The sequence below is a fragment of the Xiphophorus hellerii genome, chromosome 11, assembly GCF_003331165.1.
Source record: "Xiphophorus hellerii strain 12219 chromosome 11, Xiphophorus_hellerii-4.1, whole genome shotgun sequence".
NCBI lineage: Eukaryota > Metazoa > Chordata > Actinopteri > Cyprinodontiformes > Poeciliidae > Xiphophorus > Xiphophorus hellerii.
The window spans coordinates 13,055,872-13,123,314 of record NC_045682.1 but is presented as its reverse complement, the minus strand read 5'-3'; the positions used below and the strand labels follow the sequence as shown (position 1 = coordinate 13,123,314).

Genomic DNA, 67,443 nt, shown 5'->3' with positions numbered 1-67,443 from the left:
GATGATTAAACAAGTCAGACTAAAATTCATTATTTGTATACATATATCAGTCCACCACTACTATCTCATTGCAGGGTGGTAAGACTAAATTAAACTGCTGCTAACAGTTTAGCAGGTGAAAGGCTAATGTTATTTAAGTAAAAAAACTGGTTTTCTATAGTTGGAAGAAAAATCACTGGCACAATTAACTGGCATAATTAAAAATTATTTTAATTAAGATAATTTTAACATCTTATTTAAGATTCATGGAAGACGTTCCGTAATGAGACTCCTTTTAGTTTCTCCTATGATCCAAGAGGGTCACGGTCTTTAACCCTTTATTTTTTTAAAAAACTACAACATCTGCCCCAATAATATAAATCCAACAGTTGGATGAAATGAATATCAACGGTTTATTAAGGGCACATTCTGCAGTCTTTTCTCCAAACTAATCGGCGTGAACCAAAGTGAGTTCAGCAGAGGTTACCAGGTTAGTCTCTTGAGTTCATGACAGATTAGTGTTGGAGTTGGAACGCTGACGTCCAAAACCTCATTTAATTACATCTATTTAATCAGTTGACAGACATGTAAACGCTATAGCAACAACAAAGTCAATATTTGTAATAGGAGTTTTTTTTTTCTTCTTTTAACTTTAGGGCATTATGAAACACTGATAAGGCCTTTCAGTCGGTGGCCCCAAGGCTGTAGAGCAGTTTGCCCTTGCAGCTCCATTTTACTGACTCTGTGGAGGATTTTAAAAAGCAACTAAAAACATATTTTTACTTTCCCAGGCTTTTATCTCCTGATTTTATTGTGTTTCTTCTAAACCCAATATGTTGGTTTTATGTTTTGTATGGTCTGAAGGCTGATTTCTATTGTACAGCGCTTTGTACAATTTATGTCTGTGAAAAGTGCTTTATAAATAAACTTTACTTACCTATTTTACTCACATTAGAATTATAAAATGAATGCTGGATTGTTACATTTATACATGGCCACTTTACTTACTAGCCCCGCCTGGTTAAGTAGGTTTGACGTGTCACTGAGCTGGATTAGACCGGAAAATAAAGTGTGTTTTATGTTGATTTGAAGAGCAGTGTATTAGAGCCTTTAATCTTATAATGTGCAATATTGTATAAAGCAATATACTTACTGTGTTTTTTACTGAGTTAAATTAATTGAATATAATTTATTTTCCCTTCAGATTTTGTGATCAATTAACAACGACTTAGAGATGTAACTTGACATCATTTTAGTGTGTAAATTGAATTCTCCTTACTTTATAGTAATTAATTACCTATTATGAGATACTGTGGGCCTCTCTGTGTTCTGTGCTATCACTGTGTCTGTCCTCTTTAGCTACGTGATCTAAATCCCTCTTCTCCGTTTCCTTAACCACCCACTAAATCCTCTCACCTAAAACGTACCCTCTTAATTCCCACGTCCTCCTTTTTAAAACACACAAACGATTTAAGAAGAGCAGACGCATTTTCATTAAATTCAAAGTCTTCACTTGATTACTGAGAGGCCTACTGGCAGAGAGACGTTCAAAAGTTATGTTGAATTCTTGTGCGGATGTGAATTTGTCTGAACCTTCAAGGATAATCCTGGTCAGATCCGCAGTCCTCCCTTTGAGCTGGACTGTGGCTCAATCACCGCATCAAACTGAAATCACATTATTGTTAATTTTATTACCTTGCTAGGATATTAAAAAAATACAATGAAATAGCATATTATTTGACAACTGTATCAAATAGTCCTGTATAAGGTTGACTGGATGACTATAAAACCCATGACACTACAATCTTTAGAAAAACTGTCCCGTGAGCTGGATTTCCTATGACCGTGGCTCTGTCTGAGTGATCCAAGTCGCTTCCGCCTTTTTATTATCCGGCTGTAATCCTCAGCAGCCAGTGAGCTGCCAAACGGGATCTTAGGAGCAGAGTAAACCTCAACCTGAAGTCTTCACCTTCCCATCACATCCCACTGCAGGAAGAGGAGATGAGAGGAGCTCTCTGACAGGACAGAGATCATTCTGCTTGTGCTGATTGATTTAAAAAGAAGAAGCAGCCAACAGGGATAAAAATATTTATGTTTTTGGATCTAAAATCCAAAATTTTAATCAGCTTTTCCAGAAGCGGCAGAAAAACAACACGGTAAGTACTACTCACTTTATCTCAGGAATGTTACAATTAAGAGAAGGATCTTTGCAAAATCAAAAATCACAACATTTCTTGGTTTTGCTGATGATTTTGTTCATAAATATGCTGAAATAAAATTGAGGCAAAGGGATTGAACATCAATCAAAACAGATTGCTTTCTGTTTATCTTTTACATACAACTGAAACACAGCACAGTCAGGCTTGGTCTCAGAGAACCACGTAATTTGGGCTAAATTACAGTCATCGGTTCATGAAGGGTAATTAAAGTGAAGATCAGTCATTCATACGGAAAGCCGTGGTGTTAACGGTCAGGATTAAATGGATTAAAAGCACCTGCAGAGGCCAGCGTGTTACTATCTGCTCCAACAGCACTGGGTCAGGAATAAAAGAAACAACCTGGGTGACCTGCTGATCCACAACACATCTTATGCTCAGCTGTCTCAAAGAAATGTTTTTTTTAATAATAATAAAATGTTTTTTTTTATATAACCATAAAAAGAAATAGTTTGATTTAAAAAAGATATTTGATCAACTGCTCCTATCAATTCAAAAAATAGTTGCAGTCTTAAACTATTTGGCATTTATGAACTGATTATGTCAGGAAGTGGTGCGGGTGAGGTGGTGAGGCAGACGCTGTAGACCCAGATGAGATGAATAAGGGATGTTTAATGATAAATAAGTCCGGGAACAAGCAGCAGGCACAAGGAAACACAGAACGACGAAGAAGCTAACATTGACGTAACAATGACGAAAAAATGACGAGGACCCGACGAAGAACAAAGAACACAGGTGGAGTTAAATACACGGGAGGGTAATCACAGAGACGAGACACACCTGGGAACAATCAAGGGGAGGACAGGACAACGAAGAGACTAAGGACACAGAAAACTCTAAATAAACACAGAAAAACACAGATCCTGACAGTACCCCCCCCCTCAAGGGCGGCTACCAGACGCCCAAAAAACAAAAACACAACAAGGGTGGGCGGAGGGGCGCTGGACGGGGGGCCAGAGTTCAGAAAAAAACAAAAAACAACCCACCGTTGTGGGCGGAAACACAGGGAGGGCCAAGAGTCCATAAACAAACAAAAAACTACCCACAGGGTGGGCGGAGGCAAAGGAGGCGGGAACCACGGAAGTGGTCTGGCGGTCGTCCGCGGCGGCGGGAACCACGGAGGCGGTCCGGCGGTCGTCCGCGGCGCCGGAGGCGGGAACCACAGAGGCGGTCCGGTGGCCGTCCGCGGCGCCGGAGGCGGGAACCACGGAGGCGGTCCGGCGGCCGTCCGCGGCGCCGAAGGCGGGAACCACGGAGGCGGTCTGGCGGCCGTCCGCGGCGCTGGAGGCGGGAACCATGGAGGCGGTCCGGCGGCCGTCCGCGGCGCTGGAGGCGGGAACCACGGAGGCGGTCCGGCGGCCGTCCGCGGCGCTGGAGGCGGGAACCATGGAGGCGGGAACCACGGAGGCGGTCCGGCGGCCGTCCGCGGCGCTGGAGGCGGGAACCACGGAGGCGGTCCGGCGGCCGTCCGCGGCGCTGGAGGTGGCGATGAGTCCCGGGGGCCGCCCACAGACGGCGACGACGAGCCCCCCGAGGCAGGGTCTCTGGTGGAGCACAGGGGGTCTCGGTCGGAACGCTGGGGGTCTCGGTCTCGGGTGGAACGCAGGGAGTCTCGGTCTCAGGTGGAACGCAGGGAGTCTCGGTCTCGGGTGGAACGCAGGGAGTCTCGGTCTCGGGTGGAACGCAGGGAGTCTCGGTCTCGGGTGGAACGCAGGGAGTCTCGGTCTCGGGTGGAACGCAGGGAGTCTCGGTCTCGGGTGGAACGCAGGAGGTCAGGGTCTCAGGAGGAACGCAGGAGGTCAGGGTCTCAGGAGGAACGCAGGAGGTCAGGGTCTCAGGAGGAACGCAGGAGGTCAGGGTCTCAGGAGGAACGCAGGAGGTCAGGGTCTCAGGAGGAACGCTGGAGGTCAGGGTCTCAGGAGGAACGCTGGAGGTCAGGGTCTCAGGAGGAACACTGGGGGTCTGAGTCGGAAAGCAGGGAGTCTCGGAAGGAACGCTGGGGGTCTGGGTCTCGGAAGGAACACTGGGAGTCTCGGAAGGAACACTGGGAGTCTCGGAAGGAACACTGGGAGTCGGGGTCTCGGTAGGAACACAGGGAGTCTCGGTAGGAACACAGGGAGTCTCGGTAGGAACACAGGGAGTCTCGGTAGGAACACAGGGAGTCTCAGTCTCTGGTGCGCCGGCTGGAACGCCGGCTGATTCGGCCTCGGGTGCGCCGGCTGGAACGCCGGCTGATTCGGCCTCGGGTGCGCCGGCTGGAACGCCGGCTGATTCGGCCTCGGGTGCGCCGGCTGGAACGCCGGCTGATTCGGCCTCGGGTGCGCCGGCTGGAACGCCGGCTGATTCGGCCTCGGGTGCGCCGGCTGGAACGCCGGCAGAAACGGCCTCGGGTGCGCCGGCTGGAACGCCGGCTGATTCGGCCTCGGGTGCGCCGGCTGGAGGTGAGCCGGAGCGGAGCCTCGGGGCCGGCTGCGGGGGCGAGCCGCAGCGAAGCCTGGGAACCGGCTGCGGGGGCGAGCCGCAGCGAAGCCTGGGAACCGGCTGCGGGGGCGAGCCGCAGCGAAGCCTGGGAACCGGCAGCGGAGGTGACAGCTCCGGAAGGCGACGAGGGGCCGGGTCCACCGGCGGCTCACGTCGCTGTCTCCGGGCGGCCTGGGGTGCGCCGGCTGGAACACCGGCTGATTCGGCCTGCGGTGCGCCGGCTGGAACGGCCTCGGGTGCGCCGGCTGGAACGCCGGCTGAAACGGCCTCGGGTGCGCCGGCTGGAACGCCGGCTGAAACGGCCTCGGGTGCGCCGGCTGGAACGCCGGCAGAAACGGCCTCGGGTGCGCCGGCTGGAACGCCGGCAGAAACGGCCTCGGGTGCGCCGGCTGGAACGCCGGCTGGAACGGCCTCCGGTGCGCCGGCTGGAACGCCGGCTGGAACGGCCTCGGGTGGAGCTGGAGGTGCTGGTCCCGGAACTGGAGCAGGATCTGGGCTGGCGGAGAAACTTTGCGGCTTGGGAGGCAGAGGTTCGCCAGCCATGACGGCTAGAGCCGCCATACGCTCCCACTCTGCCTCCCTCTGCAACTCCACCAACCCCGGGTGCGGAAAGCGAGGAACCCAGTAGTCCAGCAGGTGTCCCAAGCGGATGGCGAAACCGAGGCGTCGGATGGCAGCGTACGGCTTGGCCATTGCCTCCTCGTACTCCCTGATGGTTTCCGTCAGCTCCTTAAACTCATCTGGGTCCATGATGAAAAATAAAACCAGCGTGCCTCACCGTACTGTCGGGTCGGGTCCTTCTGTCAGGAAGCGGTGCGGGTGAGGTGGTGAGGCAGACGCTGTAGACCCAGATGAGATGAATAAGGGATGTTTAATGATAAATAAGTCCGGGAACAAGCAGCAGGCACAAGGAAACACAGAACGACGAAGAAGCTAACATTGACGTAACAATGACGAAAAAATGACGAGGACCCGACGAAGAACAAAGAACACAGGTGGAGTTAAATACACGGGAGGGTAATCACAGAGACGAGACACACCTGGGAACAATCAAGGGGAGGACAGGACAACGAAGAGACTAAGGACACAGAAAACTCTAAATAAACACAGAAAAACACAGATCCTGACAGATTAATTAATTTATGAACTTAATTAAACCCAATTAAACAAATGTTTGCAAAATTAAACAATAACAAACAAAAAGCTGTGAGGCATTAAGGAAACCAATTTAGATAAAGAAATAAGACTTACATTTATGTAGAGACGTTATTAGAGAGCATAAGAAAATTTAAAAAAATCAGCTGAGAAAGAAATGCTTGCTTACATTGACTTGTAATTAACCAAATTCCTAGTTTCTTATATATTCAGACATATGGATATTTCATACAAATTTTGAGAAAACTAAAAGAATCAAGTAATATAAAAATGGTAAAAAGACCTTTTGAAAATTTCAGTTTAAAAAAGAGTATTTGAGACGCAGGTTATGAGTCTGGTGATAAGAGAATCTGAAACTGAACAGAGACATGCTTGGTGTAAACCAAATAACTACTCCAAATAGAAAAAGTACACGTACAACTGAAAAGCATGGAGGGGGATGTGTCATGGTTTGTGGATGTTTTCCAGCAGTAGGGTCGGGTCAGGTCATTACTGTTTCCTCCGTAATACATTTTTTGCTATGTATCGTAAGTTGCATCCAGAAAATGTAAGGGCAACGATCCAAAACATGCAAGTAAATCCACCGAGGACTGGCTGAGAATTAAAAAATAGAAAGTCCTGAACAGAGTAAAAGATCAGCTCTTTGATATTCTGAGATGCAGAGGAGCGACTTGAGCAAACAAGAATCCCAAACAAACATCGTAGAGCTGAATGTGAACACAATTGATGTGAGAGACTGGAGTGTTGCTACAGGACGAGTCTCACCAAAGATAGTTTGACCAAAGGGAGCAATACCAGCTATAAGGCAATACCATGTCCTAACTTTTCCACAGTTAAAATACAATTTTTTCTTCTTTAAGTTATTGGCTAAAACTATGGGTTTTTTTCTCTCTCTCTCCCTCTTTTTATCCTGTAATAAAAAACTTTGTGTTCTTTTGAAAGCACTGATTGTTTACAGGGTGTCTTAATTTTTCCACATGACTCTATATAAAAAAGGATGTTTCTACTTTGACAGAAGCGATCGTTCATATTTGACTTGTGAACAGCAGAGTGCAGCAGATCCCAACATGATTTAACACCAGTTCCAATACCTTAATCTGTAGTTTAAAGCAGGTGTCCAGGAGTAGATTAAGCAGCCAACCTTTGGATTAATATATTAGAGATAAGTATTTAAATACTCTTTAAATACTTAAAGAAAGAGTATTTAAGGAATCATAAATGAATATTGGAAGCACAGTTAAAATAAGCATCTTAAATTATGTTTCCCATTTGTGTGCTCAGATTGCAAAGGACCCGCCTGAACAAGAAGCAGAAACATTTATAACCTCAGCAGAATTACCTGGTTTTCTAAATGTTGTCACAATATGAAATCTGGTCTTTAATGGAAACAGTGCTACCCCAAAATGTCAACCATTCGTCGTTTATATCCGCTTGGTGTCTGACTCCAGTTGTCATTGAAAAGACTGGCGAATAATTTGTCTTAATACATTAATAAATGGTGCCAGAGGACTTACTTCTCACTAAAATCATTTTGATTTATGAATCTACAGTTACCTATGCTCTACTTCCAATATTTGAATCATATGACATGTTGAAATACTGTGACTTTTCATAACTGCAACATAAATATCTAAGGAGGAATACAATGAAATGAGGTCAGTCACCATGATCTGACAAACAGCTGCTGGAGAAGGGAAAGATAACGGCAGAGGAATCTGAGAAAAACCTCCCGAAAATGAAGGTGGGAATGTTAGAAAAAACACATCCCTCACATAGAGAAATGCAGTAGGTGTGAAAATTGTATCTCTCAAATAAAATTGCATCTCCCTTCTTATGTCATCTTTGCTTTCAACTAAATATAATAATTGTTTGTGGCTGAATTAATCACAAATGTGGTCCTAATCACCAGCATAGTTTGAAATGTCATCGATGGCGCTCTTCCACAAGATGCTGCCCTGGGCGGTTGCCCATATCACCCATATCAGAAACTGCCACTGATTGGATGTCAGGGACTGGAGGAAACATCGGCTTAACTCTTTACACCGTTAAGCCGTGGGTGGGGAAATCCAGTTCCGAAGGACAAATTTCCTGGAATCTTTGAGACGTGTCCTGGATTCGTTTAACATACAGTATGTGTTCAAAGAGGAAGTCTTCTTAAATATGCAGGACAATGACCCTCCATGACTGGAAAAGCAAAATCTTAGCTTTATAAGAACAAATGCAAAGTATAATTTCCTTTAAAGAGAGAGAGAGAAAAAAAGAAACCCTTTGTAAAGATATTTTAATCTTTAATGTATAATTTTCTTTCAGAATTTATGTTCTGAGAAACAGATTAAAGCAGCCACAGGTGCCCAGGATTACCAATCATCCATTGGTTTTCAGTTTGAACGAAGCTGATAGGCACTCAATACAATACGCGAATCCAGGATTGATCATTTATCAATACATCCTTAAAATATAGAAAAACAGTGTTACTATTTAAGCAATCAGCAAAGAGTGCCCATGTGACAGCTGATGGTAGTTATTTAAGCTCAAAGCACTTTAAAGACACTACTTCTGCTTTTCTTGATATGCTTATCCTCCTTCTCTTGACAAAGGTAAAGCGATGGACATCGGTGGTTTGGAAACTGTCGTAGCAAACTCAGCTTACGTGTCAGCCCGAGGCGGCGCGGATGGATGTGCAGCAGCCGCCATGCGCGACAAAAAAATGCGTGCCAGGCTGAAACTTCCTCACATCAGAGACTGCCAACACATGAAGACCACTGTAGACACAACCTTTGAAAGCATGTGTACCAAACAGCCCATCGGCAAGCGCTTGTTTCAGCAGTTCCTCCAGAGTAGTGCCACCTACAAAGATGCTGGAGAGCTATGGAAAGACATAGAAGACTACAATATAAGTCAGGAGACCGACAGGTTGCAGAAGGCCCGGAGAATGGTCAACACGTATTATGAGACGGCTTCAAAGCATTTCTGCAGTTTCCTCGAGGAGAAAGCCATCATTCGCGTTAAAGAAGACCTGAAGAACGCCCGTGCTGACCTGTTCAAGGAAAGTGAGCAGCAGCTGCTCCAACACCTGGAGAAGAAGGCCTTAGATGAGTTCAAGAACAGCATGTTCTTCCTACGTTTCGTTCAGTTCAAATGGCTGGAGAGCCAGCCCTTTGATGAAGAGTGGTTCATGGACTTCAGGGTTCTAGGTAAAGGAGGGTTTGGGGAAGTGTTTGCCTGTCAGGCGAAAGCAACGGGTAAAATGTACGCCAACAAGAAGTTGGAGAAGAAGAGACTTAAAAAACGCAAAGGCTACGAGGTAAAGCAGTCATCTTTTGTGTATAAAATGTTAAAAATCCTTTGATAAAAATGTTTTCTCTTGGAAACTTCAAGAGAAATTCAGGCGCTTTCCTTATATCCCTTTATATTTGTCGTATTTTGTCATTTAAACACACAAAAGTTATATATGTTTTATAGGGGATTTTAGAGACAGACCAGTACAAAGTAATGTATATTTGTGGAATGAAAGAAATACTACTTTTTCTATACACACAACTTTGAAAATAGTGGTATGGCTTTGTTTTCAGACTCTTAAACCCTTAAATACAATCCCCTCCAATTAAAGGCCTTTTGAATTCTGTAAAACAGTAAATAAAATACACCGGAGTGAATAAATCCAACTGTTTTGTCAAACAACTATTAGTTTTGGATTGCATAAATCTGGGAGAAGGTTGTTGAACTTATTCAAAAAACAGAAGTTGTTGGGGACACATAAAACCTGAGAGAAGGTGGACAGATACGACAATATGCATTATTTGTATCCAGAATACTCCATCAATATGTTGAGGGGAAATGATCCTAAAGATTCAGTCAAGGTTACAAAAAATGGTTTAGATCAAGTATGTTTATGTGTTGGAACGGTCCAGTTAAAGTTCAGATCCAAACCTAACTCATGTAGAACTTTTTAGTTGGTACGTGACCAGGTTCAAAGGTTCTGGTCTCTTAGCATGGAGTCTATACTGCAACAGCTGAATGATAAGACCGTTGAACCCCTGCACAAAGCAACTCAAACACAGAGACACATTTCACTTTACCATCGTCAGGAATCACTTAACCTGTTTTGGGAACAGAAATAAAACTTTACATTTGACAAATTTACCTAAAAATAAGTCAAACTTTAGTTTGAAAAATATGAAATGGTGGTAGTCATTGTGACAAGTTTAATCCATCTAATCCTAAAAGTGTAGATTTTCCTCTGCTAAAAAGCTCTTTCTTCATATTTGCTTAACTTTAGGTTGCACTGAAATAACTTGTGAATATTTTCCCCACTTATCAAATAGTGATGTTTTGTTTGCAATTTGCAAGTATATAGATAACTCTATTTTCAACCCAAATTCTTTTCATTTCTTTCCAAACCACAACAGTGAATTTATGTGATCTAATTTACTTACTGGACTTGACAAAAACAACTGAACTCAGCACAAACACTCCTTCAGCACAAGGATCTTATGACTTGAATACCATTTGTTTGACTATATAATGCGGTTTTGTGAGGAGAAATATCTTAATATGAATCATATCTCAAAAACAAAAAGATATGTTGTACATTTATCACAGACAAGCTGACAATAAAATGTATTTGTTCTGTTAAAATTGTAGCTTCTTCTTTAAGTAATTCCATTGCAAAGTATCTAAAAGAAGAGGGGTTAATAAATCTCACTGACCTGTAAATCACATGCCTCAAGGAGAAATCTTCAAAGGCGGCTCAACAAGGGGGAAAAAGGTCTGATATGCTGAACAGTAGATTGTGTAGTTCTGTAAAAAGGACAACACTGACTATTCCTGGAAGTGCTGATTGATTATGTTTTTTTGTTTTTTTTTATGTTTAGGGAGCGATTGTGGAGAAGCGTATCCTTGCAAAAGTTCACAGCCGTTTTATAGTGACACTGGCTTATGCATTCCAGACCAAGACTGACCTTTGTCTGGTCATGACCATTATGAATGGGGGAGATCTCAGGTACTCTTTCTAAACACTCAGCAGGACTAGAAAGAAACATGTCATGGAATAATTCCTGCAGGCAAAAAGTTTCTTTGAGATCAGAGTAAAATCCTTTCATTAAGCCTAAGGTACTATGCTAACTAAACAGATGTTATTGGCTGTGCTTTTAAAGATGCTAAATTACCTAAAAATGATTTCCTGTATTTTTTACTATAATCAATATTACATCTGCTCTTCAATCCTCAGATTTCACATGTATAACGTAGACGAGAAGAATCCAGGTTTTGATGAGAAGAGAGCACAGTTTTACACAGCTCAGATTATCTGTGGGTTGGAGCATCTTCATCAGCACAGGATCATCTACCGGGACCTGAAGCCAGAGAACGTTCTGCTGGACGACGCAGGTCGGCCAGTTAATCCATTTTACCAAGTGATTCATGTCTTTTCAATATTAAATTATGCTGTCTGGCTCTCACCTCAAACATTGAAACCATAACCTTTTTGCTCAGGTCATGTCCGGCTGTCAGATTTGGGTCTTGCTGTCGAGCTTCCACCTGGAAAGGATAAAACTACAGGCTATGCTGGGACTCCAGGTAAATGCGAAGTAATAAAAGTGCCGTCAAAATCTGTCCAGATAAAATGAATATTGTGTTATAAATTCAGGATCACCTTGTTTTTATTCCTGAAGGTTTCATGGCTCCAGAGTTGCTACAGAAGATAGAATATGACTACACGGTGGACTACTTTACTTTGGGTGTCACCCTGTACGAGATGATTGCTGCTAAAGGTCCATTTAGAGTACGAGGAGAACAGGTAGTTTGTTAATTTGACAAGTTTAGCTATAAAGCTTGCCATAAAATCAATCAATCAATCAATCAATCAAGTTTATTTGTACAGCATATTTCAGCAGAAAGGCAGTTCAAAGTGCTTTACATCATAAAAACACAAGATTACAAACTTATAAACCCTTGAACTTATGGAGTTTTCAGACTTTAATTAGCTAAAACGGTGTGATTGCTTCTATTTGTCATGTTAAGTTAGTGGTCTGTGAAGGACTCATGCCAGCATGATGACAGAGGGACGTGTACAGCTGAGATTTAATGGAAAAACACACAAGAACCAGGGGGAATAATGAGAGAGATAATAATGATTACTAGAGCCAACAGAAATGATAGTTCACTAGTAGCAAAGTGAATGTCAGCCATGAAGGGAACTGAGGTTTAACGGAAATACAAGAAACGACTGACCCAAAGCTGACAACAAAATTCAAAAACAGGAAACATGAACTTAGTTTAACACAGATCTCAAGAAAAGAGGTTACAATAAAACAGGACAAAGATCAAAAGAAAATAATGATTTAAACTTTAAAGGGGCAGAATTATGTGAAATTGACTTTTTTGAGCTTTACATCATGTTTTCATGTTATTCCCTCATCAAAAACACACCTGGAGTGTTTGAGAAATCCTTTGATCTCTTGGGGAAACCATTGAGACATAATGCAAAATGCCATGATGGATCTGGCGCCGCCTTAGACACGCTGCTTCTGCCTCACAGACCACTTTACCTCCACGACTCTCCCACTCAGCTCCTTCAGACTAGCCAGCTGCAATTAGCAAACACCTGGTAGAACTGTGCATAGTAATATAGGAGCTACTTCTCAGTGAAATGCTGTTGTGATGACTTCCTGAAGGCAGAGTTTTAGAAAGAGCAGGAGTTTTTAAAGTGACATTAAATTACAAAGTAAAACTTTTTTTAAATTATTTTTTTAGTCATATTCAAGATCTAGAGCGTTCTTTATCTTTTTTTTTTTTTTTTACAATTGCAGTTAACATAGTTACTTGATTGCTCTACACAATGGCACTATGTGCCTGAAAAACACAATACAACTTTAAAATTGACAGAATAAGGAAAGCACAGATTGACAAAAACCCACAAAGCCAAAGATGATAAAATCATATTTGCCTGTCACATAAAATCCTAAAAATACATTTATAGTTGTAATGTGACAAGGCAGCATATAAAAAGCGTTTGCTCTTTGTTCAGGTGGAAAACGACGAGGTTGCTAGAAGAACCTTGAATGATCCTGTTTTCTACCCGCCGAGCTTCAGCAAGGAGTGCAAAGACCTTTGTGAAGGTCTGATGGAGAAGGACCCGCAAAAACGACTGGGCTTCAAAGACAATGAATGCACAGAGCTCAAAAATCAGCCATTCTTCAAAGAAATTAACTGGGGACGCCTGGAAGCAGGTCAAATCAACTGCACTCAACTAAAATAACGCAAATGAACGTAGATTTTAAAAAAATATAGATATGCTAAAGTAAAACTGATTCATCTCCCTTGTTTTTCATTTAAAGGCGTGCTACCTCCACCATTTGTCCCTGATCCCAAAATGGTCTACGCCAAAGATATCGATGAAGTGGGTGTGTTCAGCACAATCAAAGGAGTGGTCCTGGACGACAAGGACGCAGAGTTTTACAATGACTTTGCTTCTGGAAACATCCCAATTCCCTGGCAGGAAGAGATGATAGAGACGGGCGTGTTTGGAGAAATGAACGTCTGGGACGAGGGCGGCAAGCTGCCCAATGATCTTGACCCAAACTACATAGAGGCCAAAGGTGGAGCCTGTGTGCTGCTGTGAGCGAGAGACGGCTCACATGGAACTGATAACAGAGTTTTCAGTGAAGATGTTTTGTCTTCTCTTACCAACCGAAACTCCTTTGAACCAGGTTTGATTTAGGGTCATAGGGTCAATTAAGGGAGAAACGTAGAGAAACTCCCTACAGGAGAGAGGTGGGTGGAAGGCACCGTGTACGTGACTGATAAGATATAAACGGAAAATTTTATGTGTTCACTTCCTTCCTTCTTCTCTCATACTTTTCTCAGGCGCTGATATTTACTCTGATTTTCTAAATAAAATATCTAAAGACAAATGCGCATTTCTCTGATTGATTAAGTGTATCGCTCTCTCCCAAAACGAAAAAGATTTTTCTTAAACACCTTTCGGTAAATCTTAAGCACAAAAACACAACTGCATTTATTTTTTAGTCTATAAAATATCACAGTGTTAAAGTATTACCTAACAAACATGGCTAATGTCAAATGAATATAATGTAAACTTATATGATTATCTGTCACTGTTGTATGAATAAAAATGTGTCTATGTACAGATGTTGTAGAAAATAATAGTTAAAAGCATTTAATAAAAATGTGACAAGCAAAAATATATTCTATCTTCCTCCTCTTAAAGGGTTTGAAATTAAAATATATATTTCCTTTCACAAAATGGGTTTGAATTTAATAAGGCCAAAAACAGTTTGTGTTCTTAGGACACACTGGTTTTTTAAAAAAAATAATTATTATATTTATTTTTTCTGGTTGTTTTTCATTGGAAATGCACACTGAACATAGATGTATTTCTTTTCAATCTTAGGCAAAACGTTTATAGTCCATGTCTTAACTTGAACGAACTGACTTATATACTTTTTTCCAGTAGGGTTTATAGTTATGGCCCCATTCCTGACCTGACTCTTCACTTTTGATGCTCCCACCAACATTGAATCCTTATGGGACTGATTTGTTGAATTTTGAACCAGTGAACCGAAATGCAGCACTTGAGTCTGTTGATGATCTCTTGATCAAATTCTTTTTATTATGTTGCATTTATTTTAGCTATATTGTATTAATCATTTTTATTCCTTTTGCATTTTTGTTTTTTATTTACTCTGTTTCAAGTTTTTGCGTACATTATAAGATTTTCATTTCCAGTCCTCAGATGTGTCCTGAGGACTGGAGTTTGACGCCCTGCTTTAAGCAGTCACTTTGTTACTTTTAAATTTTATGTAGCAAGTATTTCTCACTTATGTTCACAGTGAGGTATTTGTTTTTTCTAGGACAAAGTTTTTTAAGGTGATTTTCAATTGATCAAAAGGGAGGAGTTGTCTTGGAAAATAAAACTGTCGCTTATTTACTGGGAAGAATGAACTGGTAATGAAGGTTTCTGAGCAAGTGTTATACTTATGGAACTGATAACAGAGTTTTCAGTGAAGATGTTTTGTCTTCTCTTACCAACCGAAACTCCTGTGAACCAGGTTTGATTTAGGGTCACAGGGTCAATTAACCAGAGACGGGAGAAACGTAGAGAAACTCCCTGCAGGAGAGAGGTGGGTGGAAGGCACCGTGTACGTGACTGATAAGATATAAAAGGAGAATTTTATGTGTTAAGCTTCACTTCTTCTTCCTTCTTCTCTCTTACTTTTCTTTTCTCAGGCGCTGATATTTACTCTGATTTTCTAAATAAAATATCTAAAGACAAATGTGCATTTCTCTGATTGATTCAGTGTATCGCTCTCTCCCAAAACGAAGAAGATTTTTCCTAAACACCTTTCAGTACATCTTAAGCACAAAAACACAACTGCATTTATTTTTTAGTCTATAAAATATCACAGTGTTAAAGTATTACCTAACAAACATAAATGTGACTAATGTCAAATGAATATAATGTAAACTTATAAGATTATCTGTCACTGTTGTATGAATAAAAATGCGTCTATGTACAGATGTTGTAGAAAATAATAGTTAAAAGCATTTAATAAAAATGTGACAAGCAAAAATATATTCTGTCTTAAAGAAATCGTCACAGAATCATCATCAGAGAAGAAAAAAAAATCAAAGAAATACCACGAGCGATGGGAGACTGCAGACTTGGTTAAAATATTTGACTGAAGGACACTAAATACATAACAATCACATGGACAATGAAAAAAATAGAGAAAAAATGGTTATCATGCCAATCAGGACCCAGAAAAAAAATCTGAAGACAAGCCAAAGGCTGCCTGCAGACTGTTCAGCACATACCAGCTGAGAGTCAGATACTGACAGGCAGGGCATATGCTGAATGCTACAACCAACTGGATGGAATAATGTGCAAAATATGTGCAAAAGCGGTGAAGACTGACAGACAGACATCTAAACAACCAGACATCTCGGTTGTTGCAAAAGTAGACAAGAAAGCATTGGCTGTTATAGTGGGGTGAAAAATCACATAAAAAGTTAGCTGCATAAAGTCTAAAAAACAGAAAAGTTTTTCACAGTCACCTGAAAACTCATTATGATTTTCACGACTGTGTTTCCAGGAACAACCTGTGACATTCCTATCCAGATCAGCGCTTTTCTTCTAACTCCACAAAGCCTTGAAGTAACCTTCAGTCTTTAATGCCTTGCACTCATTCAAACGCAGACAAGCAAACACTGTATTACAACATGAACGTGTCGTTCACAAGCTATTAGCCAGACACGTGCAAGACGTGGACTGGCATCATTAAGCGAGTAAAATGCAGAATCAGCATATATGAGTAAGTAGCAACGATAACGGTCGTTTTAAATCACATTAGATAAGTAGTAATAAGTAAAACAAATATATAAAAGTAATATTACTCTCACTGATTTACAGTTTCTGAGTCGTTTCGATGTGCTAAAGTAGATGTTACTCAGAAGTATCTTTATTATTCCCTTTTATTTAAGGAGAAACTTAAAAATACAGTCTTAGCAACACCAGAACAAAATCCAACTCAGAAAAAACAGAAAACTTGATCCACCGGCATTTTTTTTTTCAAGGATATTTGGCCAGGGGCTAATATTTCCTAACTATTTAGAAAATAGTTAGAGACTAAAGTACCACAGTAAAAATCATTATACTTCCATTCATAATTTATTGCATTATTCCAAACAGTAATTCAAGCTAAATGCTAAACCTGGACAGCTGAAAAGGTTTAACGCTCTTTAAATCGATCTCAGTCTTAAATTTTACACAAGATGTTAAAAGGCTGAATATGTAAACAATTTAATCCAGACCCGTACTGAATAACTGACCTCAAAAAAACTCAGTCTGCAAACACCGATCTATTAGTTTTACACAAAAGTGACAGTGATCAATCAGCTTTAGCTGAGCACACTGTACTGAGCACATAAATGACTCATAAATCTAAGTATAGCTGGGAGGAAATTGAACAAACGTTTTCCTTCTTCAAAACGCAAACTTCTAAAACTCTGAAAAGTCCCAAAATCCTAAATCGCAAAACACAAGGAAAGCAAAACCTTTTCATTGAGACTATTAATGAAGACGTTGTTGATATGGAAATACAGCAATGAAGAAGTCAGCACTGCTCACTTCAGGTGATAATGCACCTAATTCAGATGTGCAGTAAATGGTTCCTGTAGATGGAGAACATGTGAAGTCTTAGTAGACCCAATAATAAATGGATCTTCAGCATCTTTGTGTTCTTCATGTCTTGTGTTTTCCTTAAGGTGGATGAAATCATGATATAAATAGTTCCAGTGAGTTTCAGCCCCAAACTTTCAGGTGTGTGGTGGAAAAAGACCAGGAGGGAATTTATTTTTCACCCTCCTACCGAGTCCAAGCAGAAAAATAAGAAAGTTTTGGTTTTGTAAGAGCCAAACCTGAGTCCGCAGCTAAATCTGTTAGAAAATCGGAAGGCAGGAAATGATTGAGTTGGAAAAATCTTCCAAACCAAAGTGAACAAATATTACCAAGTCAACATGTGGGCTGTGATAATAAACTACTGCCAAAGAAAAGAAGGTGAATCTGAATCTAAATGTGTTTCAACAGAGTAATAGCAGTTTAAGAGTTTTCACACACATTCAATGCGTTACATTTTTCCACCACATTTGCTTGCTTGACATTTACACACTGAAAGGATTTATTGTTTGTTGTCAGTTTATCTTACCCTTTAATTTCACAACATGAATAAGTAATGCAAAATCTTTAATTACCATAATAAAAAAAATAATCTGCTTCAGTGTAAAGAACACTGCTGGTTTTAGTGGGAGAATTGTTTCAGTCCATCTTTTGTTTAGTTAGGTAATATTTCCTGTCAAAGGCAGGTGGCTGGTTGAAAGGGAGACTCTTTTAAACTTCTCACTATGACATTTCATACTAGTCAGTAAATAATAAAAAAAATCTATGAATCAGCCGAACGCCTTTATCAGTTTAGATTGTTAGAGACTGAGTCATCACATAGCTGGCACAGTAATTACAAATAAAGATGGTGTCACATGGATTTGACTCATCAGCTATTTGTAATCAAAGCTTGACACCGGCAGCAACTTGTACTTATCTGACACACGCCATCTTTTCTTCAGCACATACAACTTGCACTTGTTGTTACGTATTGTAGAAACCCAGCAGCTCACACACACATAGACACCTCGTTGCCTGACACATTTTATGCTATGTGCAAGAACTGATTTCACTGACATCAGCAAAGAAGAAAAAACCTAGACGAGATTAAGAGCTCCCACTTAAGCTCAACATTGTTCATGCCTTGAAGTTGGTGGAAACCCCCCAAGGTTGCCAGGTTTGAAATTGAGGAGGTCAGTGCGGACACGAGTTCATAAATAATTCAGATGACAGAAGGGAGGGATAAAAAAATAAAACATTAACAAGCTAATGATTAGGAACCAAATTAATTACCTGCTTGACACTGTGAGCACTGTACGACAAAGCACTTTGAACCGTTTTTTATTTTATTAAAGACAACAACTCATCGGCGATAAGATGCAGACTGTAAATAAAGAGTTTAAAGTTTATCCTAAACAAAGATTTGTCTAAGTGGATCCAGTAGGGAAACATATTCGCTTCCTATAAGCAGTCACGTTGGTAGACAGCTGAAGAGTTTTGTTGCATTTGTCCGTGTGTTTGATAGTCATGAAAGATGAATAATGAGAGGGTTTCAGAAGAGGCGAGTCACGGTCAAGTTTTAACCGGAAAAATGCAAAGTAAAAAAACAACAAAAAAAACTAAAGATTTAGTCAATGCATCTATTGGCTTGCAGCAAAACCTATCAATGGTTAACCGGTGTTAAAAAAAAAGAAAAACTCTTTCTGCCTTCAATATATCACTTACACACTTTAATCAGCTCTCTTTGTTTGCTCTGTCCTCAGTTTAGTATCTCCACGTATGCAAGTATTTGCTTTTGGATGTTGAAATAACCTTCCTTAAAGTTAATTGGGCTAAAAGTCCAATTATAACCTTGCTTAAGGTTATTTCAACATCCAATTAGCTACCAAATTAGTCATCTAAAGGGTAAAGGGCAGAAGAAGAAGATGATTTGATCTCAATTAAACAATTGAGAATCTTTAGATTAAACTTGCGTTACAATGCAACACAAGTTATAGTTAAAGCAAAAAAAAAAAAAAAAAAAATCAAAAAATCAAAATAGCATTTGATAATCAAGCTTTACTCTGTCTGTAGCTAATTTTCTACAATAAACTCGGTATTCCTTATCAAACATTTAATTATTAATAATTAGTTACCAAATGTAGTGTAAGAGAGTCTATTTTTAAAAATGCAATACTTGTAAACTTTTGGTGCTTCAATTTAAATCCCTGTTGAAATGGAGTTTATCATAGACAAAAAAAAAATCCTTCCTACATGTGAAGCTCTTAGGTTGGTGCCTGTGGGTGAAAAGCCATCAATTTTGGGCGGGAATAGCATCTACAGCAACAAATCAATGTCCAAATTTCCAGGTTTGGCTGCACGTGGAAGAAAAAAAAAAATCTTGAGTCAGTTCTCACACTCCCCAATATCAGGCACAGATGTGGCGAATAGAGCTCCCGGCAGACGCAAGAACTATAACCTTTAATAATTAATAGAAAACTACTTCCAAGATGCAGGATTTTATGGAGGTTACAGCACTTTTCCTGGGTTTTGGCAGTTGGATACTAGTTTACGTTTCACTGGTGGATCAATATTGGAAAGAATCGACCCAAGATGGGAGCGTAATTTTAACTTCTGCCGTCTATGAGAACCTGTGGATGTCTTGTGCAAGCGATTCTACGGGGGTCTATGACTGTCGGGAGTTTCCTTCCCTCTTAGCTCTCCCAGGTAACTCAAAGACGACACTGACTGAAATGTTCATCTGTTGCCAAAATGTTACATGGCAGAAAAGTAAAATCCATGTAGAATGCCAGGCATACATGTGTATTTACAAACTGTAAAATATGCAGTGTGAGATAGTTGTGCAAAGAAAGCAAATCCGAGCTTTCATCACTTTTGCACACTATTTTATTTGTTAACATTTTTCTGATGATTCATAAAAGTAAAACTGCTGACTGCACACTTTCAAGACATACAGATATTGAGAAAAGTCAGATTCTACTATGATTTTTTTTTACATAAATTAATCATACTTTTTTATTAACCCTAAAACTGTACAGTCAGACTTAACTGTATGCATGATATGCTGTACAATGCAAAAACACAAAATCTTAAGTATTTTTTTGTCTGGTTTTCATTGCAAATATTGTAGTTAATCTGAAACAAGACAAAAATAATTTAAAAGTAATTTTTCAAGAGCTTCTTTTAAGTCAGTAATTGATTAATATTGATTTGAAAATGTACTAGTTCCACTGGCAGATTATTTAATTTATAACAAGCCATTGAAACTCCATTATCTCACTGAAAAGTTACTTGCAAGTAGGTTTTACCATATTTCATGTATACTGAGATATTTGCAATAGAAACCAGACAAGAAAAGCTTGTTAAATCTGTGTATTTCTGCTGCTGTGTGCAGTTCCACCAGTTACCTCCTTAAACTTTGTGTGGCTTGTTTGAAAGCAATATAGAGCTCAAATTCATAAGAAGAATATTTTTGGACGCATCGACTTTGGTAAATTAATTTCTTAGGTGTGCACAGAAATTAAAGTGCCTAATTTGGGCTAAAAGTCCAATTATTTAGGTGAAACAATTGTTTCAGTATCATTATGCAAAAAACTATTGTGAACGTAATTTATTGTATGTTACTGATGAACAATGCTGCTTCAGAAAACTTTAAATATTAGTTTAAGCTGTCTGTGGATACGGTTCTTGATCTTATCGAGATCCAAATGATTTAAGGTAGTTACTAATGGTCAGCTATACCTTGTAAATTTAGAGTTGTTCATTAAGCAACACGACATTGAGGTCAAAAAGATTTTGATATTAAAGTTGACATTTTTGGAACAGAGAAAAATGTTCAATTTTATGGTCATTGGCAGGTTGTCTGGTCTCGACTAGCTGAACAAGACTAGACAATTTGTCTTGAAGGGAAGTTAGTCTATCTTTCAAACTTTGATTATGCCTTTTGAGACGTTAAACAGTAAACGTCCTTATGTCCCAACTTGGTCATCTTGGGGTCAATATTTATTGACCAACCCCAACCTCTAGGGGCTGAACGTTTTCCCATCGTCCCTTTCCTCTCAGGGAGTATCAAGAAGTCGGAGCTTGATAAATCCCATCAAGAACTCACTTGATTTTTGTTGACATAGAGTCCAGAGCAAATGACCAGGGGAGATACATGCCGTTAGGTCTATTGACGTTTGTGAGGAAGACTGAACGGCTCTGGCACTTTGTTGTCCTGGAAGTTGTGTAAACATTTACCCTTTCTGAAGGTTCAACAGAAACCTGAATAATAGAAAAATTATAAGTGGGGTATTTGGAATTAATCATTAATTTATAGGGTTTTGCCGCACTTTAGAGCAAGGTTTACAGGGAACTGGTCTGTGGACGGGTGGCCAATAGATCCTTGGGCAACAAGACAGCTTGGACTGTTAAAATTGGTAATTCGTCTTCCTCTGACCGGATCGTTTCGGACAAGCCGGGAAAAAGAAAGAGGACGAAATGAATCCAGTTGTGGAAGCTGTTGCGTGCTTCTTGGGCTTTTTGGGATGGATTATGGTTGGTGTCGCCCTTCCAAATCGATACTGGAGAGAGTCTACAGTGGACGGTAACGTTATTACCACCTCAGCCGTCTATGAAAATCTGTGGATGTCCTGCTCAACGGACGCCACAGGGGTTCACAACTGCCGAGATTTCCCATCCTTGCTGGAGCTAAATGGTATGTGGTCTGAACAAAACTGTGTTTGAATTTCTCTCTTAACTTGGAAATGGTAATAAGATAATGGAGACATTTAGACAAATGTAAAAGTAGCATAGTCTAAGGAGGAAATAGTTTCATTTTTAGAACGTATGTATGAATGTAATTGTGGTCAATGTTTGACTTAATCTGCATAACAGTGTGGAGCATTTTATAGCCAGAAGCTTTCTACTGTGGAGGATGCAGTATGTCATAAACACATGGAATATAAGATATGATAAGGTGAAAGAACAAAGTAAGTAGTGCAATAACTTCAGCAGCAAAAAAAAAACAAACAAAAAAACACTCAATAAGGTCACAAAGTTTTAAAATGCTTTCAAAGACAATCATTTAGTCATGAGTCAATCTGGCATATTGGCTTCATCTCTTCATTTATCACTTCACAAAACTATATATTAAGATGTCAGAAGTTACCAAAGGAACATGAAATCGTTTACTGTAGTGTCTGTTCACGTGGCGTCAGATATATTAGCAGATATGAAAATAATATTTTATAGCTTCAAAATTTGATCTGATAAACATTTGTAAGGGGGCAACACAAATACAGACAGGACAGACAACCATGCACACACACACTCACACCTAGGGAGAATTTAGAGAGACCAATTATCCTGACAGTCATGTTTTTGGACTGTGGGAGGAAGCCGGAGTACCCGGAGAGAACCCACCATGCACAGGGAGAACGTGCAAACTCCAAGCAGAAAGACCCCGGGCCGGGAATCGAACCCAGGACCTTCTTGCTGCAAGGCAACAGCTCTACCAACTGCGCCACTGTGCAGCCCTACAGTGACACAATATTAAGAATTTTTTTAAAATTATTATTAAAACCTGTTGTATTGTTACACAACTCTGACTGTGATCAGGAAACAAATGCAATGTTCACAACAACATTGGCAGAGCTTGTGCAACAGTGAATGATGTGGCTGAAGCCACACCTCTCCTTCCTCATCAACATTACTGTCACCAATGGAAATTAACGTCCAAAACAAGAGGAGTTCTGACAGCATTTCGATCAAAATGTGGCAGAAAAATCAACAAAACATGAAAAAATATTTCTGTTTAATAGCTTACACGAAAATAACACACTTTCATGAGCTGAACAAGCCAAATATTTAAACACATTTCAACAAAAAACACTTGTAAAATGGTGTGACAAACATTTTTGACACACGATTTTACATGGAGAAAGTAGGTTTCTAAGCAAATCACTAATGCTTCACTTAATGTTTTCACACAGGGTACATCCAGGCCTCCCGAGCGCTGATGATTGCCTCCATTGTGTTTGGGGCGTTTGGCCTTGTGGGGACCCTCGTGGGGATGCAGTGCACCAAAGTATGCGGAGAAAACTATGTTCTGAAAGGCCGGGTCGCGGCGATCGGAGGGGTGTTCTTTTTACTTCAAGGTACAACTTTAACGCCACAATAAAAGTGGAGTTACTGAACTGAAATTACTCAAATATAATAAAATAAAAAAAAGGTGTGGCCAGCAGAGCTGAATAACCAAAGAACTGTGTTAAAAGAACTCACCCTAACCTCATTTCCACATTGAACACCTTGTTAGGTAAATGTGTCAAATGCTCCAACCTTTGTGTACAGAAGATAAGCTATCAGTAAATGGATGATTTGTTGAAGAGGTTATCCTGCAGATAACTGTCTGTTCACAGGCGACTATATATTAACAAAAGTCTGAAAATTGTGGAAGTCACAACATGAACAATTCAAGGTCAGAGACCTAAGCATAAGAGGACACATTAAGAAAGGTATCCTACCAGTTTGTTATTTTTGGTTGTACTAGTTGTATCAACTAGTGGGGGCTTATGATTTATGACTGATTTGGCGGGCAGCAAGTGTTGCTACTAGTAGCCGTACACTGCGACTTGCTAATGATGCTGAAGCTAGCCTCTGATTTCTTTTAATGTATCGTTATGTTTGATGATTTAAAAAAGAGGGTGTTGGATAGTTTAATGAGAAATCTGGGCTGCCTTTGGCCACTTCGGTTTCAAAATCTAAAATAAACAGATTGGTCAAATTCGAAATTCGGTATTCTACACCAAACAACGATTCATTAAAGCGCAGAATAAACACACAATAAAGCATTTTGGTTGTATTTTTGGCATTAGGACCCTTTTAAATTGAGTCAAGATTAAAAACCACATTTGTAGATCAGTCAAACTTGAAATTAAAATGGAGGCATACGAAGAACCCATTCCTGCAGTAAGCTGCATTGTTCCCACCGTGAAGACAGAAAATGATTTAAAAAAACATTTCTATTATCTACTATGTCACTTCATACTAATATTGTTCATTAAAATTACACACACACAAATGCTACCAAAGGAATGAAACAAATATGGAATGATGATTAAATAAATTGCTAAAAATTGGTTTGTTTATGAATATAAAGGTTGGTAAGAATTATCAAAGCTACAGTTCGACTGGGACCGGAGTCAACTCTACACAACCATACAAATAACAAAACTCAGACAAGCACACAGCCGTTGTAAAATACTATTTTTATCACAAACCTGTACGATTCCTTTATTGGCCTCTATGCCAAGCCATCTGTTTTTATTATGTATCAAGACTACATTTTTTAAATCCCCTAAAACTATGTATAATTGACGTGTTTGTATTTTTCTCCGTATTTCACATACTTAAGGTGAACAAGTCTTTGTCTTTTTGTAGGGCTTTGCACCATGATTGCTGTGTCTTGGTATGCAGCTAACATCACCCAGCAGTTCTTCGACCAGCTTTATGCTGGGACAAAGTAAGTTCATCTCAACATTACACAACAGAACAATAGCTACAGTATATGCAGTTTACCATGGCACAAGCGCTTGTAAAGCAGTGCATAAATGTTACACACTAGATAAGAAAATATGAGATAAACATTATCATGTTTCAGGTATGAGCTTGGACAGGCCCTCTACATCGGCTGGTCATCCGCTGTACTCGCCCTCTGTGGAGGCTCCTGCCTGTTGTGCGCTTGCAAACTACATTCTTCCAGTGAAAAGATGTGAGTATCTGTCGTTACATCAGTTAGCTCAAGATTTTACATTTTGTCCTGAAATACGTTTTCTCTTTTAGGTCCTACCCATACCAGCCAGCCTCCAGAAGACGCGTGCTGTCTACTGTGGCAACGTCTCAGTCGGCACAGATCAACTATGGCAGGAACGCTTATGTCTGAGAGGCAACATCAGCAGATCCTTTCTTTTCCTTAACAAATGATGAAGGTTTAAATTTACTTAGTATACTAAGAAATGACAGCGTGAACATTTTGACGGCATTTGATTTTGTGGATTTGCCGTAAACTTGATCAGATATTAACTCCATCGATGCAAAGTAAGATTTGTGCTGTATAAACTGTTACTGCAGGTTACCTTTCCTTTTTTGTACTCAAAGGATTTCCAATGACTCACAATCGGATTGCGTAAAGATTCATAAATCCATTAAAAAAATGTATACAACCACAGGGGATGAGATTATTTGAACTAAGAATATGTGATCATTTTAATTATGATGTAGCTTGTTTGCACTGAAGATTTGAATGTGCTTTATTGTATAAAACACATTTATTGTACCTGTTTTGTCAAACCTGCCACATATTTAGTTGTACACGCAAAAAACTTGATTATTTCAGTAAGTCTGGTAGTTATGGTCATTTCAGCCATATATTTACTAATGATAGACTCCAGGTGACAACTATAGTTGTAACCTAATAACAGGAAATACCCTGAACTCCAGATTCATGATATGGAAATGTTTTAAACTTTTTTACATTTTTCATGTTACAACAAAATCACAATTTTGTCTGGTGAACCGCCACAAAGTAGGGCATAGTTAAGTGGCGAGAAAAGGATACATGGCTTTCAAAATTATTTACAAATAAAAATCTGACAAGTGTGGAATGTCATTGTCCATGTATTGCAAACAACTGCCTTAAAAAGTCACAAATTAGTAAAACGATGCCACTCGGATGAAAAAAACCCATGGAAAACCTACAGCAGAGATGTTAGACTCTGTTAACATGATGCCTTGTTAATTATACGAAGTTCAGAAGGATCTTGTCGATACATTTAAACTGGTATGTTTAATAGAAAACCAATACTCCATATCCTGCTAAAACCACTCGTGGCTGCAACATGTTGTGGGTTGCTGAAAACAAATCCAAAAATATTGAAAACTTTTGTTTAACTTTAGAAAAAAGGTAAAATCAGTGTATTTCCCCAGAAAACATTAAAAACATCCCCGAAGCTATTTTCTTACTCTGATGGTAGAACATTTCCAGAAATACATGGAAAGCTACTTTTCCTTGTGTTCCAAATTAAAATGTATATATATATACAGTACAGACCAAAAGTTTGGACACAACTGTGTGTCCAAACTTTTGGTCTGTACTGTATATATATTTTTTTTTCAGATGCAACCAGGAAGAACTTTTAACAAACCTGCTTACATCTTCTTATGCTTGTCTTGATTTTTGTTTCTGTTAATGCTTTAATTTAATTGAGAAAAATCTTGACTGTCCAAGGTTCCCACATGCCTACATATTTACAGACATGTCTTGTACACACACACACAGAAATCTACAGATTTCTGTGCAGTCATTAAAGAGCTCCAAACGTTTCTCCATGGGACAGTTTAGTAACAAATGAAAATGCTTTATTATTTAAAGAAAAGGGACTCAAATAGTTTTTGCTGAGACTGGTGTGAATATCGGCCGGTCAGTCCTACTGTTCCCCAATAAGCTCTCATTCAGAAGATTGAGTATTGATTTAGTTAATTTAAAAATAAAAAATCAACATCAACAACATATGCTTCAATTTCGTGATGATGACGCCTTCCAAAAAATAGCAGCTTTTTCTGTTGTTGCTCACTACCCCTTATGCGTATCTGTCGAATAAAGTTACTCGAAGTTTTCAAAAGTTATCTTTGGTGACACCTGGTGGCCAACCGTTGGTAGAGCAGCTATGTTATGTTTTAATTCAGTTCACTTCATTTTAAAAAATCAGCACATATCAACCCCAAACAGAAATTAAATAAAGAGGATGATGAATGCTGTAATTTTGTAGGAGCAAAAAGTTAATAATTAAATAGAATATATCTGTATAACATTGTAACTTATATTGATGTGATTCTCCTGTTTGTGAAGGTGGCAGGAGGTATTTATGAATTAGGTTATGGCCTTTGAAAGTTGCACAATAAATTACTTATGTAGATACATTAAACATTATACAGTCATATTTCATAAATTAGAAAATGTGTCCAATGGGGCTCATTTGTCAGACTAAGAGCGCCTTCTGGAAACAGCAACCTTTAAGCACTTAGTTAAAAATATAACATGCTTTTAACTAAGATCACATTTTTATATTGAAATGTTTTTATTGGTCTGTTAAACTGAAATCTTAAATGCTATACAGTTTTAATTGGCACTCATCATAATTAACAGAAATAAACTTGAAAACATCAGTCTATATGTAATTATATAATGTGCCACACTTTGTAGATTGAGTTCCTGAAATGCACTTTCCAATTGTATTTAAATTGACTGAATATGAGCGAATATAAATTATCGATTTATATTTTTGCTGGTTCCATATTTGCCATTATGTTTCTTACCGGATTGATCTCTTTCACACACACTAATAATTTACCTTCTTTTAAATGGTTAAACGAGAGGTCCAAACAACTGATGCAATTATTTTCAAAAAGAAGCTTTGGACACCATTGTTCACATGTGAAGCCAAATTAAGGTCCAGACACTGTGATTCTGTGTGTAATGTCTCTTGACAGACGTGCAGGAGCTAATTACAATATGTGAAGACACACATGAAAGGTGGTATACCTTAATTTATTCATAGATAAAAATATTACAGCAGGGCACAGTTTATGGCTGTTTTCATACATTTAATCCTTAGGAGCTTCATTAGCTAAATTGTCCAGGTTCTGTCCATCAAAGCGTATGAAGTGCCAGCCTTCACTGACTGTGAGATCCTGAGCTCCTTTGGCAGCGTAGAAGTCTCTTGATGGTGTGTTCCAGTCGAGCACCGACAGCTGCAGCCGCACACACTCCTTCTTTCTCCCCACCTGGGTAAACACAACACTCCTCTGATTAACCATGCACTGGATCACAGTATAACATTATTAATATGCTCACATACTGGCAGTCAGGTTAAAAATACATTTTCTCCTGAGCTGCAGCAGCATGTCCACAGTCACCTGTATGCATCAGAGTTGAGACTAAATTAAGTAAAACATACCTCAGCAACTTTGCACAATAAACCCTTGCCAATGCCATTTCCTGTAGCAAAAGAATTTCAAAAACATATGGGGACATTACAAAGACGGTAACTAAACCAATACTTTTAAGATAATACAAAAGTTTTATTTTTAGGAGAACACATTTTGTACCTCTGAACTCTGGCATCACATACAGGTCTTCCAGATATACTGATCGTCCTCTCCACGTACTATAGGTGTAAAAGTACAGAGCATATCCCACGACGGAAAATCCTAACAAAAGAACACAAAACACACACAAACAAAAAATCAACAAGAACACCCACAAACATAAAAAAATGACTCTAAGAACAATTAGAAAGGTGTACTCTGCATGCATTATTTTTATCTCTAAGACAAGGAAACCGATGTTGGGACCTTAGTGTTTATTTACCTTCTTTAGATTTGTGCTCCTCAGGAACTTCTGCAACAAGACATTCAAAAAAGGGATTCTGGCAGAAACCGTCGCGCTCCAGTTCTGAATTTACACAAGGACAGATTAGCAAAAAAACACTTTTCATTCCTAATCTTTTCACAGGCCAAACAAACTGCATGCCATATATAAAGATATGTATAAATAATGTGCTTTTTTGACTAGATTACATTTTACAATTTCATTTGAATATTTTGGATGGTAATTTGAGTTTTTATTATTCTCGACTTTTACAGAAGAAGTGGTGCTTGCATAATGTTACTCGATCACCCAACCCAGCTAAACATTCACCAACAATGCAGTGCTGCTGTACCGCTCTCTGTATAATTACCTATGTTTGGTTGCAGTTTCTCTAATGTATAACCTCACAGGGTACATATTTTCCACCTGCTTGACTTTTGCCATTGCAGATATTGGACCACAACTTTAAAACAAAAACTTGTGGTCACTTCACTGCCATTACATTTTAAGGAATTTACATATAATTACACAAATATTCATACTTTCCACATGGATAATGATGTGTTTAATGAGATTACAATTTAATTACTGTTTTCCTCAAAAATAATGCAAATAAAACCTTATCGTAAGTTCTTTGTCTCAATTAAACAACTGTGAATTGGCGACATCTGCTGGCAAATACTTTAAACTGCACCATTCGTTTTATTAGGTAAGTCTGAACTTTGACTGTATGTGAAACTAGCAAATACGCAAGTCTTATCTGGACTACACAAGTAGATATTTAAATTTGTATAACTTATTTTCACCTTTATGAGAGATCTCCACCTGGTCGGGCATTTTTTCATACACCGCTAGCTCCTGCGAATTTCATAAATATAATTATTGCATACAACATTTTCCAACCACAACAAATGAATGAAAAAGAGTAATAACCCCGCAACTACTGCTACACAAACTATAAGGAAATAACGTCCAGGTTAGCAAGTGTTTCAAAAGCAGAGGAGTTTCAGCCAGCTGCCTGTAACTCACCATTATCATCCTCGATATGTCTTTGCAGTCTTCTTTTGTTGAAGGTCGTACTCTGAAATTCATTATTACAACAGCAGATAGATATATTTCTACAACTGCTAACTGTTCCCTCTAGTTCCAAAGAGGAAATAGTCACGATCCGTAGGAGTGTCCTTTCAAAATAAAATGGCTGTTAAGCCTATGGCTGAATCCGTTCACCCCAAACAATGTGAAAAGGAAAATTGACATTTTATGTTATGTCTCTGGCAAAAATCAGACACAAATGCCAAAAATAGAAGTGATTTCTTTTAAACAAATTCAGAAATTTGGACACAATTCCTTAATATTTAGTAGAACTGCCTTAAAACTGTATGACATTTTACAAATTTCTCTATAGGTTTAAGGGAAACCGACCCGTTTTTCACACAGAACTGCTGTAACTGACTTATGGCAAAATAAGGAACCTATTATAGTAACATATGTAGGTAGTGAAGTAGAAGTAGTTTTAAGAAGTTTAGCTAAGTTTAAATAATAACATCTTAAAGGACAAAAGAATTGAAAACATTGACTCAAGACAAAATGCTCAAGATCATTATTGATTTGGAAGAACAATTTGTGCCTAAACGCCACTTCAACTTTCACTCTTTGTTACTTGAGATAAAAACTGATAAGACTTGAGTTTCAGGCCAGGATTCCAAGTCAAGTCTCTAGTCTTTAGATACAAGTCCAAGTGCAACCAGAAGTTATTTTTTACAACTTAAGGGTCTAAAACTCGAGTCCCCATTTCTGCCTTACAAAACAATGTATTAACAATTAAATGATGTTAAAGTGATTTGAAAACACACTTCTTTGTATGTTATCAATGTTGCCTATTTTAATCTTTTTGCACTCCCTCTTCCAACAATGTATTTTTCTTGCTTTAACACCTCTTGCTTCATTTGATAGCCACCAAGCTGTTTTTTCTTCTTTTTTTTTCTCTATTATGTTTCATACAACAAACGGATGTCTTACCGTAATTCCACAAACACAACACACAAGATTTAATACAAAATCAAATTTATTTTAGGGTAAAAAAAAGACATGAAATCAGTTAGAATATAAGCTGAATCGCTGATGATTTCACGGACTGATCAGCTTTCACTGAGCATTAAGATATTTACAAAGTCTGGCCATGTTTGCTCTCATCAGTCAAGAGTTCACATAATTCTCTTCACATCGCTCCGAAGTCGACCCCCTTAGGTTCGGTCGAGAAAAACCCGAAGATGAGAAGACTCTTCTGTACCAAAACACGTCAGTGTGGAGACTGGGTGCTTGCTGCAGGGGAATCGGAGCGCTCCAGCTTGATGCCTCCGTCGACTTGAGTCGAGGAAATGGAGGATGGAAGCACAGAGCTTTTGGTCTCCAGGGAGGAGGCAGATGAGGGAAGAGATACGACTATGTACTTCTGCATTGGCCGGGGAGCCGTGAGTCCAGAACCGCTGCCGGGCTCCAGTTTTACCAAGGGCTGCAGTGTGGAAGTTGCACTGGGAACAGTGCTGGTTACTGGTGAGGCTGACTGGGAGGAGCTAAGGGTGATGACCTAAACGAAAGGCCAAAAGAAAAGTTTACTGCCGTATAGTGGTAATTGATTTTAAAATAGAGAAGTGCAAGTTAAGTTAGTTAGTAAAAGTTTTGTTGGAGCATTTATGTCAGGCTTCCAGCACATTTTTTATTTCAAAGTTCCATAGTTTCCCAAAGTGTCATCTCAAAGGTTCTGTCAATTTTTGGTCCAAATTTATACAAAAAATAGACTTTTCACAGACATGGAAAAACCACAAACTGTAAAGAAAAGAAATGGATAGACAGACAGATGAAAGGACAAATGACTAGAAGGACTGATGAATGGACAAATGGACGGACGTCTGAAAAGATCAGTGGCCAGATCGAAAACCAGAAAGATGGAGGGTGGACGGACAGATGGAGGAATAATGGATCAGCTGAGGCAACGATTACTGATTAGAGAAATCTTATTTACACAATGACACCAGGAAAAAAGGAAAAACTAGAAAAACTTTAAATCAGATTCTACGTTTAGGAAAAATTCCTTTGGACAGAGTTCCTGATTATTGGTACTCTCCCTAAACTAAAACTGAAAAAGATTACCTGCTGGGTTGAGGCAGCTCCCGCACTGGTTCCCATCACGATGTACTTTGTCGCCGGTGGCGACGGCTGAGACGGAGTACCGGGTCTTGGAGACATGAGGGTGAGGGAGCTCGGGACCTTAATGATGCTGGGAGTGCGAGGCCCACCTGATCCACTCAACCCACTTTGTGAGACTGAAAGCGTGGAACGAGGCTGCAAGAACATTTCATCACATATGAATAAACGGCCTGCTACTCTTAGGACGTCTCATCTTAATGGATTCTGAGTGTAAATCTAAATTAGATTATTGCCACTAGCTTTATTTACTCATGTCCAATCGGTCCGGACATCGATTCACCTCCATTTGTGTTTTTCTGACCTGTGTGATTGTTAAGGTGGTCCGGTTGACTTGCTGAGCTTGCAGCGCTGCTTGAGTTCTGGCCTTCATTACATGAGAACACAGCATGGGCCCGAGGTAGCCGAAGTCCGTCCGGTATTGCTCCACGTTGTCCGGCTGAGGCCGTATTTTGGCGATGACGCTGGCGCAATGTTTCTTTGAAAGATAACAAAAACAAATGAGCACAACTTTCAAATCAAATGTGCAGACGTTGTGTTATGTTTTCAGCGTACGGAAATACGTCACGGAAAAAACGGAAAAGAAAGACTTTCTTTACCAGAAGGAGGCTCTGAACGTGTTCAGCTCCTATCCTGTCGATGTTGGACACTACCGGCCCGTCCATCACTGCTTTGATGCGAGCGCCCTCTACAGCGAGCCGCGGAAGGATCAGAGTCTTTATCACCTAGAAAAAGCAACAAAAGTCAGAGTCATGACAGGAGGCAGGGAAAAAATGAGCTCAAGTTTTATTTAGACAGACAAGAAGCTAACTTTAAGCATGTTTTATGTTTATTTATAACATTCCTTACATCATCTTCTTCATCATCTAAATAAAAATCTACAATCTGTACAACTTGAGGACTGAACAAACTACAATAAGATGAAGAAAAGATAGTAAAATATTTAAACAAAATTCCTGAAAAAAGGATTTTAAAAAGTTTTTTTTTTTTTTTTATATTTCAATTCTATTTTTATATAGTTTGATAAATAAGGAAATTAGATCCTACTTACATCAGCTCCCAGTTCAGCGAGCCCTGCGATGGAGCCGTATCGCGTCGTCCACTGGGTTTTGTCATCCAACAGACTCTGGAGGACAAAAACAAACAAACAAAAAATAATACATCAGAAAATTGGTTTAATGTGAGAAAAGTTTAGAGCCAAAAAAAGATATCAATCATGGTACAACTGGAAAATATGAAGACATCTGAAGACTCCAGCATAGGAGTGTTTGGTTCATCTGTCAAAAACCTACTCTTCTTAAAGAGTAGGTTTATGCAAAAAACATCAATTCTGTCAGAGAAAAGAAAAAGAAATGAAGCTGAAGGAGAAAAGTCACCTTGGTGAGAGTTTTGGTAATACGGGACTGGATGTTATTGGTGGTTGTGCTGAACGTTTTACAGCTCTGGGCCATCAGACGAGCCGCAAAGTCTCGTAGAGCCCAGTGGTTGTCGACATCTGGCCGTAAACAGAGCTGCTTACTCACAATGCAGGTGACCACCGCCGGGATCAGCTCATGCAGCTAAAAACAACAACACATCGCTCTGCATCAAAAACATAACAATTTCTCTTAAGTTATACATGTTGTATTTCGTTTGTTTTCTATACTCACGTATTTTTCCAGATACAAAGTGGGGTTGTCCATTAGGGCTTTGACCATCCGCATGAGATAAATCAGTAGAGCCAAGTTGTTTTGGACCACATTTACACGAACCTTTGGAGAGAGAATAAAGTCAGCAAAGATATGTGTGGGCGTTATGTCTGATGTAAAATGTTATGGAACTAGAGAGACAATATTCACACTGGCAAAATAATAAACAAAAACATGTCAGTTTTTCATTGATCAGCAGTGATTATTGGCTGACGGTGTCAAATTTGGAAAAACTATAGACATTAAAAACTAAAATGCTCTGTTATTTCCTCTACAAACGCATCAGCCACATTTGCTTTGTTAACCTCCAAAAAGTGCATAAGAAAAATGAGATACAAGTTACACACATTTGATTTGATGCTTAAATCTGGAGAATCTTGTAATTCCTTATTTTCTGCTGGATTAAAGATTTCCACTTTTATCAAATATCCTAAAGCTTCTTTTCCCTCTATTGTGTTTTATATTACAAAAAGAAGCAGAACTGATCAAACTCAGAACTCAGAAATGACTTACTGGCTCATCTCTATTCAGAAAATTAGAAATAGTTGGGAGACATGCTTACTCCTTCAGAAATGAATGTGCTGAATCTTGGGAGCATCTGATAGAGTCCAGGATCGGTAGCAATACTCTGTAACGCTTCCTGTGAGAAGAAAAAAAAAGAGGCTTACCCAAAACAACAGAGGTGTGAAAGATATGAGTTGGCATTTACAGTAATTAACAGTCAATGTATTATAAGCCTGGCGGGCCACCAGGCCTTACTTGTGCCCCCACCAGGCTAAGTATTGCTTATTTACTTAAGTCTTTTAAAAATGTTTGTATGTTTTAAGACTTTATAGTTGGTGTTGAGGTATTCATCTTCGATCTTTAAATAACACATAATCATCAAGTGATATTTTCAAATTTCCTGTCAACTTTAAACATTTTTTAACTCAAAAACAAAACTGGCCGCTGGATGAATGACTGCCCTAGGACCCAACCTGCGTGCTTAGCAAGTTTTCTGCGGGAAACCTTGAATTAAAATAATAATTTATTGCCCCTGCATACTGAAAAACCAGTAAAACCTACGGCTCGTTTTGCTTCGCAGGAGCCGACACACGCCTCTGTGATTTCCTTGTAGTAGAGTTGCTGCTCTACAGAAAGCTCGTGGGTGCTGCGTGGTTTCAGCCTGATTAGACCCTTCTCCTTTCCTGTGAAAAGGACAAAATCTTCAGATTCAATGGAGATCACGCATTCTTCCTCAGAGCAATCATAAAAAAACAGAACAATTCGGTGTAGAAATGGTGATGAATGTGTGGAATAATAATATAAAATGGGGAAGCGCACAAAAATATTATTCAAGAAGTTCCTCCAAAACAAAAGGAGTAATACTGACCTTTGTTATCAGGAGCTGGTGTGTTCTGACCTTTGCCTTGAATTGCACCTTTCTCCTCCTGACCAGGCTTGACCACTTTGAGCGGTTCTGTTGATTCAGTTTTCTGTTGCTCTTTTGATGCTGAAAAGGACAGGAACAAAAGTCATACCCAAGTTCTCTTTTAAGACAAAATAAAATCATAATTTCCAGTTTTAAGATACTGAAAATAAATGTTAAACCTGACTAACCTGGCGGTGGGTTTTCTGGAATTGACGGCTGAACTCCTTCGATACTTAACCAGTGTGCTGTTAGGAAACGAAGCTCGATCGTAAACTTATTCATAAGCCACTCAAAACGCCTAAAGCAGAGAAAACCAGCTAGTAATCTTGATAATCTGTGTACCTTTGAGAGAAACATCTAAAGGAACCCTTGGAAGAGGTGTGTTTATAATGTCGCTGAGGTCGACCTCCTTTTCCTCGTAGAAATGAAGTTCTCTTCCACCGCCACTCGCGAAGCGGAAAGGGATAAACTCCTGTGACTGAAACCCGTACAGGGGCTAATAACACAGAGAGTGAGAAGAAAAATATCAGTAAAACGCACAAACATGAAACAGCAAAACTGTCCTGCTTCACTTCTAAAATACCCCTTACCTCCACGTTTTTTAGTTTCAGGGCATTGTCTATGTCACTGGTGGTTAGTTTGCGTCTCTTCCCGTGATGCATGAACTTTAGAGCGTCCTGTGGGGAAGAAGAAGAAAACGTATCATCTAAAAGATATTGGAGATTTTAATTTCAGACTCAGAACAGACTAAAAAACAAAAATAGCTTTAATAAATTACCTGTGCAATTTCTTTGATTCTGTAGCTGACCTCTTCGCTAAGGGCCGCACAGCTTTCCTCCTGTAGCTGCCCCACTCCCATTGACTCGGCCATGGCCTTCATGGACTCTGTGGGCAGGCTGACCGAACATTGCTTCTGCCTACGTTCCTCCGCCATGACTGGGAAACAAAGCAGGACATCAGCGCATTAATATTAGTGTTTTTTTCCCATAACATTATGGGCTAATGAATATTTTCCAGTTTATTTTTAAGACGTTATGTAAACAGCGTATTGCCTTTCACTTTGGTTCTGATCCCTGTTAAGAGTCAACTGACACTAATGCAGTTTGACCGATTTTGACACCTAATCAAACCAAAATGACTAATCAACCTCTTTCTACTGGACATTTTCAGGAGTCATAGTGATATTTACCAACAGCCCACAGAGTTCAAACCAGAATTTTTTTTTAAAACATCAAAGCAGGTACAAAATGTTCCCTGACAGGTAAAAATTGATTCATGCTTGGTACAAAACGTTCCTTGGCAGAAGACTCTTTTTTTTTTTTTTTTGGACCCTACAAAGTTGGTCACAAAATGACAAAAGCTACAAAAGTACAGAGCTACAGAATGACCAAGGGGGAAAATAATAACCATAAAATATTATATCTTCTTAATGTTTGTCAAAAAATGACAGAGCCACATAATTAGCCCTAAGGCTACTTTGTACAATTATATACAAAAATACGGTAATAACTGACAGGAAAAAAAATACGAGACAGGAAAAAGTCTCAAGTACAAGTGACAGAGTTGGACAAAACAACAAAAACAAACTGAAACTACACTAACAGTTTGTCTTGTGCTTTCCAAAGGTAAGAAACCAGAATAAAAACAAGAATAAAGTGTGATAGGTGCAGAATTACCCTTTAAGAAGCATTACTAGAAACTGTTTCCTTTTCATCAACACACCATTAAAAAGCGCAATGAAACTTTGAGTCAACCACGATGCTGTAAAGCAGTCTAACAGGTGCAGGTAATCCTGTCCCTTCGCCATTTTGTATATTTTATTTGTTTTTTTGTTATTTTTATCCAAAATGGAGTGTTGTACAGTGATCAAGTGTCAGTTCTTACCCACCAGGAGCAAGTTTTACACCTGCTTCGACAATTTCACTATCTTTACCCATTGTCTATTGAAAGGAAATGTGGATATGCAACTCAATATCTACTATATATTTAGTAAATAGCAGCAAATACTTGCTGCAAATACTAGTAGAGCTATTATAGTTTGATTAAGGGTACTCATTTCACTAGACTACCAGCCCAAAATGGATGGAAGAAAGTAAAGTGCATTTTCAGAAAATGTTATACAGTACATTTTAATATAGTATATATGTAAGGTTTTAGCATCTATATGAATACATTTTCTCCATAATTTATGAACATACTTAACTACAAAGAACATTAAAATGAAATTCAGCCGCTTAGGTACATGAGAATGAAAGAGAAATGAAACTGAAGTAAGAAAACACAAAATGGCAATGAATTAGATATGAAAGGCAGTACCGTACAAATGTGTAGAGAGACAAACTGATGCAGGATCAATCTAAACAAAAATCTGGTTTAATACGTTTCAGTGAATCAGAATATTATTTATGTCAGTGATTGAATTCAAAATGTGGAGCTAATATTTATACACTCATATTACACAAAGCACTATATATAAAATATCTATTTCTGTTTATCTAGATGGCTATGACGTCTAGCTGAGAAAAAGCACAAATCACAACGTAACATTTCCATATTTAGTTGTTTTTTTCCCCCATATGTAATTATCAAATTTTCGGTTTTTTCACTTTGTGTAATACATATATGCAAGTTTTAACGGATTGATTAATTGAAATAAACTTTTTGATGATATTGTAATTTATGAAATCCACTTGTTGATTGTGAATTATGAGTGGCAAAATAAAACTGAAAAATAAATACTTACTAAAAATATATCTTTTATTTGTTATAAACATTTTTTTTACTGAATTATTCGGATTGTGTTTGTACAGAGCAGCTATATAATCAAATAAGTGCTACACATGCAACCTTGCAGGGTGTCCAAATAAAGAAAATTAAGGAGGCCTTATTCAAAGGACAAAAAAAGCACATATTTCCATAAGATATCCGCGCTATTTCAAAGCTGGATGACACTTTCATTTGAGCAAGGAAGAAATAATTTAACACGATTTCACCAGTCGTTTTACTATCAAAGCAACAAACACTCAATTGCACCTTTAAATGTTATTTAGCAAGAGATAAAATAAGATGAAACTAAAAGCAATTTTGCTCTTGGGGGTTATATTAATTTTACTAGTATATGTAAACACTAGTGCGCTTCATATTGAGCGGGTCAGGCACTCTGACGGAACAAGTAGTAACACACAAGTTCCGCCAAACATAAGCATGCAGTAAAGTCCTTCAATTTTATCACAAGAAAACGAATTGTCCTAGCTTCAGAGCTCATGGCGACTTTTAAATTAACTAATACTTGCGCTTAAAATATGCCTGTTAGCTCCCATGCTAATAGCGTAGCTACCGTTGACATTATTACCTGTGAAGTTTTCCTTTCTCGTTCGAGTTCACTCTGGATTTTAAACAAACAAACGATATCAAAATTTATAAAAATGACGATGGCGCGAAGCTATTTCTTCTCTGGTATTATCCATCACTGGTTGTTAACGGCTGACTTGATCACAGACTGCAAGCTGGGACATCCGCTCGTGAATTAGCGCTATGTTCTGTCGCCATTTTGAGTCACGTTCCAGTTCAGAGATCGCGAGATTACAACTGACAGCTAAAGTAAGTGTCGTTCTGTTTAAAAGTAAATACGAAAACAAAGATTGCACTTTGAACCGTAAATTGCGCAGAAATATCAAGAAATAAATAATTTTAAGGGTCTACTATTAGAATTGATAAGTTTTACCATGAAAACCCGTGTTAAACCTTTACAGAACAACCAGATCTCCAACCGGAACTATTGTTATTACTACGTTCATAGGGGGAGCGTTATTGTGTAGCTACGGAGGAGAAGGTAAGGAGCGTGGAAGGACATTGCGAGAAACAAATATGTATAGATTTTTATCCCGGGCCGTTTGTACGACACGAAACCACTCACTTTTTGTCTACGAGGGCTGTGTGTTTTCCGCCAAATACGACGTTTATAGGTGAGTTTACTTTGCCAAAGAAATAATATGAGCGCAATAAATGAGCAATAAATTTTCGTAACAAATGACTGCAAGTCTTCGCTGTAATGTGATGGTGTCACACAACAGCTTTAAGTTTTACGTAACCTAACATTCATTTTCCATGTGGTAAGTACATACTGTTAGCTGTTAGCTTGGTTAACCTGTGCGGATGGGGCGGGGCTTATTGATTGACATATTAGCCAGGCTGTGGTTTACCTGGTAACTTGCAAAATTTTTAAAAGCCCAGTGGTTCGATTGACTTTCCTCAACTTAAGTTGAAACGTATAAAAAGGCTGCTGTCCAAAACCACAAAATGACAGTTATTAGATGTCTTTAATTATTACTATTAAGTTAAACAATTTCTACTTTCTAATGGTAGAAGTGGTTAAAATAAACCTTTTAAATCAGTTTGTTTTTGGTGACCATGGAAAAAGAGTTTGTTAAATATGGTGGTAGCAGCATCATGAATTTTGCTGCAAGAGAGACTTCTACTTTATAAATGAATAATGAGGAAAGAATTTAAAGTGGGGATATTCACCAGCCAAGAAATTACAACTTGAGCACAAGTCGATCGGCCAAACAGACAATGACCCATATTACTAAATTAGCTGTACAGTGGTTTTGTGAAATTGCATACTTGCATGGCACTTTTTAGTATTGAATATTATTTGGCTATCCTTTTACTTACTGTAATTGTAATTTTTGTTTCCCATCTCACGCAGGGTATTAACTGGATTTGGAATAAACCCTCTTAGCACATGTTCAGTCAGATGCTGTGAAAAGAAAGACAATGCAATCTCCTCTAATCAAGATGAGGCAACAAATGTAGACACTCAAACCCAACTACAGGAGGAGATAGAGGAGGTGAAAGCAAATAATAGCGGTAGCACTCAACAGCACAGCAATGTTAAAGTTGAACAGGTCTTGTCAAAGCCATCACAAGTAAACACGGATGGAGCTAAAAGTGGGAAGGAGAGTCTTTTGGACCTCCTTGGAGCCATGAAGGTTGAAGTTACTAGTAAAAGAAGGCTCAAAAACCTCAAGACGAAGCAAAGTCTTGAATCGGCTGCAGCAGGCATGGAGAGCACATCAAGTATGTTTCAAAAGGCAACAGTGCAAGCTTCAGCACAGAGGTAGGAAACCTTGGAGTTATTTTTAGCACCTTGCAGAAGTATTTGTATTCTGTTAACTTTTAAAGTCTTTCTCACATTACAGCCATAACTTTTTATGTATTGTTGTTGGGTTTTATGTGAGAGATCAACAAACTATGCTTGTGGAAGCATACCTAACAGGCATGACCCAAGTTGTATTGTATTTGTCTAGCACATGCAGTCCTAGTAAAATACATTGAAGTAAGGTTATGTAGTGATAAAATGTGGAAAAGTTAAATTACTATAAGCAAATTTTATTATATAACATTTATTTTTGCTTCATTGTTGAGTGTTTTCATTCCAAGTTCACAGGATGATGTAATTACACAGTCCAACTATCCATTACACAATCATTTCAGTTAACCTGTGGAAACTGACCTGCAGTTCTTGGAAATTTTCTAAGGTTTTTGTTTCCATTTTGTATTTTTAGTGAGGCATTGGATCCTGATCTGGTTGCAGCAGCATCTGCTGCAGCCTCCACCCTTCCTAATCGCAGCGAGGCCGAATCAGAGCTGCTGAAACAGCTGAGGCAGCGCAAACTTCTCACAGAAGCTCAGAAAAAAGGCGACATCAACAATCTTGGGTATGTTACCTGCATATACATACATTAATATATGCTTTTAACAGTAATGTGTTAGTTCATCCTTAACGAGAGCTCGCTCTAAATACCCCAAAAACAATGTCTGAGTGTGCATCAGCTGAACACACACACACACATGCAGGGTGTTTTCCATCAAGTGCTCGCTGAGCCAGTTATTTGTATTTCCACCAAAGTAAACTCTGGCTCTGCCAGCCAAAAGCAGTGGCTGTCCTTGGAGCGGTGGACAGCAGAACCAGAGGAAAGAACAACTTTAGTCAGAAGCTGGGAGGGCGGGTTATGGGGACCAGCAGCTTCATTTTGTTTTTAATTTGTGTAATGAAAACAAAAACAGTGCATCAACAATAATGAAATGTTTGATAGCATCAGAATAACACTATCTGACTGCCTCTTGTGTTCCACTAAGTTTATTTTGATATTTCTCTTCACATTCTTTAAGCCGGTCAGTTATTTTCCAATGAATCCTTTGACAGTGTTTCCATCTCAGTCTTTTAACACTGTCAGCCTTTTAATATCAGCAGATAGTTTTGATGAATCTTTGCATTTTAAAGAATGGTAGCAGACTTAATTTATTTATATTTACTAAGCACTATGTTGTAACACTTCCTCAGAGTTCTTTTAGCTGACATGAAAGTAGGGAAGACGTCTGGTCGGCAGCATGCTTGGTCTGCTAATCAGATTCGATTTGACGATGATGGGCAAGGATACGTACACGACAGAGGAATTACCAGTGAGCTGGCCAATGTTCGGAAAAGGTAAGCACATTCATAACACTGTCAGTTAATAATAAAAATAAGGTGAACGTGTCTTGTTTTTTAAAATTAAATATTATTTCTAGGAGGAATATTTTCCCAGCAAAAAGACTTAATATCTTCTCTCAAACCACTGATGAACGGGAAGATGAATCAGCACTTGGTAATAATAACTTCTTATATATGTTTGGCTATTTTTATCTCTTACACCATTAGTGCATTTAATATAGAAATTACGTGCAGTAGAACAGCTTAGGTATCCAAATTTGACCGTTGCTGGACAAGTCAATAAGCTGCAACTCAGTGTTATAGAAAGAGCTGTGCTGTAGTAATAAATTTGCTGCCAAATAAAAAAATCAGTTTTTGTTATTTTGTGGGACGTTGCTCATAATACTGGTGTCATATCTCCAGCTAAGCCGACCCTGTGGGACATAGATTTTGCCAACGAGTTATCTCTGTTAACCAACCAAATGCCACGTAACGGGTTTGAGGAAATGATCCAGTGGACCAAAGAGGGAAAACTGTGGCAGTACCCGATTAACAATGAAATTGGTGAGTGACAGAATACTTATAGGTCTTAATTTTTTTTCATTTTACAACCACAAACTGCATTCAGACCAACATAAAGAAGCGCACAACTTTGAGTTGGAACAAAAAATGAGAGCTAATTTTCAAAATGTCTTTCCAATAATAATCTGGGGGAAAATGGTTTCAACTCCCTTTAAACTTTGGCAAGGCACTGTAGCTGGAAATTATGAGAACAACAGAAGCTTGGACTACATCTCTCTCTAGAGGAGCGTTAAGTTTTCATGTCCAATTGTAATTTGTGGCTGTAAAGTGGCAAAATCAGAAAAAAACGTTTACAAGACCAAACAGATACAATATTGTCTCCTAATCACTTTGATGTTGTAATCTCTTTCTGTTAGGCCTTGAAGATGAAGCCAGTGTCCCGTTCCATGAGCACGTCTTCTTAGAGAAACATTTAGAGGACGGCTTCCCCCGTCAGGGGCCTGTGCGTCACTTCATGGACCTGGTTGTGGCTGGTCTGGCTAAAAACCCCTACTTGACCGTTGAGCAGAAGAAGGAGCACATTTCCTGGTTTAGAGACTATTTTCATCAAAAGGAGGAGGTTCTTAACGAAGCTGATGTGTATCTAAACTAAACCCAAGAGGGTTAAAGACGTTTCCCATATTTGCTGGACATAAACGTACAAAAATGGGACATCATTGTTCTCAGCAGGGCTTTGCTGCCTTTGTTCATCCTTGCACTTGTGTACATTCACAGGTTCTAAACAAAAAATTACAAGTTTTTTTCTCTGAAGAGCAGTTAGTGTGGACTCATACAACGTGTTTTGAAATAGCTGCATACAACTCTTAATTTTTACCTTTCTTTGTTAAATTTGTCACGTTGTATTCTATTAAAATATGTCATGAAACCACATTGTGTTTTCTTTGTGGAAGGATAGGAGTTTGGGAAGCTGACAGTCAGTAATTTATCTCCACCAGCCTTTGTTCAGTCTCCATGGTCACCAGATTTTACTCTGGCTGATTGGTGCTGGTAGTTTCCATAACAGCATCAGATTTTAACTCTGATCTCCACCAGAATGTACTATTGTGAAAAATAGTACATTCTATTGTACTATAGAATGTACAATACACCCACAAAAAAAACCGTATGTTTTTTAACACATTTTTGGAAAAGTGTAAGATTGTTAATTCAGATAGCTGTAACCATCTATAAAACTCTGATTTCAGTCTGAGCAAAGTTTTGTCCCAGTTCTCACTTTCAGCTCCTAGATATTTTGAAGGTTCATTTGCAGGTCACCAGACTTTGACTAGGCCCGGTGCCCTTCATTTTGTTCTTCTCAGCTAGTCAGTGGCGGATTCACTGATGTAATTTTGATCAACGTCGTTTTCCAGGATCTGATCAGTTGCCAGTCATTAGAGTTTAATGCTACTTACAAGTTCAACCAGTTTAACGTGACACAATTGAAAGACTAGATTTTGAGATGCTTTTTTCAAATCTCTGTCCTAGTTTTTGATTGTCCGACAACGGGTACTACTCAGCAATGACTGATATCCTCAATGGAGTTTCAGAGATCTTTTAAAGAAAGAATACGCTGAGGTAAATATTTTTGTATTTTCTAAGTGCCTGAGTTCACACGAACGCCTACAAACCTGATTACTAATGTTTTTCCAGATCTTCGGTCCAAACCTGAAACCTTTGTGCCCGTACTCTGGGCCTCAGCTTACAGTAAGAACATTATTAGACCTTGAACCTTGTATTCTTTGTTCGGGAAGTGCTTTTTAGAGTTAAACAATCTCTCAACAATATGCCTCACAGATTCCTTCTGCACTAAAAACAGTTTACTCAAGCTATTGTCTGACAAAGTGGTGCATGACAGGTTGATGTTTAAAAGTACCCCATTTCCACTTTTTGTTCACGTTTCCTCAAAGGGCGCGAAAGGCATGATAGGATGTTGGCACCAGCGCCTTATTTCTGTTTGTGTGGGCTGTGTAATGTAAGAAAAGGGTTTGCGTTAAAAGGGCTCAGATTGGCCACTAGATGGCAATACTGACAGGTGATGCTGTTTCTACAAGCAAGTAGCCTCTTAATGTGCCATATGAAAAAAAAAACAACTTTCCATCTAAGTAAGAAATTACATCCAAGTAAAAAAATTTAGCATTTTTTTCTTTTATATTAGCTTTTGATATCGATATAAGCTGTTACTTTGTTGATATCCTTGAAATCATTGTGAATAAAACTGGGTTGCCTCTTCAAAAAGTACAACTGTTGACATTCAACTGAAATGGACAGAAATAATTGAAAGGCTCTTTCATGCATGTTTGTTTGATTTAAGTGCAGTCACATGCGAGGCTAATTCAACACTGAATGGAGATTTTACTGGTTCTTCGCAGACAAATGAAACATTTTGACGTTTTGTGTTGTTCCAGCCGTAGGTTTAGATTTTTACCTGCTGGGTGGTGAACGTTTGCCCTGAATTTAGCTCTAGCAGTTTCCCATTAATTCCGACCGACTTCCCTGGCCTCGCAAAGGAAAAATATCCCCACAGCATGATACTGTCCCTACCATGTTTCTCTTATTAATGGTCTCAGTCTTACAAATTTCAGAAGAGGGGTTAAAAAATGTTCCATGATATGTTCAAAGGTTTAGATTTTTTTAAATAACCCAACTCCACGTTAATCATCTACACATTTGTTTCCCCTGACCTGTCTGCTGTGTTTGTTCACTAATGTTCTCTGACGAACATCTGTGACCATTATAAACACCCGGATTAAAACTGAGATTCAGTGATTTTGTTATCAGAATCAGGTGAGCTCTGAAGGTTGTACAACCTTATTTAGGGGTATCAGAGTAAAAGGATTGTGAAGAGTCATTTTACAATTATTGCGTGCATTGTGTCAGATTAGGTAAATTCATTTTTGTGGCTGTAAAGTGACAAAGTAGGAAAAAAATGCAAGGCACAGTGATGTGTTTGAAAGGTACTGTAGCTGAACAGCAGTGTATATTTATCATGTGAGTCTTTTCATTGATTTTTAATGCAGCAATACATTTTTGTAGAGATAATCGTGTTATTCTGTTCAATGAAATAAAAAAATGGGAATCTGTAAAACTTCAGGAACCTTAAGGTTTCCACCAGTTTTAAAAAGTCTGTAAATGCGTCTCAAAATTGCTCAGATTTTGAAACGCATTGAAAATGGAAATGAACAAACCCTGGCTTTATTACATAGTTCAAATAATTTTTTTAATGTCTCATGAATATATAAATCTTAAAACAAAGGTCCGATTTGTACGTGGCTCATCAGCAATCACCATGAGAACGCATCTCAAGCTGCGGAGATGTAAATATCGAGCCTGCGAGCGGACCGTGAAGGCATCACAAAACTCTGCTGCCAGGCTACTTGTTAATCGTGACAGAGCGGCAGAGTTCAGTTACCGATGCAGGAAGGTGTGAACTTCAGTCAAAAGCCAGAGCAATATCTCTATCGGATAAACTGGACACTTCTATTTACTTCTGTGATTCCACCAGTGGACGCAGCATCCACTTTTCAATTTGTAAGTCCTATGTTTTCCCTTTTCTGCACTTTTATATGTGAACGTTGATGTGAAGGGCAGCACCGGTGTGACCCAGACATGGCTGAGGCGCCCCCACCACAGGTACAGCCTGTCGATATTGACCCGGACTTTGAGCCCCTGCCCCGCCCGCGGTCCTGCACCTGGCCCCTGCACCGCCCGGAGCTCGTCGACCCCGCCGGGTCCAACACGTCCTCCCCGGCGCCGTCAGTGCAGCAGGAGCCCGGAGGAAATGCGGAGTTCATCAGCAGCCTCGGCTTGTTGGAAGAGAACTATGAAGAATACGCAGAGGATAAAGCACATTGCCATGTTTTTCACCACCACCACCACCATCATCATCTGCAGCAGCAGCAGCAGCAGCAGCAGCAGCTGCCGGGTCCCCAGCTGCCGCCTCAGCAACAGGTGTCTCCTTCAGGGGTCCCACCCTTGGGCGCCTCCGGTCAGAGGAAGATCAGCTCGTCCCGTCGCAACGCCTGGGGTAACATGTCCTACGCTGACCTCATCACCAAAGCCATAGACAGTTCACCTGAGAAGAGGCTGACCCTGTCTCAGATCTACGACTGGATGGTGAAGAGTGTGCCCTACTTCAAGGACAAGGGAGACAGCAACAGCTCTGCGGGCTGGAAGGTGAGATTATTACCGCGTGTGAGAGAGCTGAGACTTCTTTATGACGGACGAGCTTTAGTGATGCTGATGCTGACCGCAGAGGTTTTAACAGAAGCTCATTTTATGGCTTTGATTAGTCGATAATCATAAAAAAATCAGGGAGTGTTGTTATCTTCCTTGTTAAAATATTCACACCACATTCAACTTTTCCCACACTTTAACGTATTTATTTGTATATTTGGTATTTTATGTGCTAGATCATTAAAGTAGGGCATAAATGAGAGGTAGACAGAATAAAGAGTTTGAAACTGTAAATAGTTAAGTGTCATATATTTGCCTTTACCCCCATTTATTTTGGGACCTCAAAGTAAAATCGCCCAGCAGCTTTCAGAAAACAGAGTCTGTCTGTTAAATTTAATCTCAGCTTTGTGAAGACCTCAGGGGTTTGATAGAAGAAAAAGAGCAAATGGCATAAAGAAGCAGCTCATTGCAGATCTGGAGGAGCTGCAGACATTCACTTCTCAGGTGGGAGAACAGGGCGCCTGTTTGTTAAGCTCTTCAGAAACCCAGCTTTTATGACAGAGCAGAAGAAAGCCATGGAGAAATCTGAAAGAGATCCTGTTGGAATTTAGCTTTTTGACAGAATTTTACTTTTTGTTAGCAAAAGGCTCTGACAAAACTATCATATCTACATGATACACATTCCCCAGGGTGAAACCTGGCGGCAGCAGCATTATGCTGTTGAGAGGCTTTTCTTCTGAAGTTGGTCAGAGTTGGTGGGAGGAGGACTTGATGAAATCTGGTTTCCACATGTATGGAAAACCTCCGACAAAACCTGGAAGGCAGACAAGTTGACATGTCTGCACAAACATCCATTATTATTGTTTTTTTTAATACTGTCCCACCTGGTGAGGAAATTACTCAGCAATGATAACGAGATAGAAATGAACCAGCAGACGAAAGTCAAAGGTGGGCAAAAAAGATGAGGCAAGTTAAAGCCTGCAATCAAACCGTGAGTCAAATTTACGTTCTGGCCTCACAGCGCTTCCCGCAACCTTCTTGCAATCGAGTGAGATGTAATTTCAAAGCTGTCAGGAAATGCCTTTGGGAAACCTCAAGCAAATATAGTCTCCATTGTTTAGCACCCCCATGTGAAAAACTTGATCGCCTCTCATGCTATGACTTACGGCTCCCTTACAGCTTCTTTCTCCTCCTTGTCTCAATCTGCACCTTTGTAGATGTAAAGGTGAACTGGCTGATGGGAATGTAGATTTTTTTTCTTCTACTTCTGTTTTTGGTTCTGTTAGAAGTTCCCTTGGCAATAACAGGAGGCGATGCAAACAACTCAATCAGCGTTGTGGAGTGTGTCAGAGGGGAAGAGGCAGGGAAAAGGGGGGATGCTGGGAACCACGTCAAACATCCTCCATTCCTGAGTTGTGCACTCATATCTCTGCGTCCGTGTCTTCTAGAGTTTCCTCAGCGGATGCTAAAGCTTGGATAAAGGGATCCCCCCTCTTAATCCCATGGCTTCCTTTTATTTCCTTGTAGCTTTGTGGTTTACTCTTCATCTCCACTGCATGTTTTCTTCCCTCTTATCGACCAGTGAATAATTTTCTTAGTCTATAGAATGTTTTCCTCTGTATTTTAAAAAAAAATTAACTTGAATCATGTTTCACACTCCCTTAAAAACTAAAAGAATAAATCTGGAAGGGATTTTTTTTTAAAATCAAGAACAACCCCCCCCCCAGTCTACCTGTTTAATGTCAAATCAACACATTTTTCTTTGTCTCTGCATTCCTGAATCTTGGCATTCCAGCAGGCTTAGGAACCACAAGCTGATAGTTATTTTTGCACTTCCCTGTTAAAAAAACACTAAAGTCCCCCCACAATGAACTATGATGCATTTCCTGGTGAGTGGATGGAAAACAGGGCCATGTGTTAACATCTCCAAGCCGGCAAAACATGAGCACCACTGCTGGACAAAACAAAGGGGATCAGATGGAGTGTGTAGTGCCTTGCATATACGCTTTGAAGTCGTTCACATTTCATTCATACATCTGCATGTATTTTATTGGGATTTTAATTTTTTTTTCTTTTACTGCAACAGAGTCTTTTGCATGTTAACCAAAAACAACATTTTTATTTTTTCAAACATGCTACACAGCTGAAATCTTGTTGATAAATAGATTAATTTTGATTTTTGCACTTTTAATTAGAGGTATAACGGTAAAGGGTTGAGGTGGGTGATAAGGATGTTGAATTTTATGAAATATTTTATGGTGCTACTGTGATAATGATAAAGTTGTGATTAAAAAAATCTATTTATTGCTCCTTTTTTTAGGAAACTGCACAGCATTCATAGCTCTGTAAACATACTGCCTTTGAAAAACATGAACGTTTGAAACGGGCTTCTTCAGGACGCCACTTACTAAATGAAGGGTAATTTATATCAGTAAGCTGCACATTCTGCACATCTAATCATATTTTTTAATTTACTGTTATCTATTGATGCTCATGTTGTACAAAAAATGGTCAAAATTGTATTGTATTTTACTTAAAATAAAATAGTCAGTTTAGTTTTTTTATTTAACATCATTATAATTGGAATTTATCAAGATAACAATAAATTTGACAAATATTAAATGATATGATAAAAGCCCACACCTAATAAAGGGGTGGGGGGTAAATATTGGTGTGCCACACTTTCCAGATTTTTAAGATTAGAGAATGGTGAAAACACATCCACTTCATATCCACTCCACAATTATGCAATATTGTGAGGCACTGTGCATATTAAAACAAATGTGTTTTCAGGCCATTTGCTCGTTTTATTCCGCCTTACACACACTTAAAGAAATGTCTGGCCTGCTGCGTCTCCCGATGAATCCCCTGTGGTGGCGGATGGAGAAAAGCCAGTGACCTCAGGGTGGGTGGAGGGCGTCAGGTTTTAGCCCCTGTGATTAACCCAATCTAAACTGGCGATGGGTGGAGCGCAGGACGAGGGCGATTCCGGTGCCTTTACAGCTTCCTGTCCCCCCCCTACTCTCCTGTCATGGAGATTTCTTTGTTTTCCTTCTAAAAATTGCTGCGGCAGCTCAGCGATCACGATACCTTTGCCACAAGCGACTGCCCCAGGGACCTGGCAGGGAGGCGGTGGAGGGGGTGGTGGACTTCCCCTGGGATGTCGGTGGCTCTGTGAGGTGCCCGGGTTCAGCGTGCAGCAGACGTTAAGCGCTTTACTGGTACTGTTTTTCTCAACGAACTGTGACGTTGATGGAAAAGGAAGTGGCACCCTTGAGTTCAACAGGCACCCGTTTGTTTTTAATCGAAGCATTTTTTTCTATACGTAGTTCCTCAAACTTTTTTTTTCATGCCGGTTTGGATTAGCAGCAGCAGTGGTATGAGGATAAATCCCTACATGGATTTGGTGGCAGCTTGCAGAATGTGTTATGAAATGGTTTATCTCTCATCTGACATGGGCGTCAAGAGGGCCCCTCAACTACAGATCTGTGCTGTCTGGTGCCAAATATTTGCGTACACTCGCTGTGGAAACTAATGGTAGATAAGCCTGAAAGTATTTATTCAGGAAGAGGTGAGTTGCCCAGTGGAAAAGCTCCACTTTTTAACAACACCCCATACATAAACAAGCTACAACTGATGAAAGCAGCTATTACTGGCTTTGCAAAGTTAGCAAAACCTGAACGGTGTTTTCAGTTTAAGGGAAATCTGAAGCGCTGCTTGAGTGGAAAATATTCGTGTATTTAAATTTACCTTCATAGCAAGTTCACTCTATGAATATACATTCCAGTAACAATAGCATTTCCACTACAACCACAGGTTTCAGTTTATTTTACTGGGATTTTATGTGATGCAATAACAAAAAGCAGTGCAACATTGTGAAGTGGAAAGACACTGATACATAGCTACACATTAAAAAAAGCACCTTGAAAATTATGGCATACTTCTGGTGTCGGCACGCTTTTGTCTGATAGCCATAAATAAAATCCAGTGCAACTAATTGCAAGGTTTCCCCCAGAAAAGTTGCTAAGCCCGGTGTTGGGGGAACTCAGGCAGTCATTCATCCAGCGGCCCGTCGTGTTTTTGAGTTAAGAAATGTTTAAAGTTGATAAGAGACTTGAAAATATCACTTGATAATTATGCAATAATAATTAATGGAAGATTGGAAGATTAATATCTGAACACCAACTATAAAATCTTAAAAATGCAAACAGAAAAAAATAATTAATTAAATAAGTAAGCAATGCTTTGCCTGGTGGGGGCACAAGTAAAGCCTGGTGGCCCGCCAGGCTTATAATACACTGGGGGAAACCCTGAATTGTCTTCAGAGGTCAGCCAATTAGCAAGTAGAGTGCAGAGACGTTTGAAGCAAGGTTATGATATATAACAGTATTCTACATGTTTATGGAGCGCTCTTCAAATCCACTAGGTGGGACAATCCGTTGTTGACAGGCCAATACCTTTTAGCGCAGAAGCTCAGCCATTGTCCAAAGAAAACCATAAGAAGTCTTATTTTCAGTTTACCATGAGTTCTGTAGGGGGAAAAAGCAAACATTTGGGAGAAGGTTCTCTGGTCAAATTACACCAGGAACATGATGAGTGACAGCACCACCCAACTACACCATGAGTTATGGTAGTGGTTGCATCATGCTGTGGGGAAGGTAGTCAGAGTTAATGGATAGATGGAAGGAAAAACTGCTGCAGGCTGTAAAACACACGGAGGTGCAGATTCACCTTTTTCACACCAAAGTGACAAATGCACACAGCAGATTTTCATTTAGAAAAAAGTTTGCAAGCGATTCACTTTTTCCCCCCCTTCCACTACATCATTAAACTACTTCTGCACTACTTTATGTTGGTCTATCACATAAAACCCTTCTTAAACCCACCAACAAAACTATATCAACAACATAAACAGATTAAAATAAAATAAGAACAGCTCTCAGTCTTGAAGACTTTTAAAGAGGAGTGAGTTTAACTTGGGATGAGTAAAAGGAGCAGTCAGCTGACTCGTTGTGCACAGGCGACTGTCCCTAACCAAACTCACTGTCTACACGTGTGAGTCAGAGGAATCTGTGGTATGTGGATCTTTACATTGTCCTCCAGCCTGTACTGGATAATAATCCCCTCCTGTATTCTCTGTTTTTAGCAAAACAAACTTGGCCTTAAATGTACTGTGTCGGTGAAATGCATGGATCCAAAAGTTGTTTGGGTTTTGTTGCCCATTGTTACCAAGATTGTGGTCATGTCTTAAAGAAGATCTCCTTTGTCTGCCTCTTCTTTATCGGTAGTTGAACTCAGAATACAAAGCTCTTCGTTCTTTTAGACCATTCGTCTGAGGAAACAGGTCACTCCTTTTGATGCTTGGTGTTAATGAAGCAGTCTGCTTTTGTCCTTGGAGTTGTCAGAGCGCGACAGGCTGCAGTGCTCTTTCGCTTCAGCAGGCTTTTTTTTTTTACCGCCTTGCAACAGACAATTCAGGTCCCACGGTTACGCATCCGGGGTCAGAGGAGAGACGGGGGTGGGGTGCACAGGAAGACTGTGTCAGGAAGTGGCTTGTCCTTTCACTGTAATCGTCACGTTTTGTGCTTTACTATTCTTTTATTTACCTTAGATTTGTAGTGGCCGGTACATTCTGCAAGATGGCTCTGATTCAGCACATTTCCACCTTAAATCAACAGAGTACTGACGCAAAACAGCAACTTTTTACAAATTAGATTTATAAAAAATTTTCTTTGGTCCAATGGGTTTGTTTTATGTTATAAAAAAAATTATCACATCAAAACTATGCAGTGGTGTAAAAAAAGTATTTTTTCTCCTACAAATCTTATTTTTTGTCACATGTTTTAGATTATCACAAATTTTAATATCAGACAAAGATACAAAAATAACTACTAAATGTGCAGTGTGAAGAGCTCATGCCACAGCATCTCAGTCCAGTTTAGGCCGGGACTTTGACTAGGCCATGCCCAAACATCATTTTGTTCTTTTTGAGGCATTCAGATGTGTACTTTGGACCATTTTCCTTCTGCTTAACCCAAGTGAACAGATCCCGATTCTGATGAGCGGTCATTGCTTAACTGGTAGAGAGCAGCATTCATCGTTCCATCAGCTACAGCAAGTCGTCCAGGTACGCAAAGCAGCACCAGATGTTGCCTCAAAAATATTAGGATTCAATACGATGGTTTTGACAAATACAAGATGGGCATTTACGTCCGTCATGGATGTTATTTCTTAGACCTCATTGCAGTTTAGTGTAGTAACAGAAAATAAATGGCTTTCTGACCCTTTCCAGAAACATGCAGTTTCTTTTGAGTGGAGCATACTGTGTAACATTTTGAGCTCTTTTGGCCATATTGTGTTCTCAAACAATCCTATTTAGGTAATTTCTTGATTCCTTCACCATAAATGAAGATCTCTGCATAGTCAACCATCAATTTTACAGTTATAGGCAATTATTACTGTATCAGTAACATCTTAGTCACCCAATTTTCCCTACCAACTCATAAGTTCTGAATACAGTCTACTTCTCTACTTCATTAATTCACCGGTACTTTGCATTTGAAACATGAACAATTGTTCACCATTTCCTCATTTTCTAGAACTGATGATTGGCAGTTTTTGGTCAAGAACTGGAAAGTACATGATGCACGCATTGTTGACATAAAACAATAAAAGTATTGAAAGAAAAGGCTTGATAGTCAATCAGCTGCCAGAGCTTAAGATAAAAAGGGAAGTGGCACAACTACATGTTTGTTTGTCTTAGCTTGATAGCTGGCTAGTTAGCTATCTATAGCTATATGAGTAGGCCTGTTGCAATGAGCAGTAAATAAACTAATCACATGATAAATTAAAATAAAACTAGCTCAATAATTCCCATTTGCATGATTTATAGTTTTCTTCTTTTCTCTCTTTCTACCAAAAACTAGATGACAAAAATCTTCAGTCTAGTTGTTCATAAGATTCATAAGAATGTAAAGTGTATTGATCTTTGAGAATATTTTCTTGCATTTTATACGATTATTATTTTAAAATTGTCTCACAACAATATTATGGTTTATCATAATAACTTGTGGGGAAATTTATTGTCCAACAAAATTAGTTATCGTAATAGGTCTATATATATATCTACAGTATATCTATATATGTATAGATTCATAACAACAGCTAACTACAGAAAATAGCCAGCTAGCTATATAGCTAGCCAGCTATCTTCCGTAGCTAGGTAGCTACAGAAGATTTCAGCTGTTTTCTGTTGTTATGAATAATTAAGTAAAAGCCCCCATCATATACACAAAACCAGCTTCCTAATTTGAGAGGCTGCAGCTCTCCAGCTGTCCGTCCCCTGAGAACTCCTCTGTCCTGTCTGTGGTTTGGTTCTGGTGTTTCTGCAGCATGTTTGGATTAATTGCAAGTGAGGCCACTTTCACTGTGGTTGCACCTGTTGCTGCAACTGGGCCCTGTTTGTGTACTTATCCTGTGACCGTTACTGCAAGCCTCATGCTTCGCTACACAAGAAACAGCAGCTGTGTCACTTCGATTGTTTTGAAGTCCAGTGTGAGGAATCCTTTGATGCAGGAGCAGCCGCCGCAGCTCCACTTGACAATATCTGATCGCAGATGATGCAGGGGTCACTGGGTTGCTTCGGGGTGAAAGAGCTCTGGACTGAAATTTAAAGTAAAAATCAAAAAATAGTTTGAAATTATTTATATCCAAATAAAAATATGAAAATATGGAATAAATTTGTATTTATCCCCCCACTAACTGAACACTTTCTATCGCCACCTTTTGCTGAAGCTGAAACTCCTTTGTGTAGTTTGCACAACTGGAGAATTACAATAATAACTGAACTTTGGACAGTTTCTAAGGAGAGCATGTCAATAGAAAACATATCTTGGCACAGATTTTTAATTGGAAATGGGGCTGGACTTCGGCTAAGTATTTTTGTAAAGTTGTCCTGTTGGAGAATCAAGAACTAAGACCATAACTGAGGCAAGTAAGTAAGACCTGCAGTGCTTTAGATGTTATCCTGAGTTGTAAATTGGGAATAGGGCTGGACTTTGACTGGATCATTGTAATACATAAATGTACGTGGATCCAAACCACTGGGCCTTTGTAGGGTTGTTGTCCTGGTTTAGAGTGAATCTTTGTCCTCTGAAGCCTCTAATGAGTCTTTTCCCAAGATTGCCCAGCCGTTTTCTCCATCCAACTTCCCTTCAACCAAACCCCTACTCAAGAAAAGCATCTCTACAGCATCATTCTGCCTCCACCGTGTTTTATAGTTGTGATGGGGATTTAAATCTGATGTGCAGTTTTAATATTTTACCACGAGTCCCATTTTGTATTTGTAAAACGTTACATTTTGGCCTCACGTCACCATGGTGACTTCTTCCTTCTAGTTGTGTCTATGACATGCTTTGAAACATAAGTTGGTTGCACAGTTTTTTATTTAAGGGTAAATAGAGTAAAGGAGGCAGGAACATATATGGAGACCGCCCTTTTCAGATATTAATTTGTTGAAAAACATTCAAACTGGGTGGCCTTTTTCCTTTGCTTCCTGTTGGTCTATCACATAAAGTCTAAATAAATCAGGTTGGAATTTAAGGCTTTAATCAGACAAACTTGGCTTACATTCAGGTAAATATTCCGCTCTGGGAACTGTGCATATCTCAAAGTCCATTAAAAATGAGGCCCACATGATTAGAGAAATGTGTAGCAACACTAAAACAGGCCACCTCATGTCAGGCTTTCATAATTTGTGTGCGACGCTCCTGAATTAGTGGAGCAGTGAGGATATCTTTTGTTCTCAAAGGGCTGAGGTGAGGTCTGTCAAGGACGAGGATTATCCTTGGCCAAGGGAGCCCCTCTGAGGTGTGCAGTCATGCAGCCCATGATCTACCGGGGCCACAGATCTCAGCCCTGGTTCAGCAAGACATGCCTCCTGGTTGATGGAATAAAAGTCAGTGTGCAGACTAACTTTGTGCTGCAAACTGCTGAGATCTCAGGTTCTCCAATAATGACTCATTTCCTGTCTTCAGTTACAGATTGAGATCATCTGAAAAGGGGAGAAATATGGAGAAAAGGTCACGAATAGAACGAACAAACGTCAGAATTAGCTCTGCATTTTGTGGCCGTGCTGAAAGCGAGAACTCCACCTTTGGTGTGCAATCAGCCTCCATGTGCAGGATGTCCTCTGACACAGGAAGCCTTATTTTTAAAAAAGGAGTCAGTGGAAGAGAAGGGGTGGGGTCGTCGGGGCCGTCACGGTGAGTCACAAAACAGGTCAACGGGCCACACTTCGGACTACTCTCCTCCTTTCTGCGGCTTTTCCATGCAACCTGTTTGCATGTCTCAGTCAGCGCAGGGCCGAGGAGCTCATGTTCAGCACAACGAACTCAGTGACCCCACTTCTGCAGGCTGAAAACATTCTGTGTGTTTTTCACCCTCCCTCACCATCTTTGCTGCGAACTCTGTAACCTTCCTTGCTCTGTAGAAATCCCCATTGTGCCTAATCCTCTTTAGGTGAATGTGTAGGTTGACGTTGAACGCCGTTCTTCGGGGATTAGTCTGAATTGAACAATGTTTAAACAAAGTTTTGATATTTTGCAAACATATAATTTAAGTTTTTTGGGGTTTTTTTTTAAATCAGCAGATGTGGGTCATTAAGTCGACTAAGACCTTGTGTAGGACCAAGATTCAAATAATCCGCCTGTAGATTCAACTTTATCTCCATTCTTTTTGCATCCCTGTTGAATGCTGTGGTTGAGGACATCTGGCTTTACTAAAGGCTCACATGGTTATTTAGGGGAAATTCCCTGCTGGTACATGTTGTGTTGTATGTTAGTCTTTCATTACACCCACCGTCCAGAGTGTCAAGATTTCATAACGGGACCCTATTTTGTCTACAGAGGGCTGGGCTGCTTGTCTTTCACTCTTTCAACTTACTGAGTTTTGCCACAGGAGGATCATCTGAGTCATTTTTAGGGCTCCTAACATAACATTAAAGAAAAGGATTTGAATGTTGGCTTTAGCTGTGTAGATGCTCTGACAAAGACAAATGTGACCACATACAAAGATAGAGACATAGTTGTTCCAAGCTAGTCCGAATTCGTGCTTTACCTGTCAAAGTTTGACAAATATGATATATGATTTGTATTCTAAGCTTAAAATTAGCTTCCTTTTTCAGTTTATTTCAGAAGACATAAGTGAGGGATAAGACGTGTAAAACAAACATATGATTAAACCATCGGAAGTAGCTCATAATTATGAAACGGGAGGGAAAAGACATCAGTTCAAAACGTTTTATTGTCAAAAATCAGAAACGTGTGGTGTGCATTTGTATTAAGCCAATTTACTCCTTAATGAAATCCAGTGCAACCAATTTGCTGCTGGAAGTCACAAAATTGATGAAAGTCATGAGTAGACGTGCGGAGCAGTATAGGGAGAAAATCATTGTTGAAAAAAAGTCATAAGATGTCTTTTGCAAATTGCCTCAGGCTAATTCTGGGCAGAGCAAACATATTGATGAAGGTGCTCTGGAAGGAGATGATGCATTTTTAAGCTTGCTTAAAATGTGCAGCAAAAATGTATTACTTCATATCAAACTTAACACATAGAAATGTCAGCATCATGTGGAGGAAATGATTTTCTTTAGCTGTGAATCAGCAGTCTGTTGTCGTTCAGTGTTACGTTGATTTTTGTTCTTTTTTGCTTCGACCATCATGGCTTCTACCAACGTCTCCTTTTTATGACAAATTTTATTTGTGTTGCACGTTGCAGCAGCAGGCACTTCAAAATGCTTTATCATCCTCCAAAGAAAATAAATACGTCATTTAGACAGGCAGTTTGTCACTCTTCGACCAAAAACTAAATATAAATTTCTTTACATCAATCAATAATTTTTCTGAGCTTAATTTGTTCCTCGTATTTTTTCTGTCCAGAACTCCATCCGACACAACCTGTCGCTGCACAGCCGCTTCGTGCGCATACAGAATGAAGGGACGGGGAAAAGCTCCTGGTGGATGCTGAATCCCGAAGGAGGAAAGAACGGAAAGTCGCCTCGACGCAGAGCCGTCTCCATGGACAACAACAATAAATTTATCAAGAGTAAAGGAAGAGCCACAAAGAAAAAGGTATGAGGTTTTTGACAAACAGCAAAACTCCGTTATTAAGACGGCCTGTGGGAGGTTTTCATGAGTTTTTCTGTCCTCAGATGTCTTTACAGGAAAGCGTGGAGGGGGAAGGAAGCAGCCCAGGCTCCCAGTACTCTAACTGGCTGGGAAGCCCAAAGTCCCACAACAACGAGGACTTTGAAGCCTGGAGCTCTTTCAGAACCCGCACCAGCTCCGACGCCAGCACTCTGAGTGGACGCCGTTCTCCGTTTCCTTCTGAGCAGGAGGATATCGTGGAGTCTGACGGACTCATGCTGTTCCCCGCCACATCTGGGACCAAGATAACCTCCAGCCTTCCCAGCCTCTCTGAGGTGTCTGGATCCATGGGCCAACACGGCTCAGAAAGGGTCATGGAGAGTTTGCTGGATAACCTCCACCTGCTGTCTCCTAAAGCCCCCCAGCACGGCTCAGACTCGCCACGTTCCCCGAACAACGCCGGGCTTCAGAGCGGCTCCTACGGATCTCCTGGCATGAGCCAGGACTACAGTAAGTGCATGTACAGCCAGGTGAGGCTGAACTCTCTGTCGCCTGTTCCCATGCAGACACTTCCAGAGAACAAGCCTGGATTTGGAGGTTATGAGAACCAGTACATCTGTCCAGCCGGACTCCTCAAAGAGCTACTGACTGCTGATGCAGGCTCCAGTAGAGACATAATGCCTTCCAGTGACATAAGGGTGTCTGACACTGGAAGGGTAAGTAGTCTCATGTCCGCTTACAGCAGTCACAACCATATAGTGAGTCATCCTGGTATTAAAATAATTACCCCTCCTCAGAGTCACCCAGGTCTACATGTAAACCCACAATCTATACATAGGCAAGGTACTTCTCCCTCAAGAGACTTGAATAGTTGCAACATGATACCCTTGGCTAGCCTGACTACTGTCTCAGGGCCTCCCCAACGACTAAACAGGCTGAGGACTTGCATGCAGCCTCCGCAAGGACATCTAGCACACACTAATGACTTTTCAGCGAGCTACACCAACAGCTACAAGGAACTGAACTTGGTTCACCCTCACAGCCATCATCAGGAGCGGCTACCCAGCGACCTGGACAACATGCCCATAGAGAGGTTGGAATGTGACCTGGAGTCGGTCCTCCATGACACCCTCATGGACGGCGGGGCGCTAGACTTTAATTTCGACCCTGCAGCTGGATTTACCCAAAGAGTGAAGAGCACCTCGCACAGCTGGGTGTCTGGTTAGGATTCGTAAGTGGAAGAAAAAGAGGAGGAATTAGTGCCACCTTGGATGGTAGCATGCAAGGGAAATGTGTAAATATAGCAATTGTTCTTCTCTACATAACATTATTAAGAAAAGCATGCCTCTACTGTATGATATTTAAGACTAAAGCTGTACAATAAGCATCCTGTTGTAGAGATTAAAGCCATTATGAAATGAGATGCAGAACTGTTAGGAAGACATTTGTTGCATAAGCCAATAAATAAGACTTTTGTACATTTCAATCTGGAGAGACTCACACAGAGAAGAAAATAGCAGTTAAAAAGATTTAATGGTACAATTTCTTTGGCGCTCGGACCCGGCAGAAGACCGTGAGCCGAGGATCGCCGTGAGCAGGCGGTCTGCTCGGCGAGCTCGGGATAGTCTTCCCCCCGGGACCGAAACTGGTGGTGGAGCGGAGCTTGGAGAGGAAGAGCACAAGGGATCCTGGACGACGACCCTCATGGTGAAGGTGGAGAAGGGGAGGAGGTGGGTCGAAGCACGGCTGACGAGCAGGAAGACCCCAGGGTAGCTCGGACTTTTGAAGGTGTCTTTGGACGACGATTGGCTGGAGTGGCGTGAAGCTCCGGTCCGGATTGGCTGCGGTCGGGCGTAGTGATTAGATGATGTGGTGAAGCTGGTCGAGTCTCCCAGTTTGAATTTTGGCCAAGGCTCCATTTCTTTGTTAAAATTGAAAACGTATATAGATTTTTTTTTTTTTACTTTAACATACAAAAAGTCTGAAGACTTTTCATTCTGACCACCACAGTGAGGTTTAGGTCATTTGCCCATCAATAGGAAATTGAGGGACTTTATAGCACAAAAGTTAAAAATTTAAAGTTACATTAAAACATATTACTAAACTCTTGGCAGGCTTTTATTGACCAATAGATGATGGTGAAATTTACCTATAAATCTTTAACAGTTAAGGACCCAGATGTGTGTAGAGTATATTTAAGAAGTTTTAGCACAATGAAATTTAGGGGAAATCACCAGAATATCAAAGTAATAAAATCTGAAAATAACAAAACGAAAGAAATGAAGTTAAACTGGACACTTTAAGATCTTTTCTGTACCAGTTAGGAAGATGTAACCCAACATCATTCTGCCCAGACACAATATTAAAGTGAAATATTTCTGAATCCATAATCTCCTCCCTCCAGCTGCTGTCACACTGTTTCTTATTTTTCCATGTTTGCTGATATTTAGGTATTTGGCTCTAAATGTGAGAAAATGATGCATATTTTGCGAAACATCAATCATCATATCCGTGATGTATGAACTACTGTTTTGTACAGTGCAGGCGCATCGGTATGAAGGATGTAAATATTAGTGTGCTACTGCATAAGGACATATTATGTTGCCTTTGCTGAGATTTCACTGTCTTGTTCTTTTTCTTCAGTGCCTCATAACGCCCTGACCATCTAGAGATAAAAGTCTGATTCCCTCTATGCAGTCCATAAATTGTTCCTGAATGGTCAAATAAGCAGAAATACTCAAAATAATAAGTCAGAGCCTCCTCTAGTTTGGCATACCAAATGGTAAATCTTCACCAGCGCAGACAGAGCTTCTGCACATCATGTCAGGTAACAATTAGGTAACATTATTATTGGCTCAGTGCTGCAGAATATGTATTTTACACTAGTAGACGCAAATAAAGTCAAAGGTTTAGCGTTATTTAATCAAAGCTAGGTGACGTAAGCCGCTGAAATGCAAGGCAGGTATGGAACAGGGCAAGGGAGCATTATGAGTGAGGAAGAGGAGTCGGGAGGAGTTGATGATTAGCTTAATGGTTTTAGTTTTTGAAAACAGGATAAAACATCATAAAACAGGATATCTGAAATTAACCCAGCATTTGTACATTTTGAATGAAGGTATTTATTCTTTATTTCATATTTATAGATGATAGATTCCCCCCTTTGTGTTTTACTGGTGTGGAAATACATGTGATTATGCTGTCTGTGCAAAAGGGTGGATCGTATTAGAGTTGCTTTTGTTGTTTTTCATTTATATCAAACTTCTTTCAACAAATGATGTTACAGAAACAGAAGAAATGGCATAATGTATGTATTATATTTTGAAGAAGTTGCATATATTTCAATCAATTATGATTGTTTTTCTCTTATATGTAATTATGTTTTTTTTTTTTCTCTTATATGTAATTATGTTTTATGCAGTAAATAATTGTTGTTTTGTCAGTTATGGTTTTCTTGTTAATAGGTAATTTTAGACAAACTGTGGATTTAAAAGTAAAGGTGATTTTTTTTTGTAAACTTGTTTCAACACGTTTTTTTAAATCAAACATTTCAGTGTTTATCTAAAGAAAGAGATATTTTTAAAAATACTGAAAAGGTGAAATGTTTGATTTATTCTCTCTGACGCAGTGAGAAAAATGCGTTTATGATGGGAAGGTAGCATTCATAGAATCAGACAAAGTTCAGCAACGTTCAGTCAACATCATTAAGGACAGATTGTTGATTAAATGTTGTGCCAAATAGTTGCTCAAGTAAACCTGAACGCGATTGCTTCTCTGTGCCTTCACTGTCTCACAGACATCGACTCTTCTACGAATTTGTTTATAAATTTTAAGAAACTTTACTTCAAATTGAACCGGAATATAGTTAAAGATGCATCACACCTGGTTGTTTACATATTTCAGACTAAACTACAGAAATGCATATGTGAACCATCATACCTCGAAATGTTTTACCTCTTAAGTATTGAAGAGATTTTACTGCTGTTTTCCTCAATAAGTCGGGTTTTGACTTTGCACTCATTTTTGACTTATTGTGTTGCATAATTACATGGGTTTTTTTTTTAATGATGAGATTTAAGTTACATTTGAGTGAGGCATCATATCAATATTTATTCTGCATATAGAATTATAGCCATCAACTTTTAATAGATATTATTATATTAAGATTAAATATAATTTGGCTTGAAATCAATAGTTCTGTTAAATATGAAACCATCTAACAAAACATGAGAAAACAGTCATCAAGGTAAAGAAAGATTTCATGATGCTATCTTTGCTTTATTTGGGAGCGATTAATGTAAACATTTTATTACGAACGTCTTCATTGCAGTTTGTATTTATATCCTTCAGTACTTAAACTCCTCTTGATAATAAATGGAAAAAATCAAATCTGTGTGTCTTTCTTTATTATACAACACTTTTGATGCAGTTTACGCTCGGTCTGTTAGCACCACTGCATCCACAAAAGATGAAAGAAAAGATTTTTATTTGCAGACTTCGTTTCCTCTCAGGTTTGAAGTTATATTCGTAAATTCATCCACCCGTCCGTCTTCCTAAACGTTTCTGGTCTCTGCAGGTTCAGCAGTTACATCCTGACCACCGGAGAAATTATTTTTATTTAAATGTACAAAGTGGTCAAAAATGGAGTGAAAAATATGGAAATTTAAATATGTAGATATCTAGAATTTACATAAAATATGTGTAGACATTTTATGAAATGTATTCTATGCAGTTGCTTTATGCTTTGTTGCAAAAGAAAAAAACAGTGATATTTGCATATGCGCTTCCTCTCTGCATGACTCCTTTCCCTCCCAGTGTTCAGTGCGCAGGTTGTAGGTCACCGACCTTCTGGCTAATCTGGTGTACCATCGAATCAGTTTCCACAATGGGGGAAAAAAAGGTACATTTTGAATGTAAAAGATTGTTGTTGTTTTTTTCTCCAAGTCCTGATTTATAAATGTGGCATGCTGGTTTTCTTGCCAACCTCAAGGTATTTGCTGTGAATTTACATAATGACACGGAAGGATGACGGCAAAAACCGTAACTGGAACTCTAGATCAATCACAAGAAAGAAGAAAGCTCATGACAAAAGCAGAGAAAATGTGTGGAAAACGTCTCCCTTATTCTTAGATGTCTTAAACCTTCTTATTTTCTCCCCCAAAATATGTGAGACATTCGACCTTTTTACTCATTACAGGATTTAGTAATGAGATGATTCAAGCTTAGTTACAAAAAGGACGGTTTTCTTTTGCTCTGTCAAACTTAAACACAGAACAACACATGTGGGTGAGGGTCTCCAGCAAAAGCAAAACTTTGAGTCATGAGACTTTTACCCTTACTACCTCTCATTATGCGTTCATATGAAGTACAGTAAGTTAAGTATCGATTCACTAAAATAAATAAAATATACTTCATCTACAATAGTTACAAATAGTTATCATGTTAGAAACCCACAGCGACTGCAAAGGTTTCGGCTCTTCCATGAATTTTGATCACTGTCAGGAAAGATTTTCATTCCTTCCTATTCTGACTCACTTAAAAATGCTGGATGTATGGAAGGTGAGATTTTTACTTTGGGATTTGGAGTCAATGTGAGTTTTCTTGTGGAAAAAACTAATCTGACATGCAAAGTCACATATGAGATCAAGCAAGCAGTCAGAGCACACTTTGATTTACTGTATGCTAGAGAAAGCATGGGTGTAAAGCCTTTCCACCTTGATGCATGTGCTGCACATGAGGAAACTGCATGTCCCACATGTGAAACATTTTCTGTCTTATTTCATACGAGGAAATTATGCTGGGTTGTGCCATGTGAAACGCATGTGGGAAAATGTTCCCCACATAGAATAAAACTTGATTTTCACATGTTACATGTTTCATATGTGACAGGGGAAAAGTCGGACTGTGACTTTTTCCTGCTGTTGCAATCAGACAACTGTTGCTTCACTCAAATGGCCGTGGTTGTGAGTGTGGTCTGGCTGTGTATTACCACAGAACTGACTTCCAAATAACTAAGCCCACAATCAAGCAAAGACTCTACTACAGTACTACTCAGTCCTGATTATTGATTCATTTTCTTGTCCATTGTTGATTCATAGTGTTGTACCTTATTGAACGCATTAGAAGCAACAGAAGTAGTTTCAGGAAGGCTGGAAGTAATAAAATCCTGTTGTTTTTATCTGGTGGTACGACTGTATTGGCTGCAGCCCCCATATTGTACTGCTGTGAAGTGTCATGCTGACCAGGCAAGCGCTTCCTCTGAGTCATACCGAGAGGCCTTCATAGCGCCTGACTCCTCTGTGGATGCTAAGGTTTGAAGGTTTCTTATTCAAGCAGCAGTTGCCTTGGGGCAAAATGTTCAATAGTGGTGATATGACTGACAAATGTGCTGGCATTTCTGGCTAACTCACTGGAAAAGAAGATGAAGAGTAAGTGGCTTTAGCATTTTTGCTAGTAGGTCAGGAGGTTTGATATCAGAACAGTCCAGTAGAATAAACCATTCTTCTAAATGTAACAACATGTAATGAAACAGCTTCTTTCCTGCTTTCTTGTCTACTCATTTTCCCAACATCTAGAGGGGTAAAAAGGCATATTTCACATAACGTAGAGAGCTAATTATCTTGTCAAAATTCAGGTCAGTCCAGCACTTTCTCTGGCATCTCATCTAAAGCACTCTAAGTCATAGTGACGGCAAAGCGAACAATCGTCTATAAGAGGAGATTGGACTTCTTGAGGAAGCTAAGACCCTTCAAGGTTCCTGATAGTTCTTTGGACAGCTATAGAACCTCTGGAGATCATTACGCAACATCAAGAAAGTTATGGACAACCTTGATCAACCTCTTCATGAGACTATCTTGAGAAAACAGAGTATCTTCAGTCAGAGGCTTCTTCAGATTCACTGTAACACAGACCGCTACAACAGTTGATTTTGTGTAATGAAACGAGTGAAGGTTCAGGATTTTCATGTCACGTTGATAATTTGACGTTGTACGAAAAGAGTTCCTCTTTTCTCATTTTTGTTCTCTGTGTAATCTTTTAGCTAAGCTTACTGTGCACTGCTATAATTTATTTTGCTTTTAAATGTTATTAATAATAACTACATTCCCTCCTTAACTCATCTCAAAGATGATTTCAGTCGCAGGTAAGAAGGTAAGTACATTCGTCATCTTGTAAAGACAGCAATATATCATCAGAATTAGATAATTGTTTAGTTTCAGAAGAATTCAGGTCTAATTTTCTTCTGAAGATCAAATGGAAAACGGGGAGGAAATCAGGTCACACATCTATTCTCACTTTGTCTTTTGTAAGACGTGGGAAACTTGATGGTTTCTGTGATAGCAGGTTCGTTTCCTGTTTGAAATGACGCCACGTTGCAGCTTCTGCAGGCCAGGGCTGTAGGTGTGTGTCTGGGTAGAGTACCTCCACCTTAGGAAGTCAGCTTAATCTGGTGCAAATATACTGAGCAAAATAAAGCACCTGATTGTTAAACGACTGATTTATCTACCTGGAAACAGCAGCAGCACAACGTAACTCAAAATTTAAACTTAGAACTGAATAACAACGGTAAACTATGAGATCTAACATCATTCTTCTCCGCAGAATGCTTCAAGCTCAGGCAGAAAAGGTGGAGAGCTTTACCGACATTAACTGCTACATCCTGCTGCAAGCTAAAAGTGGTCTGGACTTTGAGCTATTTTAGCACATAAATATAGTGTGATCTTAAACATCCCGGTGTAGCTCTGGTTGTGTGTTTTGAGTTGTTATCCTGTTGGAGGGCGAACCTCCACACCACTGTTTGGTCTTTTGTTTTCCTCCATGATTGACCAGCATTTTATATCCTCCATTAGCCTTTACCGGCTTCCCTGCTGTGGTGGACAAGGTGTTACATTTTTGGTTAGATTTTGGTCTTCATCTGACCAGAACACCTTCTTCCAGTTTCCAGTTCTCCTCCAGGTAGCTTAAATGTGGCACCTTATAAAAGGATTTCTTTCTTCTTGCCACTCTTTCATTTTTGGGGGGGAGGGCAGATTTATGGTTTGCATGAATAATTGTTCCACTGCACTAATATGTGCTACTTAATGTTGGTCTACTGCACAAAACCCCAATAAAATACAGGTTCAAAGCTCCAAACTCTTACTTGTGTCTCCTATGGTAAACATGTTGCTCTGTAAAACAACTCACCATTTAACGGATTTGTTCCGCATAATTGGTCTTATGGCAGAGATGGTTCCCGCTGCGCCTCAGCGCCTCTTATCCTCCTGATCGACTCGTGAAAAAAAATTACAAGTGATTTTATAAACAGGCTATCTACATTTAGTGGAAGATGACCTATGTTGTGATGTATATGACGACTGATGCAGATTAGCCTCGTTATTCCTGTGTAAATGAAATAAACCTTTTCAGTAATGGTTTCTCCATAAAACAGGAGCGACTACCTGGAGCGAGCTCCTCACCAAGCCGGGTTTGGGCTAATTCATCCATGTGGTCCGAGCACAGAGTCTGGAAATTAGGAGCTTTGGACAATTGGATCGTCACTAATATAAATCCCCGGATGCACTGGCACACCCCGGCGTCAAAGATGCGGTTGCATCATGTCGCCGCCTCTCCAGAGGAGTCTGAGGTAAATATTCATTTGTGACAAGATGAGCATGGCAGCGGCCTGCTGATCTGTCTGTTCACATGATCTTTGCGCAGGAAGCAGCGGAGATCAGGTTGTGGCTGCAGACAGCTCTGGTACCTCTGGTAATAACTCAAGGCTGGAGCTCCATTCAAGATGACAGCATCGTGGGTGGCAGCATGTCGAGAGAAAAAAAAAACAAAACAACTTCAATAGAACGCTCTTATTCAAGGAAGTGTCTTGGTGATACTCTAACCATAAAGCTGAGAGAGAAAAAAGAGCGTGCATGAGATGAGGCACTTTAAAAAGACATTATTTGAGGTATGATGGTGTAATAAAATAAATAAAAAAGATGTGTTGCAGATTGGTCCAGCATTATTGTGTTTGTTTGTTTTTCTTTTATATTGTTCAAAATTGATGCAGCCATGCAGTTCACTGAGGGCATCGACCTCTATGAAGCCTGGAGTCCACAGAAATATAAATCTGTTTAAAAGCATCAGACTGTCTCCCACTGAGGTAAGTGAACCTGTGCCAGGCACTGGAAGATGAGTTTCTCTTCGGAGTGTTTCTGCTCTGACCTCGTGGCAGAAAATATTTCCATGGCATCTTTTTTTTTTTTTTTTTTTTTTGCTGCAGCATTCTCATTATGACAGGAAGTGATGCACTTCTTCATCTCTGCTTTTGGTAGCTCTTTTAATGCACCGCAAATTTAGTTCACCTGCGTCAGTGGTGCATGCCCACACGTCTTGTTTCGGCACCATTGTGAATTGTTCTAACCTTTACTTTCCACGTGTGCCGAGTCCTGTATTCGCTTCAGAATAAAAGTAATACGCGTCATAATTTTGTTTGTATATAAAGTAAAAGAAAATCTTCATATGCTGATAAAACAAAAAGGACATGGGAAGGATGAGTCTATCGTTCAATTTAATGCTCATCCTGATGGTGATAAATGATATAATACAATTTATCTACACTGTAATCAAAGATGTCTAATAAAACAAATATAAGGCATTTCTTCTCAACTGTAACGGAGGCATTAAATACTAAAAGGAAACGCAATACAAATGAATATAAACACTCAACTTATACACCTTTTTATGTTAACGCTTTCAACTTTTAAAACATGGACACTTCATGCTTCTTTGGGTTTTCTCTACTGCTCGGTGACTCAGGAGCTCCCTCTGTAGGACAAAGACTGGAAGCACCACTTTAAAACGAAGCAGGAAGCTTTTTGTGGCATTTTTTGTTTTAAGTAAATAAATCCTTAAAAACTACAAGAGGCAGGTAAATGCTCTACATTTATTTGAATTCTGCCCTGACAACAAATTAATCTCATATTGAAGTATCATAACTTCAAACTGACATTGTTAGAAATCCCAAACTTTAGTGTCATTTTTTTTTCAGATGAAAAAAAAATCTCACAATAAAAACCAATTGCTTTTAACAAAATGACAATTAAAAAAAAACACCTTGCAATTCTCATAGGATAGATGTGTTTAGCTTCTTTTTAAATATATTTTTTCCTGCCTCCTTGGAGTATTATATGACAGAGGTCTGGTTCCATAAGTGATTCTTTGAGATGGGAAAGACAAGAGAGCGTGTAATTAAAACATGTTAACTTTTATAAGACAAGAAATGACTTCAAGAAAACAGACAGGTTTAAGTACTGCTATATTTGTGCATACGAGATGGTGGATAACCTTTATTAGTAACAGTTTGGTTGGACAACTTATTGCACCTGTAGCGGTTAAATAAA

At 39.4% G+C, this 67,443-nt stretch overlaps 6 protein-coding genes across 7 annotated transcripts; 4 read left to right on the top strand and 2 right to left on the bottom strand.

Annotated features, from left to right (window-relative positions):
• Positions 1 to 8,356: 8,356 nt before the first annotated feature.
• Positions 8,357 to 13,640, top strand: grk1b (G protein-coupled receptor kinase 1 b). Its single transcript, XM_032575843.1, has 7 exons — positions 8,357 to 9,135; positions 10,706 to 10,833; positions 11,062 to 11,219; positions 11,325 to 11,408; positions 11,504 to 11,628; positions 12,859 to 13,060; positions 13,169 to 13,640. Exons 1-7 carry the CDS (start codon positions 8,437 to 8,439, stop codon positions 13,450 to 13,452), a joined length of 1,680 nt encoding a protein of 559 aa, XP_032431734.1. The 5' UTR covers positions 8,357 to 8,436; the 3' UTR covers positions 13,453 to 13,640.
• A 5,734-nt stretch (positions 13,641 to 19,374) lies between these two features.
• Positions 19,375 to 25,214, top strand: LOC116728045 (claudin-15-like). The gene is made up of 5 exons (XM_032575786.1): positions 19,375 to 19,716; positions 22,983 to 23,147; positions 24,430 to 24,511; positions 24,650 to 24,760; positions 24,832 to 25,214. The coding sequence occupies exons 1-5, from the start codon at positions 19,500 to 19,502 to the stop codon at positions 24,929 to 24,931; spliced, it is 675 nt and encodes a 224-aa protein (XP_032431677.1). The 5' UTR covers positions 19,375 to 19,499; the 3' UTR covers positions 24,932 to 25,214.
• A 2,360-nt stretch (positions 25,215 to 27,574) lies between these two features.
• On the bottom strand, positions 27,575 to 29,591 carry sat2b (spermidine/spermine N1-acetyltransferase family member 2b). Its single transcript, XM_032575710.1, has 6 exons — positions 29,447 to 29,591; positions 29,224 to 29,275; positions 28,418 to 28,501; positions 28,156 to 28,257; positions 28,005 to 28,045; positions 27,575 to 27,831 (listed from the first exon to the last, which is right to left on the bottom strand). The coding sequence occupies exons 1-6, from the start codon at positions 29,507 to 29,509 to the stop codon at positions 27,652 to 27,654; spliced, it is 522 nt and encodes a 173-aa protein (XP_032431601.1). The 5' UTR covers positions 29,510 to 29,591; the 3' UTR covers positions 27,575 to 27,651.
• Positions 29,592 to 30,464: 873 nt separating this feature from the next.
• Positions 30,465 to 38,295, bottom strand: taf6 (TAF6 RNA polymerase II, TATA box binding protein (TBP)-associated factor). The gene is made up of 15 exons (XM_032576453.1): positions 38,073 to 38,295; positions 35,499 to 35,656; positions 35,311 to 35,397; positions 35,063 to 35,216; positions 34,909 to 34,965; positions 34,682 to 34,801; positions 34,375 to 34,496; positions 33,872 to 33,949; positions 33,271 to 33,372; positions 32,998 to 33,180; positions 32,673 to 32,747; positions 32,221 to 32,346; positions 31,926 to 32,099; positions 31,568 to 31,759; positions 30,465 to 31,004 (listed from the first exon to the last, which is right to left on the bottom strand). The coding sequence occupies exons 2-15, from the start codon at positions 35,652 to 35,654 to the stop codon at positions 30,717 to 30,719; spliced, it is 1,914 nt and encodes a 637-aa protein (XP_032432344.1). The 5' UTR covers positions 35,655 to 35,656; positions 38,073 to 38,295; the 3' UTR covers positions 30,465 to 30,716.
• A 221-nt stretch (positions 38,296 to 38,516) lies between these two features.
• On the top strand, positions 38,517 to 42,645 carry mrps31 (mitochondrial ribosomal protein S31). Its single transcript, XM_032576454.1, has 7 exons — positions 38,517 to 38,685; positions 39,429 to 39,839; positions 40,288 to 40,440; positions 41,067 to 41,210; positions 41,294 to 41,370; positions 41,619 to 41,759; positions 42,134 to 42,645. Exons 1-7 carry the CDS (start codon positions 38,588 to 38,590, stop codon positions 42,367 to 42,369), a joined length of 1,260 nt encoding a protein of 419 aa, XP_032432345.1. The 5' UTR covers positions 38,517 to 38,587; the 3' UTR covers positions 42,370 to 42,645.
• A 2,498-nt stretch (positions 42,646 to 45,143) lies between these two features.
• On the top strand, positions 45,144 to 58,708 carry LOC116728383 (forkhead box protein O1-B-like). 2 transcript variants are annotated; one of them, XM_032576452.1, is made up of 4 exons: positions 45,144 to 45,929; positions 56,867 to 57,058; positions 57,139 to 57,789; positions 57,871 to 58,708. In XM_032576452.1, the coding sequence occupies exons 1-4, from the start codon at positions 45,363 to 45,365 to the stop codon at positions 58,297 to 58,299; spliced, it is 1,839 nt and encodes a 612-aa protein (XP_032432343.1). In that variant the 5' UTR covers positions 45,144 to 45,362; the 3' UTR covers positions 58,300 to 58,708. The 2 variants fall into 2 exon arrangements, with proteins under 2 accessions (XP_032432343.1, XP_032432342.1); XM_032576451.1 differs by having other exon boundaries at positions 57,139 to 58,708.
• The last annotated feature ends 8,735 nt before the right edge of the window (positions 58,709 to 67,443 follow it).

What these genes read in the sequence shown, in the direction of transcription:
- grk1b (XM_032575843.1), top strand. Translation starts at nt 8,437, where the DNA reads ATGGACATCGGTGGTTTGGAAACTGTCGTAGCAAACTCAGCTTACGTG. An exon ending in AGGCTATGCTGGGACTCCAG is followed by an intron (nt 11,409 to 11,503) that starts GTAAATGCGAAG and finishes TTATTCCTGAAG; the next exon opens with GTTTCATGGCTCCAGAGTTG. An exon ending in CTGGGGACGCCTGGAAGCAG is followed by an intron (nt 13,061 to 13,168) that starts GTCAAATCAACT and finishes TTTCATTTAAAG; the next exon opens with GCGTGCTACCTCCACCATTT.
- LOC116728045 (XM_032575786.1), top strand. Translation starts at nt 19,500, where the DNA reads ATGCAGGATTTTATGGAGGTTACAGCACTTTTCCTGGGTTTTGGCAGT. An exon ending in TTCCCTCTTAGCTCTCCCAG is followed by an intron (nt 19,717 to 22,982) that starts GTAACTCAAAGA and finishes GTTTTCACACAG; the next exon opens with GGTACATCCAGGCCTCCCGA. An exon ending in CATTCTTCCAGTGAAAAGAT is followed by an intron (nt 24,761 to 24,831) that starts GTGAGTATCTGT and finishes TTTCTCTTTTAG; the next exon opens with GTCCTACCCATACCAGCCAG.
- sat2b (XM_032575710.1), bottom strand. Translation starts at nt 29,509, where the DNA reads ATGAATTTCAGAGTACGACCTTCAACAAAAGAAGACTGCAAAGACATA. An exon ending in ACATATCGAGGATGATAATG is followed by an intron (nt 29,276 to 29,446) that starts GTGAGTTACAGG and finishes TGAAATTCGCAG; the next exon opens with GAGCTAGCGGTGTATGAAAA. An exon ending in GGAGCACAAATCTAAAGAAG is followed by an intron (nt 28,258 to 28,417) that starts GTAAATAAACAC and finishes TTCTTTTGTTAG; the next exon opens with GATTTTCCGTCGTGGGATAT.
- taf6 (XM_032576453.1), bottom strand. Translation starts at nt 35,654, where the DNA reads ATGGCGGAGGAACGTAGGCAGAAGCAATGTTCGGTCAGCCTGCCCACA. An exon ending in CCACCTTAACAATCACACAG is followed by an intron (nt 31,760 to 31,925) that starts GTCAGAAAAACA and finishes ATGTTCTTGCAG; the next exon opens with CCTCGTTCCACGCTTTCAGT. An exon ending in GAGCTGCCTCAACCCAGCAG is followed by an intron (nt 31,005 to 31,567) that starts GTAATCTTTTTC and finishes CCTTTCGTTTAG; the next exon opens with GTCATCACCCTTAGCTCCTC.
- mrps31 (XM_032576454.1), top strand. Translation starts at nt 38,588, where the DNA reads ATGTATAGATTTTTATCCCGGGCCGTTTGTACGACACGAAACCACTCA. An exon ending in CTGGCCAATGTTCGGAAAAG is followed by an intron (nt 41,211 to 41,293) that starts GTAAGCACATTC and finishes TATTATTTCTAG; the next exon opens with GAGGAATATTTTCCCAGCAA. An exon ending in CCCGATTAACAATGAAATTG is followed by an intron (nt 41,760 to 42,133) that starts GTGAGTGACAGA and finishes TCTTTCTGTTAG; the next exon opens with GCCTTGAAGATGAAGCCAGT.
- LOC116728383 (XM_032576451.1), top strand. Translation starts at nt 45,363, where the DNA reads ATGGCTGAGGCGCCCCCACCACAGGTACAGCCTGTCGATATTGACCCG. An exon ending in ACAGCTCTGCGGGCTGGAAG is followed by an intron (nt 45,930 to 56,866) that starts GTGAGATTATTA and finishes TTTTCTGTCCAG; the next exon opens with AACTCCATCCGACACAACCT. An exon ending in GAAGAGCCACAAAGAAAAAG is followed by an intron (nt 57,059 to 57,138) that starts GTATGAGGTTTT and finishes TTCTGTCCTCAG; the next exon opens with ATGTCTTTACAGGAAAGCGT.